General features: G+C 53.0%; 2 protein-coding genes and 1 long non-coding RNA gene across 5 annotated transcripts; 2 read left to right on the top strand and 1 right to left on the bottom strand.

Moving 5' to 3' along the window:
• Window positions 1–1,182: 1,182 nt before the first annotated feature.
• On the bottom strand, window positions 1,183–12,043 carry LOC127035978 (zinc finger protein 436-like). 3 transcript variants are annotated; one of them, XM_050926361.1, is made up of 4 exons: window positions 11,990–12,043; window positions 8,827–8,942; window positions 8,192–8,281; window positions 1,183–3,737 (listed from the first exon to the last, which is right to left on the bottom strand). In XM_050926361.1, exons 2-4 carry the CDS (start codon window positions 8,858–8,860, stop codon window positions 2,221–2,223), a joined length of 1,641 nt encoding a protein of 546 aa, XP_050782318.1. In that variant the 5' UTR covers window positions 8,861–8,942; window positions 11,990–12,043; the 3' UTR covers window positions 1,183–2,220. The 3 variants fall into 3 exon arrangements, with proteins under 3 accessions (XP_050782318.1, XP_050782317.1, XP_050782319.1); XM_050926360.1 differs by having other exon boundaries at window positions 1,183–3,740; XM_050926362.1 differs by lacking the exons at window positions 8,827–8,942; window positions 11,990–12,043 and having other exon boundaries at window positions 1,183–5,664.
• Window positions 12,044–22,661: 10,618 nt separating this feature from the next.
• LOC127036032 (uncharacterized) lies at window positions 22,662–28,373 on the top strand. The gene is made up of 2 exons (XR_007769991.1): window positions 22,662–22,847; window positions 24,140–28,373. It is a non-coding gene; the product is annotated as an uncharacterized LOC127036032 (long non-coding RNA).
• A 13,672-nt stretch (window positions 28,374–42,045) lies between these two features.
• On the top strand, window positions 42,046–49,794 carry RNF224 (ring finger protein 224; the record flags this gene model as incomplete). The annotated part of the gene is made up of 2 exons (XM_050927091.1): window positions 42,046–42,064; window positions 49,382–49,794. Coding segments are annotated over 2 exons (432 nt in total), but the record flags the coding sequence as incomplete, so codon positions are not given.
• Between the last annotated feature and the right edge of the window lie 8,333 nt (window positions 49,795–58,127).

Below are 58,127 nucleotides of genomic sequence, written 5' to 3' on the forward strand. Positions count from 1 at the left end.
CTTCTGGCCATTCAACAAATTCTTTTTAAAGAATTCCCGATTTTAATTCACATTTTTCTGTCTAGTTTTTTTCCCCAATCAAATTAATTAATAATTTTCCTCAGCATTTCCCATAGTGAATGTAATCAGGTCATGATCACTGATTCCTAGACAGCCACCAACTTCCAGTCCAGTGATCAACTCATTATCTGTCATTTTGAGATCGAAAATAGACCTACCATGTGTTGTCCAACTCTTTTTGTGTTAGAAAACTGCCATCTACAATGTTTAGAAACTCTAGTGCTGTTTTACTACTGGCTTCATGAGACCTCCAGCACGTATATTGGCTCGGGGAGGTCATTTTATGGTAGTATCGTGTCAACTGAACTATTAATTGGCTGCACTTTAATAAATGATTTAAGGTTACCTGTGACTTGTCTATTTGAAGGCTATTCAGTAATTCACATCAGTTATATTAGGTTTGTGTTTTCTAAGTAACTGATTTACTTAGACATTTCTATCACAGAATAAATCATTCAATTACATCACATGGAATTACTTGGCGCTACTAAATATCCCATCCCTTTACTTACAGAATGGACCAATTTTTTTTTACCATCTATAAGAAGTGACATGATTACATTCTAGTAATGATCAGGAATCTGGGGGGTTCCAAGGGTAGGTTCACCTACCAGCTTCCACTCCCCAAAGCCAGTCCTACTGACAGCTCCCTCCTGGCGCATGGCCTCTGGGGAGGCTCCCTGCTCCTGCACTGCATACAGGTACCTTTCACCCAACTGGGCTGTTTCCATTTCCATTAGTGAACACTCCCAGCTGCTATTGCCTGTCCTAATTCAGCTACTCAGCCACTCCCAGGGAGTGTTAAATTTCCACTGGCTGATCACAGATTCTGCTGGAGCAGCAGGGATCCTTTGAATGGCCTGCTTACTTTCACCGCCACCTCCTCCAGCAACTCCCAGAAATACTGGTGTCCCAGCAGGGTCTGAAGGCCGGGCGTCTGCTCTGGGGGTTGGTACAGAGCTGTCTTCTGAACTTGTTGGGGAAGGGGCCTGTTTTCTTCCACGTCTGACATATATACCTGGCATATCTGGGGGCTCTCAGGGAATATAAATGATGGGAATCCTTTCTTTCTATCATCTCCAGGTGCTGGGGGGGGAGGGGGAATAAAAATCAGCTCCGTGCTTTAAAATGTATCAGGTCTCTTTACTGCATGCACATGATAACAGCTCTACCTCAGATCTCACAGAAACATCTTACACAGAACCACACACAGTCTGGGAAGGACCCAGAAAGAGAATGAGAATAAAGAGAACACATTTTTACTTCTGGGTCAGAAACCCCCAGCCCATGTTGTGTCACCTCACTGCCTGCACATGTTGTGTCCTCTCCTTTCCAATTCTTACCAAAACCACCAGTGGCTGACAGTCTCTCCCGACTCTGCTAACCCTATAACGGTTTCACATTGGAGCTGGACAGCAGCTGCCATCCTGAGTCGCGCCGTGTGGGATTGGCTCAATTCCTTCCCTGCACTTAGAGACAATTTTGTGTGTGACTTTTAAGGAAAGCTCTTTTTATCCAGGTCAGTTTTAAATAACTCAAGAGATGGGGCCCCAGCCCCCTCGCTGGGGAAACAACCCCACAGCCTAACGGATCACACTGGTGGAAGTTTTCCCTCAGTACTTGGCCAAGATTTTCTTTTTCTTAGTTTTATCCTGTTATTGTTGGGCAGTGGGAATTAGTCTCACTCTGCATGCTCCATTCCACTAGGTGATCTCTGTACATTCTCTCGTAAGCCAATGCCAATGTTTGTGCATGAGTCGAACTTTGAGACCCACAGCGTTCAAACAGGTTCTTACCCAATTTCCCAGTGCGATGTGTCTGGTTGGGGCACTGACATATGGAGTAGGATGTGCTAGTGCACGTTGGGCCTCTCTCACAGCTGAAGTCTGAACTTCCCTCTGCTCCTGCACAGCTCCCGGGAGTGCACCACTGGTAGCCTGCAGGTGATTAGTGCATGCCAGCCCCTGAGCACACAGCCCATGGGGACAGTCGCTGGGACACTGAGCCCAAGGTGGGCTGCCTGAGTTCTCCATTTGTCCCATGCTGCTATGGCACTGCCGGAGGGCTGCAGGGCCTCGGGAGATATTTCCCTCCCTGGGGCCTGGTGGCCAAGGTTAGGGGCAGGTCCCCTTGGCACTTCCCAGGACCTAACAGTTGAGGTTAGGGGCAGGGCGCGATGGCACAGAGGGGCCAGTCTTTGTGGGTGTGCTGGTGCTGGGCCAGGCTGGAACTCTGGCTGAAGGCTTTGCTGCATTGGGTGCACTGGTAGGGCTGCTCATGCTGGTGGGTATGCGGGTGCTGCAGGAGCATGGCACTGTCCCCAAAACCCTCAGTGCACTGTGCACTGGCAAAGGGGCACTGCCCCACGTGGGTGCGGCGGTGCCTGCTCAGGGTGGAGCTGTCGCCAAAGCGCTTGCCGCACTGGGCGCAGGCAAAGGGGCGCTCCCCGGTGTGGGTGCGCTGGTGCTGCAGCAGATTGGAGCTGAGGCCGAAGCGCTTGCCGCACTGGGCACAGGCGTAGGGGCGCTCGCCCAAGTGGGTGCGCTGGTGCTGGATGAGGTTGGAGCTGAGGCTGAAGTGGCGGCCGCACTGGGTGCACTGGTAGGGGCGCTCCCCGGTGTGGGTGCGCTGGTGCTGCAGCAGGTTGGAGCTCTGCGTGAAGCGCTTGCCGCACAAGGGGCAGGCAAAGGGGCGCTCACCCGCATGCGTGCGCTGGTGCTGCAGGAGGTTAGAGCTGAGGCTGAAGCTCTTGCCACACTCCGTGCACAAGTAGGGCCGCTCGCCCGTGTGTGTGCGCTGGTGCTTGAAGAGCGTGGAGCTGAGGCTGAAGCTCTTGCCGCACTCGGTGCACAGGTAGGGCCGCTCGCCTGTGTGCGTGCGCTGGTGCTTGATGAGGGTGGAGCTCTCGCTGAAGCCCCGGCCGCAGGCCATGCACTTGTAGGGGCGCTCACCGGTGTGTGTGCGCTGGTGCTTGATGAGCGTGGAGCTGTCACTAAAACCCTTGCTACAGTCCGGGCACTTGTAGGGGCGCTCGCCGGTGTGGGTGCGCTGGTGCCGGATGAGGTCGGAGCTCTGGCTGAAGCCCTTTCCACACTCGCTGCACTTGTAGGGGCGCTCGCCCAGGTGGGCGCGCTGGTGCTGCGCCAGCTCCGAGCTCTGGCTGAAGCATCGCCCACAGCTAGCACACTTGTGGGCTTTCTCCCTGCTGTGCACCCGCTGGTGCTGGATGAGGTAGGAGCTGAGGATGAAGCCCTTGCCACACTCCGTGCACTTGTAGGGGCGCTCGCCTGTGTGCACACGATGGTGCTTGAGCAGGGTGGAGCTGTCACTGAAACCCCTGCCGCACTCAGGGCACTTGTAGGGGCGCTCGCCGGTGTGGGTGCGCAGGTGCCGGATGAGGTCAGAGCTCTGGCTGAAGCCCTTCCCACACTCACTGCATTTATAGGGCTTATCCCCTGTGGAGGCTCTTAGCTGGGCAGCAGCATCGTGATGATCCCCTGTAGCTCCTTCACTGGGGATGGGCTGGCTTGCAGGGCCTTGCCATTCCCAGCCCGCCTTGCAGTCACACTTGGTACTCTGGAGAAGGGCCCCGCTGGCTCCCCCTAGCAGTGTCCCATGCAGATCAGTTTCCTCAGGATCAGGCGTCTCCACAACATTGTCACCCAAAACCCCATCTACTGCTGGAACAAAGAGAATCTGGCCATGACTCAGCGCATGCGCCAAGGTAATGGGGGATGGGGGGGGAAAGAGCAGCATGCGGACACAGGCATGGGGGTTCAGCCCGTCTGAGGCCTTGTCTACAGAGTGGCACCTATTTAACTTAAGATGTGATCTAAAATCTATTTGGTCAAGCCTGTGCCAAAGGCTGTGTGAATGCGCTTATTTCAGCGTAGCTTAAGTCAACTGAGCGTAAGTTTTAAGCCACTCAAAGCAAAATCAGAGCGTCCAGACACAGGAGTTTGAACCAGTTGCACTAAACGGGTTTTCACTCCTAAAGTTAAAACACAGCAACTTCCTAGTGTAGAAGACTGAAAACCAGCAGGTGATTTGTACACCCTCCCAAGACAGAGCACAGGCCAACATCCTGTCTTAACACCCAGAGCAAGGATGAGAATGATCCCAGAACCCACTCAGGACTTGGGGAGAGCTCGGATTAGCTCTGGGTTGAAGAGACATTCAACAGCAAGCCCCTTTCATCTTCCTTCTGGAACAGCCTCACTCCAGGCTGGGAGTGTCTGCCCCAACATTTGCTCAGTCCTGAGATCCCTGCCCCCCGTGCATGCTCCTTTGCTCCATGAAGTGCCCACATCTCACAAGGCAAGCTGCCTTCTTGTGCTCAATTACACAACCACTTCCCATCCAGCTGAGACACATGCCCCAAATATTACAGCACACCTAGGGATGTTCTCTATTTGCCCTCCCCTTGCCTCTCCTGGCAGCCTCCACCCCTGAGAAGCACTAGCCCATCTCTCTTGAGTTCTGCTCCACCAGGCTTCCAGCTGGAATCTGAGGTGATGGTGTTACCGTATAAAGCCCTATGCAGCCTCAGAGCCACACAGGCACTGCAGGGGGAGCCCCTCAATATGGATGAGGAGGAAGGGCTGACGGCACTTCTGGGATGGCCTCCAGCAGTGCCGGACCTTGCTCTCTCTGGGAACCCCCAGAACCTGGATTTGTTAGCCTGCAATGCCCGTCTACATTCCAGGCTTTTGAGGCGAGAAGTTTATTTACTGTCTCCAATCAGCCCTGGAATGAGCTACTCTTTATACTGTATTGTGCAGCATGTGGTCTAATGAACGGGACAGGGCACCTGGAAAGGGTTTATAAATCTCTCTGAATTACATGAACAAAACATTACGGTTGCAGAGTCAAACCCGCAGAAGTTAGGAAATGCCAGAATTAAGGTTGCTCTGCAGCCTTACTCTGCGCCCTGGGGATATGAATTAGGAGACAGTCTTTCATTACATGACCACATGCTATTTTTTCCACAGGACCCTGCCTCATTCAGTGTATGGGACAGACGGGGCTCAGAGAACAGGTACTTCTGTATTTCTTCTTGCCCTCACCAGTCAGTGTGTGGCCCTATGCAGTGATACTAGACCCCGTCCAAACCCTGCCCCGAATACACAATGATTCATTTCTTCACAGGCTTCTCTAGGCAGCAGCTTAGGCCCAGTCCTTAAGGGCAGTTAGGCTCCAAATGCCCATTAATTTCAAGCACTGCCTTAAGTGATGGATGGTGGCACAGCACTAGCTCTGAGGTGAGGAGGAATTACCTCCATCTGATACCTGGGGAACGGAGACCAAAGGTGTCAATGTCAACGCACTGCGGGTGCCCGATTTGGGAGGTCGAGAGTCTGACTTTTCGGAGCACTCGGCAAGTTACCGCATTGTGTGTTCATGGCAGAGCTCCCATCACACCAGCTGCAGCTGGGAGAGCTCAGCACTTCCACAGCCCAGCCCCAGATGTCTCAACTGGGCACCCAGCACATGAGAAACACACAGTGGCCACCTATGAAGATGCTGGTTTATCTGATTGCCCATCACACAGGAACTGAGAGGCAGGGACAGGACTCTCCATCTGTGCTCTGACAGGCAGGGGCCCTGTGAAAACCGAGAATGGGACAAGACTCAGGGTTCCTGGGGGTGCTATAGTGCTCACAGATCCTGCTGCCTCAGTCCCCTCAAACGGTATCTGTACCTCCCCAGCTCCTGCCCTGTCTCCCCAGTCTGCTCCTATACCCACCCCTTCTGCCATCGCTACCCTCCCCCAACCCAAGCACCTGCCCTTCAACCACTTTGTTCTTGCCCATTCCCCTATCTCCCCCACCCCAGCTTCTCTTCCTCCCTTCACCCACCCCGTCATCCCTCCCCTCTCTCTCTCTTCACCCCCCCTGAATCTCCCCCCACCCCACATTCCAGCCAGGCTGCTCCTTCCTCCCCTCCCCTCTGCCTGGACCCAGCAGAGGGAGCATTGAGAGCACAGGAGAGACAGGTCCCTGCTCTCAGCCCTGGCTGCCCCATGAGTGACCATCCTGAGCAGGCCCTGTGCAAACTCAGGTGCTCTGTGGGAGGTGGATGCGCCCTCCGGTCACACACAGGCGCTGTGGGGGCCGCAGCATGCTCAGCGCAAATGGAATCTTTGGAGAATTTCAACTAACAAGTCTCTCCTGAGAGCATGAACTGAAATTGCTCAGAGGTTTGTAAAAGGTACACCCCAACCTCAGGGTGACCCCCTGCCAAATTTCAAGTCCCTGCTGCAAAGCAAGAAGATGCTACAGCGTCTCTGTGAAACGCTTGTAAGGTTTCTTCGCTTTTTTTTAAACATGGACAAAACCATTATTTCCCCCAAATCTCATTCTCGAAAATGGCAGACCATTTTAGCTGAAAATTACAAACAAACAAACAAAAAAACCAGGCTGAGGCAGACACATAGAATGGAAAATTTCAACCCAAGCAGTTTGCTAAACTTGAAGTCATAAGCCACTGAAAACATGGTCTTATAATGGGAAGTGTCAGGTAACCTTAACTATAGGTCGCTGCCTATAATCATTACATGTGAGACACCTGCAGTGCTCACACTGAGCTGCAATGCCAAGGCCAGTCAAGGCAGCAAAGAGTCTTGTGGCACCTTAGAGACTAACAGACATATTGGAGCATGAGCTTTCGTGGGTGAATACCCACTTCGTTGGATACCTGTGTGTGTTGGTATTCACCCACGAAAGCTCATGCTCCAATACGTCCATTAGTCTATAAGGTGCCACAGGACTCTTTCCTGCTTTTACAGATCCAGTCTAACACAGCTACTCCTCTGATACTTCAGGCCAGTCAGCTAGCACTACTGGATCCCAGCCCCAGAGGGCGGGTGGGCAGGCCTGAGGCCAAGGAGAGTGCCTCCCTTCCCAGGGAGAAAGCAGCAGGAGCAGATCAGAAGCATAGAGGTTTTCCCATCATCTGGGGTGGAGGCTTTGGGGGTCAACAGGGGACCATCATTAATGGATGAAAGGGGAAGACCAAGAGAAAGCGAATCAGGCTGAGCGAAGGGGACTGCTGAGGCCAGATGGGGGACTGGAGAATCTCCCTCTCTCATGGCAGCACTGCCGAGCATGGAAGTCTTTGCCAGAAGATGGTCAACCCAGGAGATGCAGCATGAAAACCCCTTCCCCTGAAAATCCTGCTCAGGGGGAGGAGGCCAGCTGGCTGTTCCCTTCCTCGCCCCCAACTTTCTTCACAAGACTGACTCCTGCCAGAAGCCATCCAGCCTTTTGCTTCCAATGTGGTACTGCTCACCTGGTGAAGAATACACACCTGGTTTTCTGCGCTGTCGGAGGACCTGTCCTCCCAACTCCTGCAGAGGCAGAGCTGCCTTCCAACCGAAATCATGACATCTCTGATAGGAACAACCAGGGAGACTGACGTCTCTTTCCTGTTCCTGGCATTAAGGGGCTAATAAACTGCAGTGCTCCCTGTCTTTGACTCAGGCTCACTACAGGACTGTTAGCAGCACTGTCCGGCATTTCCATCCACCTCTACCAGACACTGCAAAGCAGCACATCCCCCTTTGCCATCCAACTCGCGCTTTCATACAACCTGGGCAGTGTTCAGGCACCACAGTGTTACCCATACGATGGTGTGAAGGTTACTTAGTACCAGGATTGGAGTGAAAGCTGTGTGGTAAAGCGGGAGTTGGATGAAGCTGGGGGAAGTGCTGCTCTGAGGTATCTACTGGAGGTGGAAGGGGAAGAGCCTTGTATAGCGTTTGGGAGCGTATGTCCAGAGAGCACTGTATGTTCTTATGTATGTGATGAGACGATGGCCAGGAATGCAGCAGATTCTGTCCTTAACCTCGTTTCTGTGCTTTTGAAGTTTCGCATGGGTGAGCACTGGGTTGCCGCAACCAGACCTGCCACTAAATGGGGCTTTCATTTGTGATTCTCTAATTTCAGGCTGATCACAATGTCTAACCAAGCAGAAAAGCCCCATGGTAGGAAGGTGGCTAAGTGGGCTCCAGCCCTTGCACAAGAGACTGGTGAGATGGGGCAGGAAAGTGACAACTCAGCTCTTCTTGACTTTCCACCTTTTGGGTTCATGCACCGATGGTTCCTGAGTTGATTTAGCTGTTAGCCCTCACCTGTGAACCTTGGGATCTCTGTTTTCTCCAAGTCCTGGGGATCCAAGACCTGTAGATCTTCCTCTTGCTCCATCCAGGAGATCACAAATCCTGCTCAGGGGAAAGGAAACAGGCAGCAGGTTACAAACTCCAAATCCTGTGCTGGAGGAGACATGCAGCCTGAATGGAGGGGAAAACGCCTGGAGACAGCAGGGAAAGTCAGCCATCTGGTGGGAGATGTGATGTGTCCCACAGGGACCCAGAATGCAGCACACCACCACTATTAGTCAGCTTCCCATTTCTAACTTTGCACAGAGCCCAGGCCCTCCCCAGGACAGGGGACCTGGGGTCCCAGGGGAGGAAGAAGGGAATTCACAGGAGCATGAAAACACCTGGACTTTCCCCAGGAAGCTCTAAGGGGAGCATCAGGGATTGCTTTTCAAGTGTCTCATCTACAGCCCCCACACCCTTTCCTGGTGCTTCACCATCCCTGCGTGAGCCCAAAGCTTAATGCCATTGGTGGGACAGCGTCAGACCTCCAAGGGCTCTTATGGGCACATATCACCACGAAGTGCAAAGAGCCAGAGAAGATGTATGAGCTGGAGTCGATCCATGCATGTCACTGAGAGCCGGTCTGAGTAAAATCAATCCCCTACCCTGAGAGAGCGGAGTCTGGTCATTCTCCTGCATGATGGAGAGGGCCTCTGCCCTTTGGCCAAACAGCTCACTCAGCCTCCAAGAGTCCCAGGCATCTCGGCGAAACCAGCAGCACCTTAAACAACAGATAGTCTCATGCAATATCTTCCCCCAGTGCTGCCCCTAGCCCCAGGGTCCAGCCTGCTCAGGTGCCTAGGCCAGGGATGGGGAAGGAGGAGCAGAGCCAGCAGCTTGAAAACACACTTGAAATTGGAGGGCTGAGGCCAGGCTGAGTCCCACAAACGCAGCAAAAGGCCAGGAAGAAAGTGCCAGAGCCCTGCAGCCAGCCTCTTCCCCTGCTCCAGGAATCTGAGCCCTGCACTGAACACCTACACACTCACTACCCAGATTCCTTCTCCTGGGGCGACACTGGAGAGATGGCATGGACGCCTCCCCATAGCAAACCAAAGCCAATGGGGTGTCCTCCCCTCTCCCCCACCTGAGTGAGTGGGGAGCTGAACCCCTGGAGCCAGTCCCCAGCCTGGAAGGGGTAGAGGGGACCCCTCTGCACCCCCCAGGCCTGGGAGAGGGGGTGAAGAGACCAGGGGGAGCAGAGATTGGGGAAGGATTAATTGCTGGGCAGGGATGGGAAGATGCAGGGTGAGAGCTCCTGCAACAGGAGCCAAAATCTCCTCACCCAATCCAGTTGGGAGCATGACAGCACTGACTGTCCCTCACCCTCAGGGGTGGGCAGGGCAGCCCAATCCTACAACACAATACAGTCATCCAGAACATCGCAGGATTCTCTCTCTCTTCAGGTTGGCACCACTGGTGGTGAGAGATCCTAGCAAGAGCATAGGCAGTATGGGGGATGGAGGGCCAGGGCCAGGGCAGTAAGGAACCTGGGGGAGAAACAGCTGCTGGGACCAAGACCCAGAGAAGAGGCTGCCTGGGAGATGGGCCTGCCGGGCTGGGGCTAGGCTGCAGCAGGCAGCTCCCTGAAGGGACAGTAGCACCTTTATTGCCAATGAGTGTGGAGTTGGGGAGGGGTCAGTGGGAGAGGTGTGGTGCAGGACACAGGGAGACAGTGCCCCATCTCTTACAGGCACAGAAGGCTGTAAAGTCTGGGCTGCACTTGGTGAAGCAAAACCTCAGAAAAGGAGAGCCATTCTCAGGACTGTGGGTGAGAGGGAGGGAGACCAGGCTCGAAGGACAAGAGGAATGACCTGCAGGTTTCCTGGAAGGCAGCTTTAAACGCAGGTCAGCTCAGGATCTCAGCAGCTTGAGTTGGCAGTCACCCCACCCACCATTATTAATGCATACACCCTGTCCCAAAAACATAGCTCCAGCAGCCAGCCAGCTCGGTCTCAGAACAACGCTTTCTGCCTTGGGCTGCCTTTACTTTCCCCAAGATGACTCAGAGCCTCTCATTTGGAACTAAAAATTAATGGTAGCTTAGATGCAAGCGATCATGACCTGATCACATTTTAAACGTGTAAAAGTTCAAAACGGCAATATATATACTTAGTGCTTTAAAAGGACGAGTTTCACAAACTTGAAAACAATTGAGACAAATCAGCTGGGAGGAAGAATTTAATCAGAAAAATGTGAATGACAACTGGGCATTGGTTAAGACACTTTACTGGATGCACAAAAAGCCAACAAATGGAAGAAGGGGGAAATGGATAGTACTGTACTGAATATAAATCAGAAGCTAGGAACTGTAGGAAACTGCTAAGGGAAGCAAAGGGACACAAGGAGAAATCTATGGCCAGCAGAGTTAAGAACAATAAGGAAATTTATAAATATATTAGGAACAAAAAAAATCCTAACAGTGGTATTGGTCCATTAGTAGATGTAAATGGTAGAAGTATCAATAACAATACAGAAGAGTCAGAATGGTTTAATAAATATTTCAGTTCTGTATTTGTGGGGAAAAAAACAGATGATGTCTCATGATGATGATGATGATACTCTTTTTACTCAGGAGGATTTTAATAATATCTCAGGAGGATTTTAAACAGCAGCTACTAATAAGTTCAACATGCCCTTCTAAACTTTGGGCAGTAAGCGTGCAGGGCTTTGGACCTGAGTAGTCTGGTTGTCTATTGCTTTAAAGAGAATTGTTTTTTTCTAGTAATTCTACTTACAAAGTTGCAGTACTGTGACTGCGGGACACATTGGGCTGGCTTGGAGATGGCCGAGGCACATTACTGAGCAGAGAACAGGAGGTTGCATAGGAGGCATATACATAAAAAACATACATATTGCATGTAAAGGCAATAGTGACAGGGAATGTTCTGCACTGGACGGAGCTGCAAAGTTTATCTTTTGAAGTGACATTTTCACTGCTGTCCCACGACTTTAACAGAATGGGTGATTTGGCTGATACCCTAGACTGGGTCAAAATGGATCCTGTTGGCCTTAGAATCCATAAATCGCTATTCTTATGTCTACAGTTTATTTGCCTATCCAGGGAAAAGGGCTTTGGGCATGTTTCTTGTGAGAGAAAGCCCCAGGGGGTTGTAACTGGTGTGTGTAATTCTTGCAGCATGCTAACCTAGCTCCGAAGGGCAGACTGGTTCCCTTTCTCCCTAGAGCAGGCAAGGCCACCAGATGAGCTGTTAAGATATATCTGGTCCACGCGTTTAGAGACCACATTATACAGCAGTGTAGCTGCCTCTGGGGTGAAACACAGCAACTACTGTTAACAGCAACACTGGGGCAGAAAGGCAAAACTCTCATAGCCAACTGAAAGTGCGGGGGTGGGGGGAAGGAGGAGGATTGATTTAGATAGGCAAAATATAACGAGTTGGAAGGAATATGGAAAAAGTGGCCACCATCTTTACTCTCGTGAAGCGACCCAAGGTCTGTCCAGCCAGGGGGAGTTTGACTTCAGGGGGAGGTGCGGGCTGCCTCAGACAGAAGGTCCCTTTGGAGCACTTGAAACAGCAGCCTCAGTGCTGGCCAGGGGACAGGTGGGGAAACTGAGGCACGGAATGGCAGCGGGGCGGCCCTGATGTCACCCCGCAGGTCAGCAGCAGAGCGACCCAGCTCTGTGACTCGCCGGGCCCATCCCCAGGTGCCCGCAGCGCCCCGGCCAGCCCCGAGCACGGGGAGTGGGGGTCGTGCCGGCCGGCCCCCGCTGAGCTCCACGCCCCCTGCCCTCGCCCTGGCACTCACCTGGGCCCGCTCCGCAGCCAGGCCGGGCGCCCGCCTCTCCCTGCCGCCCGGCCCCGGGAAAGCCGCTTGCCCGCGCAAGGGCCTGTGGGAAACGTAGTTCAGCCGGCCCGGGCCATGACCCCGGGCGCCGCTGGCGCAGGGAGCTCGGCGAGTCCTGCCTCGGGGCCGCCACATCCGCGGGGCAGGCGGCAGCCAGGGCCTGGCTAAGGGGCGCGCTCCTGTGCCCTGCCCAGCGCACGCCCGCAGCGCCTGGAAGGGAGCGTCACCCTGCAGCAGAGCGGGGCGGGCTCCGCACATGCTGCCTGTGGCAGGGCTCCCCAGCGCCAGCCCCGGCCTCAGTGTCCCTCCAAGTATCAGGAATAACCTTCTTCCACCCCCAGTCATTAGACAGAATCCTGGCGTCTGCTGTATTAAACAACATCCAGCTCCCCAAAGAGCACACTCCATACTCCCACCCCTTAGATCTGGGGCTCCGCAAGGCCTGCAAACTCCCTTTCAGTTCACAGCCCTCCTTGTTGGAGCTGGGACCTGGCTGAGTTCTTCATCAAACAGCCTCTGACTAAACCTCAGCCTGCTTTTAGTCACCCACCTCCAGTCACCTGATCACTTCTGGACTCTTCCCGGGAGGGTCTAATTGCCCCCAAACATCTGTCTGAGCCAGCAGGGGGAATCATAGAATATCAGGGTTGGAAGGGACCTCAGGAGATCAACTAGTCCAACCCCCTGCTCAAAGCAGGACCAAACCCCAACTAAATCATCCCAGCCAGGGCTTTGTCAAGCCTGACCTTAGAAACCTCTAAGGAAGGAGATTCCACCACCTCCCTAGGGAACCCATTCCAGTGCTTCACCACCCTCCTAGTAAAAAAGTTTTTCCTAATATCCAACCTAAACCTCCCCCACTGCAACTTGAGATCATTGCTCCTTGTTCTGTCATCTGGTACCACTAAAAACAGTCTAGATCCATCCTCTTTGGAACCCCCTTTCAGGTAGTTGAAATCCCCCCTCATTCTTCTCTTCTGCAGACTAAACAATCCCAGTTCCCTCAGCCTCTCCTCATAAGTCATGTGCTCCAGCCCCCTAAACATTTTTGTTGCCCTCCGCGGGACTTTGCCTCACCCACCCTGCAAGGCTCAAGGTCCCAGGCCCTTAAAAGAATATCGGCCTGGGCCTTCCTTCACCTCCCTCCCAAACACTTCCCTGGGACCGTCTTCCTCGCACCCAGTCTGATGCTTATTCCTTTGGCATCCATTTGATTTCTCAGGTTACCTGGAACGGGTAATTGACCTCCCAGATTAGTTCCTCATGATTCAGTTACAGACACAAATACATTTGGAAAGCTGCTTAACATGATGCCCATTCCAAGGGAGAGAGATTTTCCTCCTCCTCACCAAGGAAGGAGGCAGCAAGCCGCAGAAAGATGAGGAATCACATCCTGAATGCAACCCTGCTGCTCCAGGAGATGGTTCCTCTGAGACTCCCAGCACACAAGGGGGTGGAGGGGGACTAGTGATCAGTAATGAACCCTTCAGAGCAGCCAGGACCAGGACCAGACCGAATCCCTTGCATGGCAGGTGCTCTCCACAAAGCCACCGACGCCCTTGTTCAAATCCCTTCTTACAACTGCTCCCTGCTGGGATGGCACCCAATGGCGGGCGCTGGGCATCCTGGTGCTGCGGCACTATTATGATGGCTTTGCTGTTAGCTTGTCTTCTCCCCATTTATCTGTTGTATCCCTCTCATGCTGTCTCACCATGTGCTTTGTGTTCAAACCCTTTGGGGGCAGATACCAGGTCTGAAGGAGCCACTGAAATAGAAATAATGGAGAGGTGGAGGGCTTGTCTTGTGCTCTCTCTCTCTCTCTTTGGCCCTATAGCCACATTGGAGGGCTTCATCTTTCAGTATTTCCTGTCACTCTGCTTGTCTGTAGCTGCCTCCCACCCCATGGGGATGTGACAAGGACTTTGGGCCCCCAACTTCTGTGGATCCCTGAGTGTGTGGGGTACTGCAAGCTCAGAGGCAAGTCCAGGAGGTGCTCTGCACTCCTATAGGCACCTATAAGCTCTGGCACCGCATGAGGCCCCAGCAGACCCTCACTCCTACAGGTGCCTTCACCTGGCAGAAAAGGACAGGTGCAAATACCCTTGGTACCACGTCTTGGTTACTGAAAAGGTAATACAGTTGGTTCCTAAGCCAGCCCCTAGGGGGCAGTGCAGCAGGCCATTGCTGAGGCACACCTGGAGAAATACATAGTCAATAGAAAGAGTACTTGTGGCACCTTAGAGACTAACAAATTTATTTCAGCATAAGCTTTTGTGGGCTACAGCTCACTTCTTCAGATGCATAGAGTGGAACACACAGACAGAAGATATTATACATACAGAGAACATGAAAAGGTGTAAGTACCCATACCAACTATAAGAGTCCAATCAATTGAGATGAGCTATCAGCAGCAGGAGAAAAAAAACCTTTGAAGTGATAATCGTGATGACTCATAAAAGGTGTGATGAGAGCTTAACACGGAGAAATAGATTCAATTAGTGTAATGACCCAACCATTCCCAGTCTTTGTTTAAACCTAAGTTAATTGTATCTAATTTGCATATTAATTCGAGTTCAGCAGTCTCTCTTTGGAGTCTGTTTTTGAAGATTTTTTGTTGCTAAATTGCCACCTTCAAGTCTGTCACTGAATGGCCAGAGGGGTTGAAGTGTTCTCCCACTGGTTTTTGAATGTTATGATTCCTGATGTCAGATTTGTGTCCATTTATTCTTTTGCATAGAGACTGTCTGGTTTGCCCAATGTACATGGCAGAGGGGCATTGCTGGCACATGATGGCATAGATCACATTGGTAGATGTGCAGGTGAACGAGCCCCTGACAGTGTGGCTGATGTGATTAGGTCCTATGATGGTGTCACTTGAATAGATATGTGGACAGAGTTGGCATCGGGCTTTGTTTCAAGGATAGGTTCCTGGGTTAGTGTTTATGTTGTATGGTGTGTAGTTGCTGGTGAGTATTTGCTTCAGGTTGGAAGGCTGTCTGTAAGCAGGAACTGGCCTGTCTCCAAAGATCTGTGAGAGTGAGGGATAGGTTGTAGATCCCTGATGATGCGCTGGAGAGGTTTTAGTTGGGGGCTGAAGGTGATGGCTAGTGGTGTTCTGTAATTTTCTTTGTTAGGCCTGGCCTGTAGTAGGTGGCTTCTGGGTACTCTTCTGGCTCTGTCAATCTGTTTTTTCACTTCAGCAGGTGGGTACTGTAGTTTTATGAATGCTTGATAGAGATCTTGTAGGTGTTTATCTCAATGGAGTTCCTATATTCTAGTTCCCTAAAATATACAGCATGTCACTATTGTAACCTGTTCTACTTGATACACTATGTTTGAAATAGCCTGGAGCAGTGGTTCTCAACCTGTCTGAGCTCGGGACCCATTTAAAAATGTTTATGGCCTTTTGCAACCCAGAAAATTGTCAGGGTGTGGAGGGTGAAGGGACCTGGAGTATCCGGTATTCTCAGCCTGGCAGCATAGGGCAGAGGAGAGGAGTAGCAGGCACAAGAAAGGTGCCTGTGCTGGATCCCTGGATTCTCTGTCACTGACCATTTTAAAATCTAGCTTGGCTGTTTCTCTAACAGATCTGCCCTAGCGATGATTGGGGGGCAGTTCTCTGGCCTGCGTTATACAGGGGGTCAAACTAGATGATGACAGTGGTCCTTTCTGGCCTTGGAATCTGTGAATCCCACCTGCTAGCACCATGGCCTCCGCACTGCCCTCCAGCACCACAGAGGCAGCACTGCCACTCGGCACTATGGCCTCTGCACTGCTTCCTGGCACCATGGCCTCCACACTGCCCCACAGCACCACAGACAGCACTGCCACCCGGCACTGTGGCCTCTGCACTGCCCCCCAGTACCACAGAGGCAGCACTGCCGCCTGGCACTATAGCCTCTGCACTGCCCCACAGCACCACAGAGACAGCACTGCTGCCCAGCACTATGGCCTCTGCACTGCCTCCTGGCACCATAGCCTCCACACTGCCCCACAGCACCATCATCTCTGCACTGCGCTCAAGCACGTCAGAAACAGCACTGCCCTGGGGTGGCACAGAGACAGTACTGTCCTCTGGCACCCCAGCCTTTGCACTGCCCCGCCATGATAGAAACAGCACTGTCCCCTGGCACCCTGGCCTTTGCACTGCTCTGTCATGATAGAGACAGCACTGTCCCCTGGCACCCTGGCCTTGGCACTGCCCTGTCATGATACAGACAGCACTGTCCCCTGGCACCCTGGCCTTGGCACTGCCCCTGGCACCATAAAGACAGCACTGCCCTCCAGCGCCACAGGATTTGCACTGCCCTTCAGCATCACAGAGACAGCACTGCCTCCTGGCATCATAGTCTTCGCACTGCCCCCTGGCACCACACTGCCTACAAGTCTTGGGGATGGCCTTGTGTGCAATCCAGCCAGTGGCAGTGCCCGCGAAGGGTTGGTACACACTAAGCTCTCTGGTCTCTGGCTAAGCTCTGCTTGCCATGGAAAAACCTTGCATACTCCTCTGTCATTATCTCCCTGGCAAGGAGGGAATCCATGTGGCTTGCGTGTACACTGCCCAGTGGCTCAATGCAGTGCCAATATCCAGCTTGACTTACTGGACTGAGACCTTCCCTCACTCAGGAGTGGCGTGAGCAGCATTGGGCAAAGCTCGCACCTCTGCCATCTTGGCTCCTGTGAAGCATTTAAACACACAAGTGCTGAGCTGCCCTCTGGCTCCCTCAGGGCATGTGGCCTGTGCTGCTTCCTCCCCATGTCTGGGACCGCAGAGGGAGCCTCCCCTGCTTGGCCCACAGAGGGAAGCAGAGAGCAGCAGATGATGATCTGAAGTTCCCAGGGCAGAGGTGCCATAGATTTGGTGAGCAGCACAGCGGGCAAGGGACCATGTTAAATACAAACTGGTGATGAGTGCTGGCAGGTGATGAAAGGAACGGAAGGAGCCAGGAGCACTTGGCTCCGAGGGTACGTCTACACTGCAATCAGAGACCTGCGACTGGCCCATGCCCATGGATTCCCTCTCTGCAGGGCTGTTCAATTGTGGTGTAGGCACTGCCCAAGCCCTGGGACTGATAGTGACTCTGAAATGCTCAGGGAGATTAAAGAGGCTATTAAAATAAAAAACTCAATAATAATGGGGGATTTCAACTATCCCCATATCACCTCAGGAAGGGATGCTGAGAAAAAGTTTCTTGACACCTTAAATGACTGCTTCTTGGAGCAGCTAGTCCTGAAACCCACCAGAGGAGAGGCAATGCTTGATATAGTCCTAGTCCTAAGTGGAACACAGGATCTGGCCCAAGAGGTGAATATAGTTGGACCGCTTGGTAATAGTGACCATAATATAATTAAATGGAACATCCCTGTGGCGAGGAAAACACTACAGCAGCCCAACACTGTAACTTTTAATTTCAGAAAGGGGAACTACACAAAAATAAGGAAGTTAATTAAACAAAAATTAAAAGGTACAGCGCCAAAATCTCTGCAAGCCGCATGGAAACTTTTTAAAGACACCATAATATAAGCTCAACTTAAATGTATACCCCAAATTAAACAAACATAGTAAGAGAACCAAAAAAGTGCCACAGTGGCTAAACAACAAACTAAAAGAAGCAGTGAGAGGCAAAAAGGCACCCTTTAAAAAGTGGATGTTAAATCCTAGTAGGGAAAATAGAAAGGAGCATGACCTTTGGCAAATGAAGTGTAAAAATATAATTTAGGAAGGCCAAAAAAGCATTTGAAGAACAGCTAGACAAAGACTCAAAAAGTAATAGCAATATTTTTTTTAAGTACAAGTGCTAAGCTGATCGAGATGCTAAAGGAGCACTCAACGAAGATAAGGCCATTGCGGGAAAACTAAATTAATTCTTTGCATCAGTCTTCATGGCTGAGGATGTGAGGGAGATTCCCATACCTGAGCCATTCTTTTTAGGTGACATATCTGAGGAGCTGTCCCAGACTGAGGTGTCATTAGAGGAGGTTTTGGAACAAATTGATAAACTAAACAATAATAAGTCACCAGGCCCAGATGGTATTCACCCAAGAGTTTTGAAAAAACTCAAATGTGAAATTGCAGAACTACTAACTGTAGTCTGTAACCTATCATTTAAATCAGCTTCTGTAACAAATGACTGAAGGAAGCTAATGTGACGCCAATTTTTAAAAAGGGCTCCGGAGGTGATCCCAGCAATTACAGGCCGGTAAGTCTGACTTCAGTATCAGGCAAACTGGTTGAAACTATAGACAAGAACAAAATTGTCAGACAGATAGATGAACATAATTTGTTGAGGAAGAGTCAACATGGTTTTTTAAAAGGAAATCATGCCTCACCAATCTACTAGAATTCTTTGAGGGGGTCAGCAAGTGTGGACGAGGTTGATCCAGTGGATATAGTGTACTTAGATTTTCAGGTCCCTCACCGAAGTCTCTTAAGCAAAGTAAGCTGTCATGGGACAAGACGGAAGGTTCTCTCATGGATTGGTAACTGGTTAAAAGATAGGAAACAAAGGGTAGGAATAAATGGTCAGTTTTCAGAATGGAAAGAGATAAATAATGCTGTCCTCCAGGGTCTGTACTTGGCCCTGTCCTATTCAACATGTTCATAAATGATCTGGAAAAAGGGGTAAACAGTGAGGTGGCAAAATTCGTAGATGATACAAAACTACTCAAGTTAGTTAACTCCCAGGCAGACTGTGAAGAGCTACAGAAGGATCTCACAAAGCTGGGTGACCGGGCAACAAAATGGCAGATGAAAGTCAATGTTGATAAATGCAAAGTAACGAACACTGGAAAGCATAATCCCAACTACACATATAAAATGATGGGGTCTAAATTAGCTGTCACCACTCAAGAAACAGATTGTGGAGTCATTGTGAATAGTTCTCTGAAAACATCCACTCAGTGTGCAGCGGCAGTCAAAAAGGTGGGCAGAATGTTGGGCATCATTAAGAAAGGGAATAAGACAGAAAATATCATAATGCCTCTAGATAAATCCATGGAACGCCCGCATCTTGAATACTGTGTGCAGATGTGCTCACCCCATCTCAAAAAAGATCTAATGGAATTGGCAAAGATACAGAAAAAGGCAACAAAAATGATCAGGGGTATGGAACAGCTGCCATATGAGGAGAGATTAATATGACTGGGACTTTTCATCTTGGAAAACAGATGACCAAGGGCGGATATGATAGAGGTCTATAAAATCATGACTGAGGTGGAGAAAGTAAATAAGGAAATATTATTTATTCCTTCTCATAACTAAGGCTACGTTTTAGTCACGGGTATTTTTAGTAAAAGTCATGGACAGGTCACAGGGCAGTAAAAAAATTCACAGCCCTTGACCTGTCCATGACTTTTACTATATACCCGTAACCAAAACTTGGGCCGGGGATCCCAAGTGCTCTGTAGGGGCTGTCCAGGGCACTGCGGGTGCTGGGAGGTGGTGGCCCCGGACCCCCACTGGTGCTGAGTGGGGGCGGGTGGTGGCACATGGCCTAGGACCCTCGCCTGGTGCTGGTGGGGGGCAACATGCAGCCGGGACCTCTGCTGGTGCTGGTAGGGAGGGTTGGCAAGGTTGGCAGGCTCCCTGCCTGACTCCGACTGGCATGTTCTTGCAGCTCCTGGGGGAGGGGCAGCTAGGGGGGCTCTGTGTGCTGCTCCTGCCACAAGTGCCGGCTCCACAGCTCCCATTGGCTGGGAACCACAGCCAATGGGAGCTGTGGGGGTGGCACATGCAGGTGCGGGCAGCATGCAGAGCCCCCTGGCCCCTCCACCTAGGAGCTTTAGGGACATGCCGTTCGGAGCCGGGTCTCCTCCTCTGAGGTAAGCACTGCCCCGCGCTCCAACCCCCTGCCCTAGTCCTGAGCCCCCTCCCACACACCCAAACTGCTGCTGCTACTGATGGCCCAGGAGCTTCCCAGTTCAGGCAGCCCCTGAGCCAGCACCAGGTGGTGCAGAAATCACGGAGAGTCACGGCATCCGTGACCTCCGTGACAGACACACAGCCTTATTCATAACACAAGAACTAGGGGTCAGCAGCTGAAATTAATGTGCAGTAGATTTAAAACAAATAAAAGGAAGTATTGTCCCACACAACGTACAGTCAACCTGTGGAACTCATTGCCAGAGGATGTTGTGAAGGCCAAGACAGGGTTCAAAAAAGAACTAGATAAGTTCACGGAGGATAGGTCCATCAATGGCTCTTAGGGATGGTGTCCCTAGCCTCTGTTTGCCAGAAGCTGTGAATGGGCAACAGGGAATGGATCACTTGATGATTACCTGTTATTTTCATTCCCTCTGGGGCACCTGGCATTGACCACTGTTGAAAGACAGGATACTGGGCTAGATGGACCTTTAGTCTAACTCAGTATGGCCGTACTTGTCGTCTTACGTTCTAAAGCAGTGTAGATACAACAAGCCAGTGACATAATTACCCTCCTTCTGCTTCCCACTGATGGAGCCAGCAGCTTCAAACTGTTCTAATCCAAGGGATGCAGTGGACTTTGGAGGCTGGCTGCAGTAGTGAGACCAGAGCTACGAAAAGGATCCCTGTGCATTCCCAACTCAGGTTGTGAACACAGAAAGGTGAGTGTTACCACCCCAGAGGCCTTCCATGGAGACCAGTGCAAGGTCCAGGTGACCATCTGGAAGGTCTGTTCAGCCCAAGTGACTCTGTGACCAGAGACCAGGGAAACTAGCATTACTAGCATGAATTATTTCTACTGCAGTAGTCCCAGAGGCCCTGTCAGGAATCAAAGCCTCTCTGTACTGGGCTCTAGCCATACACAATAAAGGTGATCCCTGCCCCAGAGGCCTCACTAAGTCACTAGTGTAACTGAAACCAAATTAAAATCCGAATTACACTGATGCAAACCTCTGGGAGGATACCCTTCTGTCAGTGTAAGAGCAATTATAGCAGCTATATCTATCAACACAAGCCAGATCGCTAGAAAGCAGGGTTCAGTCGATAGCATAGTGCCCTCACACAAATGTACATCCAGTTAAATCATTTCATGTCACGGCTTTAGCTCCTGTAGCTTTTAATGTAGCCCAAGCCTAGGTAAGGGCTGGTTACCGCACTAGCCAATGCCATCCCCCAAATGGATTTTAATTCACACCCGTAGTCATTCTGTCTATGGATGGATGCTTATTTTGGACAAAGTGTCCTATTTGGATGTAGTTTTAGGCTTGGTCTACACGCAGACTTGGTACTGGGAGAACTATTTCTGTCAGGGGGGTTATTCCACCCAAATAGTTAAATCAGTCCCCTACTGTGGATGCAGACAGATTGGTATCAAGGTGCCATATAGCAGAGCTTATTCTGCTTTCTGCACAAAAATACCCAGACACCGCTATACCAGTATAACTGCATCCACACTGAAAGGGTTGTACCAGTTTAACTCTGCAGGTAGAGTTAAAGTGCTAGAACTTTTGTTTGTAGACAAAGGCTAAACCAATTTAAATTAAATCAAAATAGAAAAACTAGGACACGATCTGTGACAGGAGACTCCACCGTAGAGCAGCACAGAGAGCACTGGCCAGTTATGAGGTGCTTAAAGCTGCTTTGTACCAGATGTGGTGCACATCACAGATCTCCCTTCCCATCTCCACGGTCCCAGTATGGGCAGCCACCCACCTCTTTCCCCCTTCCCTGCTCTCCAGTGTCCCCATCCCTCCTGCAGTCCTTGTAGAGTAGATGTGGTGCAACAGGTAGATTTTGAAAACAAGACTAAGGCTGAGGGCATGTTCTTCTGCAGAGAATGCCATGAAATATTTCCTTCTTCAAAATGGCCACCAGCTCCCTCAGGAAGCAAAGAGGAGGAGGAGGAGGAGGTTGGCAGTAGCTATCTTTAGTAAGGGCAACCTGTGGCATCAGTTCCATTGAGGCTATTGGCAATGGTGGCCATGTTGAAAGAGGGCAATTCTTGGAATGTGTCGCTACAGGAGACTTTTTCATCCTCTGCTGCAGGAGAAAGGCTGGGCTCTAGAGAAGAACAGGAAAATGGTCATTACTTCTAAAAACACCCCTTCGACAACTACCCATTGCACCAGATCTTGGCCACTTCTCCCCTAAGCTTGGTGTGAACAGGCCATGCCTGGGCTGAGATCAACAGGGACAAGCAAGGGGCTGACACTGGCTGATGCACAGCCTAAAGGACCCCTTTCCTGACTAATGTTAACAGCCATCGACTCTGGATTTATTTGTACCTCCTCAGAAAGTGCATTGAGTTGGGAGGGGCGGACGGACAGTGGGGGTGCCATAGACTGGGCTGGAGCGGGGAGGGGGGTCTCGGTGCAGGCCTGGGGGCAGCATGGTGTCAGAGGAGGCTGCTGGGATGGGAGGTTGGGAGTGAGGCCAGGAGGTGTCCAAAGCTGGGCTGGGGGAGAAGCTGGGCTTGTGGGTGTTGGGGGCTGTTAAGAGGCTGGGCTGGGGGAGGTTAGGCTGAGGGGTGTCGGGGCTCAGCTGGAGGTGTCAGGAGAGTGTTGGGGTGCAGGCTGGGGTGTCACTTGAGGGGCTGTGGGGTGGGAGGGTTAGAGGCTGGGCAGGGCCAAGGGGAGGGGTGTCAGCCAGCGGGGGGGGTATCCGGAACGTATTGAGGGGTGTGGGGAGCGGGGGGGGCCGGGGTTAGGGAATCTGGGCTGGGGAGTTGCGGGCTCCTGGAGTCGGGCTGGGGGCGGGAGGCTGGTCCTTGGCTGAGCCCTGCCCCGCCCGGGGTGCGGCTGCAGGGCAGGAGGAGGAAGCCGCAGCGGTTCCGGGCACAGATCGCGCCGCCCGGAGCCTGCAGCGGCCGCCGGCAGGAGCGGCCGGACCGGAGGGGCGGTGAGTGGCCCCGAGGGGAACCCACACCCGGGTCTGAGCCCCCCCCCCGCACCTGGCCCCGGCCTGGCCCCGCCCCCTTCTCCCCCCACCGCCGCCCTGGCCCCCTTCTCCCCCCCCACCTGGCCCCGGCCTGGCCCCGCCCCCTTCTCCCCCCACCGCCGCCCTGGCCCCCTTCTCCCCCCCCACCTGGCCCCGGCCTGGCCCCGCCCCCTTCTCCCCCCCCACCTGGCCCCGACCTGGCCCCCTTCTCCCCCCCCACCTGGCCCCGGCCTGGCCCCGCCCCCTTCTCCCCCCACCGCCGCCCTGGCCCCCTTCTCCCCCCCCACCTGGCCCCGACCTGGCCCCCTTCTTCCCCCCTCCGTCGCACCCGGCACCTGGTCCCCGGCCCCTTTCTTCTTCCTCCCTCCGCCGCACCTGCCCCCCTTCTCCGCCCCCCTCTCCACTGCCCCCGGCCGCACCCGGCACCCCGCCGCACCTGGCTCTAGCCTGGCCCCCTTCTTTTCCCCCCCTCCGCCGCCGCACCTGGTCCCCTTCTCCCCCTCCACCTCACCAGGCACCTGGCCCCCTTCTCCCCCCACCCCGCTGCCCCTGGCCCCCTTCCCCCCCGCCTCATCCGGGCACCTGGTCCACTTCTCCCCGGCACCTGGCCCCCGGCCCCCTTATCCCCCCGCCCCTGGCCCCTTTCTCTCCCCCTCCTCCCACGCACCCAGCCCAGCACTTGGACTGCTTCTCTCCCCCACCCAGCCCCTCTTCTCTCCAAACACCTGGCCCCCTCCTCTCACTCCCTTCCCCCACATCCAGCACTTGGCCCCCTTCTCTCTTCCCCTCCTCTGGAACCTGGCCCCCTTCTCTGCCCTTCCCCCCAACTGGCTCCCTTCTCTCCCCCCCTTCTGCACCTATCTAGTCCCCTTCCCCCCCACCTCTCACCCCTCCCCCACATCTGTCACTTGGCCCCCTTTTCTCCTCCTCTCCCTCCGAACCTGATACCAGCCAGTGGAGCCCTTGGCTGTTCCTGGGACCAGCTCCCCCCCCCCCCAAGCACCCGCAGGCTGGGCCCAGGACAATGAATTTAAAGCTCCTGGCACGTCTCTGTGCCCACTGTTTGCCGCTGGGGCTGAGGTTAGCTGGAGTTTGAGGGGGAGGGCTCAGTCCCTTGCCTGGCTTGTGGGCTCAGCTGGGTGGCCTGGCCACCTGGCCCCTAGGAGCTGGACACCACTGTGCAGAGCCCTGCCCAGGCCTATCCAGTGACCTGCCCACCCTCTTCCTGGGTTAATGGCATCTCTCTCCCCTAGGAGCTGGGAAGATCTGCGGCCGCCCAGAGAAGTGAGCTGGAGCCGAGCCCGTTGGCCTGGGTCAGGGTGCCCCGTGGATGGGTGTGGTACAGATTTGCTGCTAGCGCAGACTTAGCTCCCTCTGCCGTAGTTTGCCAGGTGGCTGGAGGCACCGCAGCAAGAGAGGACCTGTGAGAGCTCGTCTTGCCACGGGGGAACATGCAGCGTGGTGCCATGACTGTTGAGAACCCCTACGCCAGCGTGAATATTCCTCGAGATCAGCTCGAGAACAGCTTCATTAAGCGCTACCTGGGAGAGGAGCTGCCCTCGCCCACTGTCATTGTTAATCCTGGCGCCATGCCCACCTACCCAGCCCCAGAGCAGCTGAACGGTGCCAGTAAATCGGTGCCACTGGATAGTTGGGATGGTTCAAAAGTCCTGACGCAGGAGTCCTGGGCCCAGCCGCATAACCCGTATGCCAGCCTGAAGCTGCTGAACGGCGCTTCCTCGGCCCCGCTGTACACCATTGAGCTAGACAAGCACCAGAAGAGTCCTGAGGTGGGCACGGACTGTGGCTGCTGCTGCTGCTGTAAGTACTGGCCCTGCTGCCGGAAATGCTGCTGTGTTGTTTCCTAACCCCACGAGCCCTGACCTCTTGCCACACCCGGACCGGCACCGGGCTGGCCCTGCTGAGACATCGGCCTGAGCCGGCCTCCTTAAGGAGCTGGGATCCTGCAGCAAGGGGGCTGGGATGGACAGCCCCAGCTATGGTGCCCATCCTGGCAGGAACTGTGGGACGCCTCGGGGGGCAACTGGAGCCTACAGCAGCCTTGCAGTTTCCTGATACTTTCCGTGATCTTTGGCTCTCTCAGGGATGCTGGGCATGGGGAGGGGGGGTGACTATTTTTGCCCCGGTTGTAGGGTGGCTTTCTAGACCTTGTTTATCCTATGGAAAGTGAGCTCAGGTGCCATGGTGATGGGCATGTAGCAGTGATGTGCTGCCAGGATCGTGGCCAGGCCTCGGAGGAGTTGCAAGACATGCTGATGAAGCCTGGAGTGCCTCGTGCAGTGCCCAGTGGTGGAAACACGACTGCTTGCTCCCACTTACTGTCTGGCTGGGGAACAGCCCTGATGCAACAGGCCGTGCAGCTGTGCTGACCCGCATGCAGACAAAGACATCACCCATTGGAGAAGCAAGAACCTGAGCTTGGGGGGGCCTGAGCGGTGTTTTATGGGTGCTTGTGGATTCTCACTGCCCCTCCCCGTGGCTGGGGCATGCTGGTACAGTCTTGCCTAGCTGCGGAGGCTGCGTGCCTCTTGATTCTGTGGCGAAATAGCCTTGCAAACCAAGGCCTTGTCACAACAGTCATGGTTAATGTGGTACAATTCTCTAGTGTGGCTGCAGTTAGACTGGCGGAAAGGTGCTCATGCTGGTCTAACATTCCAGTAGGGGAAGGGAATGAGCTCTACTGGTACGAAGCACCTGGGTCCTGCTCTATCTGTGTCCACACTAGGACTTGGGCTGGTAAAACTGGGTAGGTAATGCTCACGCCCCTGACCCACACGATTGAGAGGTACAAACTCTGTTTGCTAAGCGGGCTGGAATGAGGATCCTGCCAGTCCCTGCCTGCTCAGTCACCCGACAAAAGAAGGAAACACACCCCGGAAAAACAGACAAACGAAACAGCTTGGAGAATGTGCTGGGCTCTGCTCTGGGGATGTGCCATGGCTGGACACATTGGTCTCTGGGTCTGAACTCACAGTGTTAGGAGACTCTTCTGACACCTCACCCACTCTGTGCTGGGGCATGGCTGTCAGGAGCTGCTTTCCAGGGCTTGGGTGCAGCGCAGGCAGGGGATGGGCACTTGTACCCCCAGCTTGGTCTGGAGAGGGGGCAGCAGGCCAGCCCTGCTCTACGTGGCACTAACACCGGCTTTTGGTGTTAGTGCCAGTGCTGCTGTGAGACTAGTGCAGGCTGCAGAGGAGGGTTCAGAATGAAACAGGGAGGGGAGGGAGTGGGACAAGGGGTGTCGAGTCCTCTCTGTCCCAGTCAGCTGTGCAGGACCTGCCAGACTCCAAGGCGCTGGGGTTGTCAGATAGCCAGGAATAGGGTGTAATGAAGTCATTGGGTCTGCTCCCTTGGGGGTGTTTCTGAAGCAGAAGCCCCAGCCCTGATGTGGGGGGCAAGGCCATGGGGAGTAGCGGTGCTGTCCTCTGCACGGGCAGAGGGGCGCCAGCTGGTTGGGTAATGAGCAAGGGGAATGAGGCAGCACCGCTCTGCCCTTTACACTGGGCGCCCCTTCCCATGCTTTGCAGCTGGTTGATTGCAGCTTGTCAGCGTCACCCCAGACTTGGCTTTCCTGCTAGATGTCATGTGTGCTCTGTACAGGGCCAAGTGGTTTGCATGTGAAACCTGAACCAGACCCACTGTTGTCCTTCATAAACAGCCCCATGCAGCACTGGTCCTAGTGGCTGCAGCTGCCGGCTCCGACCTGCCTCACAGGTGAGTTTCTCTACTAGACAAGGGATGTTTCTCTTGCAGCAGCTGCACTGTGTAAGTGCTGGCACAGCCGGGGTCCAGGGGGTTTGGGGCACAGTGGTAAAACTCCCTGAGCCCTGTGCTAGCGCTTACCCCATTGCTAGACCTGCAGCATCACAGGCCACTGTGGGGCAAGCGCCCTGACTGAGTAGTGCTGCAGGAGCAGGAGGGACCATGCCCAGGGTCCTAGGTGCAGAATCTCAGTTTTCCCGGCTAGGAAGATTCTAACCGTTGTGTAGGCTGGGTAGAATTCAGCTTTTATTTGTTTGTGATCTCTACAGATAGTATCAATGCTTATTTGTAAGAATATTTTTAGTTTTATTGATTTAAATTTTCACAGTAGGGGAGGTTATTGGAGGGCCAGAAAATGGAAGGTCAGACAATTATTTAATGACAGTAGACGATGAGATTCAAAAAGTTAAAGGTTTATAACCATTAAAACACAAATTGTTGAAGTGTACAAAGTAAGTAGGCAATGTAAGAGAAATGCTGCTTTGATATAAGGCGATCTGTAAATTACCAATGGAAATATGTTTTCGTCATTTGGGTGTGTATAGTGAAATCGATGGTCATGGATATCTACCGATAAAAGTCGAATCCTTCCAACCCTGTTCTGAGAGGTGTGAACACCCCGGCCCACCCTCTTGATGTGTGTTGACTCAAACCTAATGATGTCAGCATTTAACTATTTCACTGCTGATCACTGTAGCAGAAACACCCAGCTAATTTTTGCTCACCCTAACCCTAGCTGCCTCCCAGATATCCCCATATACTGAAAGCTCCCACTGTCTCCTGCCCAGCTGCCAGAACTTCCCCAGGAGTGTTTCCAGCCCAGAACTCTGCAGCAGGGGACAGTGGAATGGAATGTCCCTGGGATGCTGGGGGCTGGGGTTCCATGCCGTGGGACCAAGGAGCCATGCTGCAGAGCTCCAGCTCGTGGCCTTCACCCAAGTGCATTGAGCTAGGATTGCCCGCAAGGAGTGACCCAGGAGCCCTTCTGTGCCTCTTGTCCCTCAGCTGCGTCGCTCCCCCCTCCACATAATCTAGAGCAATAGGCCAGCTGTACTCCAACTAGTGCCTCTGAAGATCAGATTGTCCCTTGCCAGGTGAGTGTGAACGCTCCATCCACCATCACTGGTCCCTGGATCATAAGCAGCAGTGTAAAGAGCGTTGCATGAGGCGTCCAGCCCCCATCTGTGCAGGAAGCTGCAGCACATGCCTTCCATAGACTCCCAGGGTGAGGCCTGTGGTTTGCCTGCCGGGGTGCCATACAGCCGCGTAGCCAGGACTGGATGCTGCTGCTGCCAGCTCTGTATGGTTTCAATGGGCATTGTGTGCTAATGGCTACAGGACTGCCCTTGCTGGGACATGGCTGCACAGGTCCTGTTTGTAGCATGGCTGTGGGAGGACCCAGTTCCCAGCAGGGCTCACCCTGGACCCAGTTAAAGCTCAGATCTGGTTTGATTGCACCTGAAGTGTGCTAAAGCATTGGGCTGTCCACGGTACTGCTGCTCCACAGAGCGCCTGTGCTGGGAATGGGGCTCTGCCAGTGCTCTCAGACCCAGATTATCCCAGCCTGTGTGGAGCAAGTGATTCAGGATTTCACTGTAGTTGGCTCAGGTGGCTGCTGAACAATGCCTGGACCCTGCTGTGAAATCTGGCAGTTCCTGGTGTCCCTGTCACTATTGCTGTGAATAAAGTAATTTGACCAGTGTCCAGCACTTGTGTTATTTCTCTGACGCTGCTCCGCTCCCCATCCCCTCCCCGGCTTTGTCACATAGGCCACAGGTCTGTTTGGAGCTCAGCTGGGATGGAGAGGGGAAGCTCAGTGTCTCTGGATGGAATAGAAGTTACCAGTTCCTCCCTCAGGATGAGGAGGACTAGCTGGCTCCCAGGGGCTAGATAGGGTGACCAGATGTTCCGATTTTCTAGGGACAGCCCTGATATTTGGGGTTTTGTCTTATGTAGGCACCTATTACCCCCTACCCCCTGTCCTGATTTTTCACACTTGCTGTCTGGTCACCCTAGGGATAGAGCAGTGTCTCCAACCCTTTTACACCCAGGATCACTTTTTGAATTTAAGGGCAACCAAGGACCTGTCCTGCCCCTTCCCCAAGGCCCTGCCCCACTCATTCCATCCCCCCCCATCACTCACTCTCCCTTACCCTCATTCACTTTCACCAGGCTGGGGTAGGGGTGCAGGAGGTGGTGCAGGCTCTGGGCTGGGGCCAAGGGTTTCACAGTGTGGGAGGGGCTCTGGGCTGAGCCTGGGGCAGGGAGTTGGGGTGCAGGAGGGGGTAAGGGATGCAAGCTCTGGGAGGGAGTTTGAGTGTAGGAGGGAGCTCTGGGCTGGGGCAGAGTGTTGGGGTGCAGGAGGGGGTGTAGGGTGTGGGCTCTGGGAGGAAGCATGGGTGCAGCAGCGGGCTCCTGACGGGTACAAGAGGGGGCATGGGGTGCTGGCTCTGGGAGTGGGTTCGGGGTGTAGGAGGGGGCATGGGGTGCTGGCTCTGGAGGCACTTACCTCTAGTGGCGGTGGGGCAGTGGGATTAAGGCAGGCTCCCTGCCTGCCCCAGCCCCACTCAGGCACATTGGCACCTCCCAACCATCACAAACCAGGCCACCCATCCACCATGCCAGCCAGAAGTGCACCACGTGGCCATGCTGCTCGCGGAAGGGGCCAATGTGCCCCTGGCGGGTCGGGGGTCTCTGTGTGCTGCCTCTCTGCAGGCATGGCCCCCGCAGCTCCCATTGGCCACAGCTCCCTTTTCCCAGCCAATGGGAGCTGTGGGGGTGGTGCTTGCAGGTAGAAGCAGCAAACAGAGGACCCCCTGGCTCCCATGGGGGCATGCTGTGCTGGCCACTTCTGGGAGTGGTGTGGGGCCACAGCAGGCGCTGCCGTGGCCAGAGATCATGATCGACTGGGAGAGTCCCCAGGATCGACCAGTTGGTGGTGATGGGATGGTGATCACTGGGCTAGAGAATGGGACGCGAGGCCTTCCCCTTCCAGGGCACTGGCTGAGATCCATCTCTGGGGCAGGGGGATTGGCTGGCTGCTGGGATTAGGGAATGAGATACGGGGCCTTGCCCCTCTGGGGCACCGGTTCCAACCTGGCCATGTGACTAACAGCTGTTCTCATCACTCAGCTGTTCGGGGCCGGTGGGAAAGGGTTTGGTCTGGGGTTGGTCCAGCTCTTAGGGGCTGCTGCCCACACCATAAAAAGCTTTGCACACATGGCACTGATTGCCCCATATTGGCATCCTCAGCAGAGACCAAGAACTGAACGGGCCACACGGACTCAACTCTGCCCTCTAGAGGTGGCATCTGCGTTTGTGGCACGGCGTTCAGCTGGCTTGCCCGATCCCGGGTGTTCTGAGCAGGCAGGATCGAGGAGCTTCTGGCGTGCCGGTTGGCACTGTGACATCGCATACGCTGCCCTTCGCTCCGTTTGTTTAAACTTTGCCTGGGAGGCTGCACCTTGGAGCTGGAAGTGCTGGGCACAGTTCTGCTGCCAGCTTTCCTGGCAATGATTAAACAAAGCTCATCCCGTACCGGTGCCAAGGGCTGGGGCAGGCAGGAGGGGAAGAAACAAGGCTGGATCCCTCAGGCTATGCAGAGCCACAGGCTCTCCCGACTCGAGCAATGGCCCACGCTGTGTGTGGGGGGGTGCGGAGCTGGTGCTGGCACTGCCTGTGGATGCTGCCCCTGGGCAGTGAGAGGTGAACCCCTCCTGCTCTCCCAGAGGCGCAGCAACAGCTGCCCTGGTGCCTTGATCCCACAGCTCTGGGCTGCTTCGTGCTGCTGTAGGCAGCTGTCCGGTTCCCATGACAGCCCCTCCCAAGGGCCAGGGCCTGTGAGCTGGAGGGGTCACAGGAGCACGAGCCCTGCGGCTCTTTTTAGTCACTGCCAAGGAGCTATTGCAGTTGTTGCCCTGGATTGAAGTCCCCCTGTTACCCGGCCACAGCACCCGTCCCTTTGGCACTGAAGGGCTTTGCTGGGATACACCCACCTGGCTCCCTCTCCCCGACCCAATCCAGAGCTCTGCAGGAAGCGTCTCTGGTGTCCAGGGAAGCTCTTGCTTCCTCTCTTCCAGGCTGGGACCCCCCTTGGGCTTCAGTCCCTGCCCAAGCCAGAGCCCTGGGGAGCCGTTTGCCCTCAGCCAGCCCAGCCCTGCTGTGGGGAGTGGGCAGCCCCACCTCAGCATGGGCAGCACGCGCCCCACCTCTCATGTTCACTTTCACTTTAGCTCCACCAGAAAAGTCCCTAGGGCCTGGAATGTGCCCTGACCAGTCCCTGCCCAGCCCTCAGCTGGCATCTCTGCCTGGGAGCGGGGGCTCCTGTCACTCTGACACAGAGACTGCCACATACATCGTGCCCAGCCCCCACCTGCTCCTGCCTCGACTTCCCCCCAGCCCAGCCCCCAACTGCTCCCCTCGCCTCCCCCAGCCCAGCCGAGCCCCCACCTGCTCCCCTCACCTCCCCCAGCCCCCACCTGCTCCTGCCTTGACTTCCCCCCAGCCCAGCCCCCAACTGCTCCCCTTGCCTCCCCCAGCCCAGCCGAGCCCCCACCTGCTCCCCTCACCTCCCCCAGCCCCCACCTGCTCCTGCCTTGACTACCCCCCAGCCCAGCCCCCAACTGCTCCCCTCACCTCCCCCAGCCCCCAACTGCTCCTGCCTTGACTACCCCCCAGCCCAGCCCCCACCTGCTCCCCTCACCTCCCCCAGCCCCCAACTGCTCCTGCCTTGACTACCCCCCAGCCCAGCCCCCAACTGCTCCCCTCACCTCCCCCAGCCCCCACCTGCTCCTGCCTTGACTTCCCCCCAGCCCAGCCCCCAACTGCTCCCCTCACCTCTCCCCAGCCCAGCCCAGGAGCTTGGCTGGCCTTTCATGTGAGTCCTGCTGGAGCCCTCATCCCCTCCCACACCCCAACCCTCTGCCCCAGCCTGGGGCACTCGCCTGCACCCCAAACCCCTCATCCCTGGCCCCACCCCAGAATCCACACCCCCAGACAGAGCCCTCACCACCTCCTGCACCCCAACCCCCTGCACCAGCCTGGGGCACTCGCCTGCACCCCAAACCCCTCATCCCTGGCCCCACCCCAGAGCCCACACCACTAGCCAGAGCCCGCACTCCCCCCTGCACCCCAAACCCCTCATCCCTGGCCCCACCCCAAACCCACACCCCCAGCCAGAGCCCTCACCCCCCAAACCCCTCATTCCTGCCCCCACCTGCAGCCAGAGCCCTCACCCCTCCCACACCCCAACCCCCTGCCCCAGCCTGGAGCACTCACCTGTACCCCAAGCCCCTTATCCCTGGCCCCATCCCAGAGCCCCTAGCCGGAGCCCTCACTCCTTTCCTGCACCCCAACCCCCTGATTCAGCAGGTTTGGCATGAACCGGTGTGGCAGGTGAGCCCTATTCCCAGACAAAGCCCAGACCAGAGCACAGCCCGCTGCTCCATCTGCTCCCACCAGTACCCCACAGGCTCCTGGCGGGCCGGTCACCCCACATAGCATGGACTGTGTCCTGGAGGCAGGGCTGTGCCAGTCGAGGAGGAAGCTCAGAGCAGGGGCACTGTCTGGAGGGGAAGGGGGGTTGGGAGCCAGGGTTTAAACCCCTTTTGTGGGGTGCATCACCCATGAGGCACAAGGTCTCAACTCCCAGAGCTGGGGGCTGCTTTGTGCCATCCCAAGGGGGCCGCAGAACAGGTCAGTCTGGCTGGGCTACAGCTGAAGATTTCGGAAACCAAGACATTCCAGTTCCTGAGGGCAGCCGGCCGGGCTCAGGACACAGGCGGGGAGAGGGGGTGTCTCAAACACAGGCTGCAGGCTGGGCTTCTCGCCCTGTGCAGTGACAGGCTATGGTGAGGAGCGGCAGCAGCAACACAATAGAGAAAACCTTAAATTGTAAACCTTATGAAGGACCCCTTCCCCCCTACCCCAAACCTGGCAGGCACAATAATATAATGGCAATAGGGGAGTGATAATAAGATAGAAAGTACCAGCAGAACTCGCGTAGGAACAGAACCAACTGTAAATGACCAGCACAGAGGAAGTTTTTCATCACTCTGCTGAGTTGCCCCAAGAGGGCATCAGCTTCTCCTCCTGGCTGCCAAGTCTCGCGTCACCCGCTGTCCTGCCTGCGCCCCTCTCTCACTTGCGATGCTCCTTTGCTTTGACGCTGCGATGTCCATACCTCTTCCCAGCAGGTCCACGTGCGAATGATGGCGCCTCGCCCACAGGGCCATGCCCCCTGGTCCAGCTTCCTCAGCCAATCCCCTTTTCACCCAGCCCTGCCTCTTTCTCCTCCTTCCTCTCTAATTGCCCCCAGTCCCATTGGCAGATTGCGACCCCCCACCCCGGCTCAAGCTGCCCTCTCATTGGCTGTCTCTCTGCCCAGGCCAGAGTTCTGTGCTGCTGCATCGTGTGGCAGTGCCAGGGCCTGGGTTACCACCCTGCACCTGTGCAAAGAGAACGGGAGCATTTCATGCCCACTGCTGCACATGCCTGCATAGGGGAGTCCAGCCCTGGGCCTCCGATGCAGTGGGTATGCTGGGCTGAGATCAGACACGTCTCAGTGCATGCCAAGCTCACTGTGGGTGTGAGAGATGCAGGAGAGCGCCCAGTTAGTGCAAGCATCAGGGAGTATCACAGAGAGCGACCAGTCAGTGCAAGCATCAGGGAGTATCACAGCATGGCCTGGTCCCTGGAATCTGGGGCAGCAGGACTCAGTGCTGCTCTGGCCACTGGGGCTGCAGTGCAGGCACCTCTTGTGGCTTTGTCTCAAAGCTTCACGATAGCTGGTGGTTCCCTTAAAGCCCCAGCTTCTGCAGTCCTATAGTAATGGGAGAATTCCAGCTGTCATTTCAGCCTGGGCTGCCAAGGCGGCTGTGAGATGTGGCCTTAGTGTGTCCTGGGCTCAGGGGCCAGAAGGCAGAGAAAGGATTTATTTAAATCTCATGATATTTGGGGGGCTGGCTCACAAGTGCTGCACTCTGAGCCTGGGTGGTCACTTGCCGGTGCCAGTGAGTGTGCTGATGCTGCCCTCTTGTGGCTATTAACAGAATTGCAGGAAGACACTTTTTTCGCAGCCAGCCACGATTTTCCGTCTCCCTTCCCACTGCTCCTGTCACCTTTTGGCCTGCCCCAGACTACGAACTGCCAGACTCCAGTGTGAAATACTGCTCATTCCTTGCTATGGGAGAAAGCCGCGGGGGAGGCAGGGCTCAGTTCAGCCGCCATGGAAGAATCCTGCAGGAGAGTCTGAGCGTGGAGCGGAAGGTCCCTGGCGGAGCAGCAGCGGACACAGAAGGGACAGAAGCTGCCCTTGAGCCCATTACATTTCCAGCTGCATTTTAATGTTTATTGCTGCAGTAATGGGAGGGGTTTCTGCTCTATGAACCTGTGCAAAAATTATGAGAAGCCCCAGCTAGCAACATATATCTGCTAATAGCTGCAGGGCTGCCCAGAGGATTCAGGGGTCCTGGGGGCTTCGGCGGCGGGTCCCGGGGTGGAAGGACCCCCTGCCGCGGGTTTCTGAGGCACTTCGGTGGCGAGTCCTGGGGTGGAAGGACCCCCCCCGCAGCGGGTCTTCGGGCCACTTCGGCGGCAGGTCCTGGAGCGGAAGGACCCCCCACCGCGGGTCTTCGGGCCACTTAGGCGGCAGGTCCCAGAGCAGAAGGACCCCCCCGCCACCAAATTGCCACCAAAGACCCGGAGCAGAAGAAGCTCCGGGGGCCTGGGCCCCGTGAGAGTTTTCCAGGACTCCCAGAGCGAGTGAAGAACCCCGCTCCAGGGACCCCGAGAAATGGGGCCTGGGGAAAATTGCCTCACTTGCCCCCCCCGGACGGCCCTGAATAGCAGATTGTATCCCAGTGCCTAGGAATCTCCCACAGCCCCACCAGTGGCGTTCATAATGGTAACTGGGAAATTCAGGCAGTAAGGAACACCTTTAAGGACTATTTTGACTGGAAAGTCACAGATTTTTGCTTGGGCCTTACATTGCCTTCAGTCAGCTGCTCTGTCATCACTCACTGGTCTATGGAACCACCTGGAAACAGTGAACTCTGTGTGTGTGTTTGCAGAACTGGGTCCCGTTTCCAAATCTAGTCCATTTCAGTTGGAGGCCATCCACGCAGTCTGGAGGAGACAAAATCATTTGTCTCAAGTACAACTGGGCTTTGAATTTTTGTCCAGACATGTGCTGGGAGTGGGGAGGCTGTGTGTGGAGGGTTGTGTGTTTGCATGCACCCATAACAGTGTACTGTACACCATGTGGAAGCCAGGGCCGGTGTAAGCAAGTTTCGCGCCCTAGGCAAAACTTCCACCTTGCACCCACCCCAGCTAACCCTGCCTCCCCCCATGGCAGCTAACTCAGCCTGCCACTCGGGGAGCCCCCCCTCACAGCAGCTACCCCCCCACCGTGACAGCTAACCCCTCTCCCCCCCATCCCCCCATGGCAACTAACCCTGCCTGGGGAGACTTCCCACCTTCTCCCCGCCCCCCGCAGCTAACCCTGCCTGGGGAGACTTCCCCCTTCCCCCCCCCCCGCCCCGGCAGCTAACCCTGCCTGGGGAGACTTCCCCCCTCCCCCCCACCACAGCAGCTAACCCTGCCTGGGGACACTTCCCCCTCCCCCCCCCCGACCACAGCAGCTAACCCTGCCTGGCGACACTTTCCCCTTCCCCCCCCGCCCCGGCAGCTAACTCTGCCTGGGGAGACTTCCCCCCTTCCCTCCCCGCCCCGGCAGCTAACCCTGCCTGGGGAGACTTCCCCCTTCCCCCCCATCCCGGCAGCTAACCCTGCCTGGGGAGACTTCCCCCTTCCCCCCCCCGCCCCGGCAGCTAACCCTGCCTGGGGACACTTCCCCCTCCCCCCCCGACCACAGCAGCTAACCCTGCCTGGCGACACTTTCCCCTTCCCCCCCCCGCCCCGGCAGCTAACTCTGCCTGGGGAGACTTCCCCCCTTCCCTCCCCGCCCCGGCAGCTAACCCTGCCTGGGGACACTTCCCCCTTCCCCCCTCGCCCCGGCAGCTAACCCTGCCTGGGGACACTTCCCCCTTCCCCCCTCGCCCCGGCAGCTAACCCTGCCTGGGGAGACTTCCCCCTTCCCCCCCAGCCCCGGCAGCTAACCCTGCCTGGGGACACTTCCCCCTTCCCCCCCAGCCCCAGCAGCTAACCCTGCCTGGGGACACTTCCCCCTTCCCCCCCCGCCCCAGCAGCTAACCCTGCCTGGGGACACTTCCCCCTCCACCCCCCCGCCCCAGCAGCTAACCCTGCCTGGGGAGACTTCCCCCTTCCCCCCCCGCCCCAGCAGCTAACCCTGCCTGGGGACACTTCCCCCTCCACCCCCCCGCCCCAGCAGCTAACCCTGCCTGGGGAGACTTCCCCCTCCCCCTCCCGCCCCAGCAGCTAACCCTGCCTGGGGAGACTTCCCCCTTCCCCCCCCCCGCCCCAGCAGCTAACCCTGCCTGGGGAGACTTCCCCCTTCCCCCCCCCCCCCGCCCCAGCAGCTAACCCTGCCTGGGGACACTTCCCCCTTCCCCCCCAGCCCCAGCAGCTAACCCTGCCTGGGGAGACTTCTCCCCTTCCCCCCCCCCCAGCCCCAGCAGCTAACTCTGCCTGGGGAGACTTCCCCCCTTCCCCCCCGCCCCGGCAGCTAACCCTGCCTGGGGAGACCTCCTGTGGAAACTAACCCTGCCTGAGTAGCCCGCCCCAGCTCGCCTCGGCTCTGTCTCCCACTCAGCACGCCGGCGCTGCTCTAATTCTCCTCCCCACCCAGGCTTGCAACGCTGATTGGAGGAGACTTAGAGCTGGGCTGTGTGCTCAGCGGAGGAGGCAGAGTGGAGGTGAGCTGGGGCCGGGAGCTGTTCCCCTGTGCGCCTCCTCTCGTTATTGTGGGCAACCCTCTCCGCACGTCCCCCACCCAGCTCACCTCCACCTCCTCACCTGAGGGGGCTTTTAGGTGCCCCCAACCACTAGGCGGCCGCCTAGTTTGCCTAAATGGTTGCACCGGCCCTGGTGGAAGCTAATGCAGCATCCTGTTGATTCGCTCACGAATTCTGACCCTGTCCCAGGTACTGATACCTGCAAACTTTTCCTGAAGCAGGAACTCCAGATCGGCAGTCACTTTGCGGGGAAGGGCATATTGTCCAGGGCCACCTCAGAAGCTGAACAGCTCATTGCACTCATTCATGTGCTGTTCACTAAAGATTTCCCACCAGTGGTTTGGAATAACAGCTCCCTTTGCTAACAGGGCACCACAAGAACAGTTGTGTCCTCCACAGTGTGAAAGGCCCTGACATGAAAGAAAAGCTTTTGTAGCGAGGCCAGTGAACAGCCCCCTGAAGCCAAGCAGTGTAGAATTTGTAACTCACCAGTGTCACCGCACTTCTCCAGTGGCGATTAACCAGGCGGTGTCTGTGGCCTGAGACAGCCCTTTCACGATATTCTGAGGTCCAGTTTTGAAATGTAACATTTTATGTCCTTGAAATTCCACACAGAATTTTCCTGAGCTCCTCCATTGAGCTATTTGAGCCAACAGCCCTCTGTGTCCTGTCCTATTGCAGGTCCCTCGACCTCTGCTGGCTGCTGAACCTCCACAGCTCGACCTCAGTGCAATACAAGCCTGGCCCAATGCACCTTCATGGCCATGGAAGTGTTTCAGTGATGGCCAATGGTTGACGTTCTGGAGATACCCAACAAGCAGGTCCAGTACCAGACCCAGAGGGACATCGGACTAGAGCAAAGGCACAGAGGAAAGGCTGGGGCTTGCTGCACAGCTGGAGGGCTGGGTTTCAGTGTGGGAGCAGGCACTTGCGACACAGGTCCAGGAACAGGAGTAATGGCAAAGGGAGGACAGCGCTCAGCAGAGACAACTGTTGAAGTGGCTCATCTCAGCCATGAACCAGGCTATGAACCAAAGGCAGATGCTTGCTCACAAGTTCTTTGTCCGGTACATGAACTTGGCAAAAACACAGGCACTCCTAAGTACAAGGTACTGGGTATTCATGTAAACACACTCCCTGATGGCGGTACAGGGACACACTGACCCCTCATCAGATAAAGCCAGGAAGGCAGAACAATGGAGGGGGATGTTTTGTTCAAATCAACAGGTGCAAGGAGTAGAGTGGTAACTAGCTATGTCAAGAGGGTAACACGTAACTTGTTTGTATTGACATAGAAAAGAGAAATCATATGGGAGCTTCTCCGTCTGGCCTAGGGGGCAGCAGAAAGCTCCGCTGCTGCCGAAGCTGGTCCATTGGAACGGGCACACGCGTTAGTGTAGCTGTAGCACGTATGGGGCATTAGGACTCATGCTTGGTTAACAATAAGCCTGGCCGAGCGCCTTCGCCACTGAACCGCGCCTGTGGTCATTCTGGGGGATATCAGCGAGGTCTGCAGGATCAGCTGCCTGCACAGTGCTGGGACAGTGCACAGAGTGAGCACACACACTCACCAGCTGACACCACCCTCGCTCCAGAAACGGCACAGAAAATTCCATGAAGTCCCCCGTCTTGAACCCCTCTCCTGCGGATGTCTCCATCTCTCACTCCTGGTGCCAAGTATGTGGAGAACAGGGACACAAGGGAAAGGAGAAAAGTGGGGGGCAGTGGACATGCAGTGAGAGGGGGTTTCTCCGTGCACTTGTTCATGCACTTTTATTTTTGTTTCGGAAAGGCTGGGTGGTAGTGGCAGCTGGCCTGCCTGGCAATGGGTGACTGGTGCACTGTTTTCACACATTTAAATATTAAGTTTTAAATGTCATCAAGAAAGTTTGTTGCTGTCACCGCATCACATCATCGTTTGAAATAATTCAGCTAAACACATGTTCAGGAACAATGAGGAATTAGCAAGCCAACACTATTCCCCTATACCAGGGGCGGGCAAACTCTTTGGCCTGAGGGCCGCATCGGGTTTCCGAAATTGTATGGTGGGCCGGTTAGGGGAGGCTATGCCCGCCGAAACAGCCAGGTGTGTCACAGGCCCTGCCCCCTATCTGATTCCCGCTTGCTTCTCACCCCCTGATGGCCCCTCCAGGACCCCTGCCCCGTCCACCTCCCTTGTTCTCTGTCCCCTGACTGCCACTGGAACCCCTGCCCCTAATTGCCCCCTGCTGCCCCATCTAACCCCCCCTTGCCTTCCTGACTGCCCTCCCCGGGACCCCTGCCCCGATTCAACCCCCCTGTTCCCCACCCTCTGACCACCCCAACCCCTATTCACACCCCCAGCCCCTGACCACCGCCTGAAGTCCCCTGCCCTTTATCCAACCCCCCTTGCTCCCTGCCCCCTTACAGAGCATCAGGACATGCAGCCGCATTGCCCAGCTGGAGCCAGCCATGCCACCGTGCAGCACAGAGCACCAGGTCAGGCCACGGCTCTGCAGCTGCGCTGCCTGGCAAGAGCTCACAGCATTGCTACTCAGAGCATTGTGCTGGTGGCGCAGTGAGCTGAGGCTGTGGGGGAGGGAGAACAGCCAGGGAGGGGCTGAGGACTAGCCTTCCAGGCCAGGAGCTCAGGGGCTGGGCAGGAGGGTCCTCCGTGTCGGATGTGGCCCATGGGCTGTAGTTTGCCCACCTCTGCTCTATACAGTTAGGTACAGCAAGCCACACTTCATCACTTACTCATATGAATCCATATGTGAATCCTTGCCCACCGGAATCATAATCCATCGTCATTCACAACTACATGGCATGGCAGTCAAAGTCCCACCCCTCTCCAAGCACTGAATTTTTCTCTTATTTTCTTGTAACCAATTCTGACTTTTATGCCTCATTACGTATAGTCACTTAAACTCTATCTTCTGTAGTTAATAAACTTCTTTGACTGTTTTATCTAGATCCAATGTGTTTGGACTGAAGCGTTTGGGAAACTCCATTTGGGGGAACAAGATTGGTTCATATCATTTTCTATTAATAAAATGACAGACTTTATATGCGCTTGTGTTGTCCAGGAGAGAGCTGGGCAGTAACGGACTGGGGAAAGCAGTGTAAAAGGCATCCCAGGTTGAAGAGCTGAGGAGACACAGCTGTTCAAAGGTCCAGATTGTACCCTGGGTGATGTCACAGTTACTACTTGCAGGGTGACACCAACACACGTCCAGTCCCGTTCTATAGACCAAGGCTTCTAACTGGGGTAATTTGAAACTCTGTACAGCAGACATAGGCAACCTGTCATTTGACCAGATTGGATTAAGACTGGGATTTTGACCACCAGTTAATTTATTGTACATAACATCTTCCTCTCTTTGACAATGGGAAAGGAAAGGTTCAATGTGGAGATGAAGATGGAGTGTAAATATATCTAGCAGCGTAAACATGACATCTTCCTTCTGCTTGGGCAGCAGCGCCAAGCTGCGCCCCCCCACCCCAGTCTGGTAGGTGGAGAATGGAGGAGGTTGGAGGGGCTTTGCGAGCTGCACTCTAAGTGTAACAGAGGCGCATGCGGGTTGCAAGCCATGGCTGGCCCATCCCCGATATATATAATTAAATGTTTCAAGTATAACAAACGTTAGGTAGCAAAGGGTCAGTAGATGTTTGTGTGAGGTTTGTTACATTTGTTTTATTTCTGTACATATATTTTTAAAAAACTAACAAAAAGTTCACAGGAAAAAAGAAAAACAGCCAATCTTGATTTAAGAAATTGCCAGTGATGGAGAACCCACCATGACCCTGGGTAAATTGTTCCAGTGGGTAATTACCCTCCCCTTTAACTAGCTATTTTCTTGTGGAAAATATTGATTTTGCGGACATACCATTTCTGACAGAATGCTCCCAGTCACCTCCGACGGGTGGTTCTGGAGTGCGTTAGTATGATATGCGGTGTCCAGTTCCTCTCCCAGCGCCACATGGTCCAGCTCACCTCGCTCTGCTGGTAAGTTCCTCACATTGGTGCCCAGCCATTCTGGCTCCAGCCCTTTGGTGCCATGGGAGCGGGAGGAGACTTAAAGCTGCCATAAGTGAGTAGAGGAGGATTCCCCTCACAAGGGGGAATCTCCTGGTAGCTTAAAGACAGTGGTGCTGGCTCTACACCCCCCACCACAGAGGCTGGGTCAGGAGCGTACGTACTTGGGGAGATGGAGGCATGGTGTTCTCTAGCAATGCCTGCCATTGTAATAGCCCCGAGACTGCTGTAGGTTACAAGGAGGACCTCTGAAATCCATCTTCTCCCAGGATGGAGGGAGGTGGCCTTAAGCCATCTTTGCCTATGCCCTTACCATACACCATGCAGAGCTCTGGTGCACCCAAGCACCTGGCCCTTATAATTTTTATTTTTGGCTTATTTCTCTTTTGTCTGGCCCCAGGCTACTTCCCTGAATGGGTCTCTGTGATTCCCCCCTTACCCATCCCTGCTCTTATTCAACCCTTTACCCTCAGATGCCCAGTGGCCACTAGCATCTCCCTGAGGGTTCAATCTGCTCTCACAGCTCCTAGCTTCAATAATTCCCCACAGCTCCTGTCATGGACTTTGATACGCCGATGGAGACTATGGTGCCACTTGTTACGATCACTTGCCAAGATTTCCTGTTGGTCAGGATCAATTCCAAATTCCTTCATATCTCGCTTGCATGCGTCTTTATAGCAAAGCTTGGGACATCCTGTTGTTCTTGTTCCCTCTGATAGCTCCCCCTATAGCACGTCCTTGGGTATACGTCTGTCTTCCAAGCTACTCAGATGGCCCAACCAGCGCAGTCATGTTTGCTTGAGCAGGGCTGTCATACTTGGTAAATTTGCCTTTTGAAGATCCTCTGCATTGGTGACTTTATCCTGCCATTTGGTGTTGAGTGTGTGGCGTAAACAACGTAGGTGAAAACTGTTTAACCTTTTCTCTTGATGAGCACAAGTTGTCCACGTTTCCTCACCATACACGAGAGTGCTGAGGATGCAGGCTTGGTAAATTAGAATTTTAGTCTTGAGGGTCAGCTGTGAGTTGTTCCAGGCTCTTTTAGTTAGTCTGCTAAAGATGGTGGCAGCCTTTCCAATGGGAACATTTAGTTCTTCATCCAGTGAGAGGTTAGTGGTCACTGTAGAACTTAAACAGCTGAACTTTGGACTACTTCTAGCTGGTTGGCATTTAAGGTGATTGAAGGATTTGGGGACCCCCCCATTCTACTACAACTGTTTTCTTAATGCTGATGGCAAGGGTGGCTCCAGGCCCCAGTACACCAAGCACGTGCTTGGGGCTGCATGCTGCGGGGGGTGCTCTGCCGTTCGCCGGGAGGGCGGCAGGCAGGGTCCCGGTGGACCTCCCTCAGGTGTGCCTGCGGAGGGTCCACTGGTCCCGTGGCTTTGGTGGAGCCGCGGGACCAGCGGAGCCTCCTCAGGTACACCTGCGGGAGGTCCATCAAAGCCGCAGGACCAGCGGACCCTCCGCAGGCACACCTGAGGGAGGTCCACCGGAGCCACGGACCGGTGACCAGCAGAGCGCCCCCTGCGGCGTGCCGCCATGCTTGGGACAGCGAAATGTCTAGAGCCGCCCCGGCTGATGGTGAAAACAAATGCCTGAGAAGGACTTGAAAGGTGATCCATGGGTTCTTAATAGATCTTCATCGTAGGCTATGAGTGCAGCATCATCAGCGAGTAGAAGTTCCCTGGCTAGCACCTTTTTGACTTTGGTCTTTGACTTAAGTCGGGACAGGTTAAAGAGTTTCCAAATTACAGTTAGCTTACGTTTGGTTAAGGAAATATAGAAAGGCCCTGACTAGCAAGTAGAAGGAAAGGCCTGAAAATTCTGAGTCATAAGGCCAGAAGGAATGACGTAGGGAGAATGTCTGGTTCAAAGAATAACTAATGAAATAAAGGGACGTTCTGAAAAGAAGGCCTCTGACATGGGTCACTGCAGATGGCTTTAAATAAGACACAGAAAATTTGTCTTAAGATAAACCAGCATGGCCCTTCCCACCCACATACCAGCGCTATCTCAGAAAGCAGGGCCTGTGTGAACCCAAGGGCAAAGGGAAAACTTGGTCAGCAAGAAGGAGGGGAGAGACGGGGAGGAAAGGCCTTGGGAGAAATGAGGTTGTAAATCTTATCTGGATCCAGCCTGGAAATAAGGGTGAGCTGTCATAAACCAGATGTTTCACAGAAGTCATTCACTGTCAATGACATCACTTGTTTGTTAAAGCAGATACAAAAGTGAACTCTCAAGGAGGTTGTTGCTAATACCTGCCTGACCGCTTTGGGGCCGGACCAGTATGGTTGAAACGCCCCTGGTTTAGCCTGTCTGTAAGTCTCTTGAGCAAATGCTTATCAGTGTCCTGTTACTGTTTGGGTGTAGTACATGGCTTCTTAGTTACGCTTTTTAGGCATGGTTAGAGCAATTGTATGAATGCCCTTTGGCACTGGGATTTAATAAAGGAATTTATAGTTAAATTAATGTTGTGGTAATACCCTGCAAAATACTGATAATTCCAACACACCCACTGTGCCAGTCGCCAAAGATTCTCATGGCCAGCACATGACCAAGATCACTGTGTCTAATGACACAATCCCCAGCATCCAGGGGGTGTCTCCATCTGCAATGCCACCATGGACCAGGACTCCTAAGCAGCATCCAAACTGCAGGACTCCTGGAGCCGTTCGGATGTTCAAGAGCTGGCTCTGCTGAGCGTAGGTCCGTTTGGAGCACAGGCCTCCTTGCTGAGGGGAAGCTCCTGCACTGACGCTGACTGTGCTAACTCCATGGGGTCATGCCTGCTGCATAACACATACCCCGTGGCTGCCAGCTGGCACTTAAGATCTGACGGGTGGGCAGAGTCATCATGCATTCACATATGGCAAAGCTGATTTTCTAAACATTTCCTTACCCGGGTGAAGCCCAGGGCATCTCACAAATTGCTTCTTTCACTAATGAGATCTCTGAGCTGGGGAGAGTCGGGTATTAAATCCTCCCAGGAAGTCAGAGAGGGAGGGTGTTATTGGATTTCAGGGGCTATTGTTAGCCAGGGCTCTTGTAACCCAACCTAGCTGGGTTGGCTTCCCTCTGGCAGATACAATAGCGTGCCTGTCACTGAAATGTGAACCCAAGATAATTACCAGAGTGAGGAGCAGTAGCTGCGATCTGCGTGAAGACGCTCCCTGAAGAGCCGCAAATACACCAGAGCCCCCCACTGTTCCTCATGAGAGGCTGCAGCCCCCTGGCACGGTGCATCCCTCTCACTGCCTTGCTGAGCCCTGCCAGAGGTGACAGCATCGACGGGACAGGTAGGAATGCAGCTGGAGAAGGGTGCCAGGGTGACCCCCCCTGGGGGGGCCATGCCACTGGCGGTCACCTCCTTGGACTGCGTGATGGGAACTGGTTTGTGTCTGAGGCCCAGAAGACACCCCCAAAATGCCCCACAGTGTGGTATGGCACAGCAGGGCACCCAGCTGAGCCCCCTCCCCATCGCCCCTTCTCCTTCCCTGTTGGGATTCTAATCACAGAGGGCTTTAGGCTGCACAGCTCTGCCAGGCAGCCTGAGCTGCATCGCTCTCTCCTCCCCATGACAGGCAAGCCCTGCAAACTCCTGGCCTTTGCCCTGGTCTGGGGGAGTCAGGTGGCTCCTGATCTAGCCTGGCCTGTGCCTAGTGCAGGGCTCAGAGGGGCTGGCAGCTCCTAGCTCTGTCTTGCCCTCTCAAGCTGTACTGCAAAGGTGTGATTCCTGAGGGTGCAGATTCCATGCAGGATGTCACAAAAACAAGATTCAGAGTAGCAACCGTGTTAGTCTGTATCTGCAAAAAGAACAGGAGTAATTTGTTAGTCTCTAAGGTGCCACAAGTACTCCTGTTCTTTTTACAAAAACAAGACCCTTTCTTTACTTAGTGCCCGGCACTATTTGTGCCCCAAAGCCCTGGGCATTGAGCAGCGGCCAGCCAGAGCTCAGCAGGAAAGCAAGCATGTCTCACTGGGTTCCCTCCAGGTTTTCTGTCTCCTCTCCCATTCCCCATCACTTGCCCTCATGTCCATTTCCTCCTTCCCCAGCTGCCCCTGCCTCCCATTCCCCCTCAGACAGCCCTACCTCCCCTCTTGTTCCCCTCCCATAACCTCACCTGCCCTCCCATCCCCCCTTGCCCAGCATCCTGCCTCCCCTTCCATTTCCCCTCCCCTGACTCCACCTCCCTTCCCATTTCCCCTCCCCTCCCCCAGACGCTTGCTTCCCCCAACTCTGACCCCACCTCAACTACTGTTCTCACTCCCCTGGCCCCATCTCCCTTCCCATTCTCCCTCGCCTGGCCTGCTGCCGCCTCTCCTGTGCCCCTCACATAAGAACACAAGAATGTCCAGACTGGGTCAGACCAATGGCTCGTCTAGCCCAGTGTCCTGTCTTCTGACAGTGGTCAATGCTAGGTGCTTCAGAGGGAATAAACAGAGCAGGGCAATTATTGAGTGATTGATCCCCTGTCGTCCGCTCCCAGCTTCTGGCAGTTAGAGGTTTAAGGACACCCAGAGCATGGGGTTGTGTGCCTGACCACCTTGACTAGTAGCCATTGATGAACCTAGCCTCCATCAACTTATCTAGTTGTGTGTTATGAGAAGAAGTACTTCCTTTTATTTGTGTTACACCTGCTGCCTATTAATTTCATTGGGTGAGCTCTGGTTCTTGTGTTATGTGAAGGAGTAAATAACCCTTCTCTAGTCACTTTCTCCATGATTTTATAAAACTTTATGATATCCCGGCTCAGTTGTCTCTTTTCTAAGCTGAACAGTCCCAGTCTTTTTAATCTTTCCTAATATGGAAGCTGTTGCACACCCCTAATAATTTCTATTGCTCTTCTCTGTACTTTTTTCAGTTAAAATATATCTTTTCTGAGATGGGGCAACCAGAACTGTTGTGACTGGGGCTCCAGGGGGGCACACTGAGTTTGCTCAATTAGGGTAAACTGCAAAGAATGGCGCAGAAAATTCCCGAAACTGGTGGTGGTTCTAATACTTAGATTCATCAAGCCAGCAACAAAACAGCTTCTACGATACCTTACTGGTTACCCAAAACACAGCTTCCTTAAAGCATCCCAGTTTTGATCTTCCACCCAGACAGCCAAGGCAAATAAGATGAAGATTACTGAACATCTTGTTCATCATATAAAAAGTTCTACCAGTCCCAAAGGATCGGACACATTATCCACCAGGTTAATGAATATCTCAGATTTACCCAAATACATGCTTACAGCCAATTCTTATTAACTAAATTAAGATTTATTAAAAATGAAAAGAGAGAATTTTGATTAAAAGATCATTATACATACAGGTATGAATAGAGTTCTTAGGTCAGCTTCATAGTAAAGACGCTGATCTTTAAAGTTGCAAAGAGTCCTTTCCAGAATCAGTTCACCAGATTATAGTCTAATGTCCAAATATCCAATATCAGGGTGATCCAAAATGGTACTGGAGACCTCAGTCTTGCAACTCAGACTTCCCCTGATGAAGCTTAAGCAGATCTGAGATAAAAAAGGATCAGGGTCCAAGAGCCTACAGTTCCCAGGCAGACTCTTGACAGCATGCAGTCCTTGGGTGAACAATAGGCAATTATCCTAGCTTTGAAGTAGACCTCCTATTTCCTAAATGTCCTATGCATCATTGGTAATTAGCTACATGGATTAAATAAGGCAATTGCCTATCTCCTGCCATTTGCAGGTAGTTTGCTACAGACTTCCAAGAGAAATTAAGACAGTGATCTCACTACATTCGTAGTTCATTTAAATGTTAACATCTTTTGATCTCTGAATTAACAGAATACAGCAATAGACAGGAATTGTTTTGTTACATTGTCAACCTCTAACAATATATATGTAAACACATAAAACCACAGACATTATCTAATAATATATCTCTAAACGTTGAATCTGGGTCAATTAGTCTGCTAGTTGTATAACCCTTTCTGGCCCTGCATTACAACAGTGTTCAAAGTGTGGGCATACTGTGGGTTTACATAATGGTATTATGATATTTTCTGTCTTGTTAGCTATCCTTTTCCTAACAGTTCCTAACATTCTATTAACTTTTTAGACTGCCACTGCACATAGAACAGATGTTTTCAAAGAACTATCCATGATGACTCCAAGATCTCTTTCTAAGAGCGGTAGCAGCTAATTTAGACCCGATCATTTTGTATGTATAGTGGGATTATTTTTTCCAGCATTACTTTTCATTTGTCAACATTGAATTTTATCTGCTATTTTGTTGCTCAGTCACCCGGTTTTGTGAGATCTCTTTGTAATGCTTTGGTGTCAGCTTTGGACTTAACTATCTTGATTAATTTTGTATCATCTGCAAATTTTGCCACCTCACTATTTACCCTTTTTTCCATATCCTTTATGAATATGTTGAACAGCATGGGTCCCAGCAAAAATCTTTGGTGGACTTTACTATTTATTGCTTTCCACTGTGAAAATGATCATTTATTCCTACCCTTTGTTTCCTATTTTTTAACCAGTTACTGATCCATGAGAGGACCTTCCTTCTTATCCCAGGACAGCTTACTTTGCTTAAGAGCCTTTGGTAAGGGACTTTGTCATAGGCTTCCTGAAAGTCCAGGTATACTATATCCACTGAATCATCTTTGTATACAAACTTGTAGACACACCCATAGAACTCTAAGAAATTGGTCAGGCCTGATTTCCCTTTACAAAATCCGTATCATCTTCACCTCATCATTCTGTTCTTCAATATAGTTTCAATCAATTTGCCTGGTCCTGAATTTAGACTTAATAGCCTATAATTGCCAGGATCCCCTCTGGAGCTTTTTTAAAAGAGGTGTTACATTAGCTTTCTCCAGTCATCTGGGACAGAGGTTGATTTAAATGTTAGCTTACAGACCACAATTAGTAGTTCAGCCATTTTGTATTTGAGTTCCTTCAAAACTCTTGGATGAATCCCAGCTGGTCCTGGTGATTTATTGTTGTTTAATTTATCAATATGTTCCCAAACTTCTTCGACTGACACCTCAATCTGGGAGAGTTCCTCAGATTTGTTACGTAAAAAGAATGGCTCAGGAGTGGGAATCTCCCTCACGTCCTCTGCAGTTACGACTGAGGCAAAGAATTAATTTAGCTTTTCCATAATGGCCTTATCATCCTTGAGTGTTCCTTTGTCCAGTGGCCCCACTGATTGTTGGGCAGGCTTCCTGCTTCTGATGTACTTACATTTTTTTTTTTGCTCTCAGTTTTTGTACCTTTTGCTAGGTGCTCTTCAAATTATTTTTTGGCCTGCCCAATTATACTTTCACACTTGATTTGCCAGAGTTTATGCTCCTTCCTATTTTCTTCCATAGATGTGACTTGCAATTTTTAAAAGATCTTTTTGCCTCTAACTGCATCTTCTTCTCTCTTGTTTCACCGTCTGGCATTGTTTCTATGTATCTTGCTCATCTTGTAACTGTTCTTTTTCATTTCTGTTTAACTAGCTTCCCATTTTTGTGTCATTCCTCTTTTTGAAGTAAAATGTTACGGTGGTGGGTTTCTTTGGTATTTTCCCCACTACAAAAATATTAAATTTAATTACATTATGGTCACTATTACTGAGCAGTTCAGCCATGTTCACCTTCTGGACAAGAACCTATGTGCCACTTATGACTAAATCAAGAATTTCCTTTCCTCTTGTGAGTTCCAGAACTAGGTGATCCAAGAAGCAGTCATTGATGGTGTCTGAAATTTTTATCCTTGTAGCCAATCCTGAGGTGAAATGTTCCCAGTTAATATGGGGATATCCCCCATCATTATTGGGTTTTCTGTCTTTGTAGCCTCACTAATCTCCCTGAGCACTTCAGTCACCATCATGATCAGCTGGTTGGTAGTGTTTCCCTACTGCCACCCTCTTTTTATTCAAGCATGGAATTTCTGTCCATAGTGATTTGATGGTACAGTTTGATTCATTTAAGATTTTTACTATATTTGATTCTTTGCTTTCTTTCACATATAGTGCCCCTCCCCCACCAGTGGTACCTACTCTGTCATTCCCATGTATTTTGTGCCCTGGTATTACCATGTCCCATCGATTATCATCATTCCACCAAGTTTCTACAATGCCTGTTATAGCAATAGCCTCATTTAATACCAGGCACTCAAGTTGACCCATCCTAGTATTTAGACTTCTAGCATTTGTCTACAAGCATTTACTACATTTGTCAATATTTAGTTGTCTGCCTTCATGTGATGTCATTGAATGGGATTCATTTTCATTTGCTTCCCCTCACTCAACCTCCCATTTCTGCTCCCTCAGCTGCACCTCTCCTCCTGTTCCCCCCATCTGGCCTGGTGTTCCCCCAGAGATGGCTGCACTGCCCCTACCAGCCCCCAGCACTTGTGTCCTTCCCCCCTACATGCTGCTCTGCCCTCAGGTTCCCCTCTTCTCCTCCATGCACATGCTTCTTCCCTGCTGGGACACCTCCCTCCCACCCACATGCCCTGGCCATGAGGCCTGTGTTCTTTGCCCTGTCTGCCTTGGATTTCCCATGTGACGGGCTGGCAACTTCTGCCCCAAGGCCACTGTTTTTCTCCCACACTCCACTGTTTGCATGGCCCCTCAGGAAGGCAGCCTGGCTCCAGGGCCTTCACTGTCCTGAGCCCATCACAGCCGCTGCACCTGTGCACAGGCTGCTCTCTGCAGCCTGAAGCCCTTTTCCAGGTGTCTGACAGGCCCCTTTCTCCTGCCCCTCCCCAGGATGTCTCAGGCCCTGAGCAGGGATGGCGCAGAGGATGTGGAGCCTGGAGCCGAGGCTGATTCCCTCCCTTCCAGCCGAGGCAGCCATAAGATCAACTGCATCATCTGCTATTCCTCCTACAACCTGTCCAGCAGGCTCCCGCGCCAGCTCTACTGTGGCCACACCTTCTGCCAGGCCTGTATCAAGCGCCTCGATGCCATAGCCAATGAGCAGCGGTGGATCCCCTGTCCACAGTGCCGCCAGAGCACGCCTACACCCCGCGGAGGCGTCACCATGCTCGACCTGGACCTGGCAGTGTTCCTAGCAGTGAAGTCTGAGAAGGAGCATCCCCGGGCAGCTGGCAGGCCCGAGGCCGACTCAGCCTTCAAAGCATCCTCCAAAGAGAAGCCAGTCACACAGCAGCCTTTGGGGCTCTGTCAGGAGACGGTGCCCCAGCCACAGTTTCCCCGAAGCAGCTGCTGTGGACAGTGCCTGTGCTGCGGTGCTATGGCTGACTTTGAGACCTAAGTAGGCTGTTCCCAGGGCTAGGCTAGGGACAGGCTGCCAAGTTTGGAAGGTGTGACGAGAACCCCTAACTTGGCTGGGCAGAGAGTGATTGCAGGGAGGACTAGGCTGGGTCTCTGGGTCTCACAGAGTGTGGGCACTCCTCTCCAGGCCACACCTGGGCAGCATGTCCTGCTGCCTGAACTGTCTGTAGGGTTTCCAGCTCCCCCAGCATGGCCCGCTGCAGCCCCAGGCTGTTTGTTTTGTCATGCCTGATGAGGGAGAGTAATCAAGCCCTGTTATCTCCCTGGGCTGGGGCCTGCAGTCCTCTCGGCCACCTATATCATCACATGAGGGCCCTTGCTCCCTTCTGGACCCTCGTCATTCTCGGTCTGCCTGGGGAAGCTCTGTGTATATTATCAAGGGGTTGGTGAGCCTGTCCCTGCCTCTCCTGGGGAAGATGAATGTCTGAACCTCCACTCTGCTGGTTGGCCTGCTAGGGCTTTGGGCAAGGGCTTCTATGGCAGAGGTTCATGGGTGCAATTGCACCCACAAAAACACCCCAGTAGCGGCTCCTGTCTTGTAGGGCTGAGCCAAGCTCCCGACTCTGGGAGCTGTGGCTCAGCTCATGGGTTCACATGCCACTAAAATTTGGCCTGGCTGTCCCTCCAGGAGGAAGGATGGGCCAAACCTGAGCATCACTGCAGCCCTGTGTGCCAGGTCGCAATGCCTGGAGTGGGGAGAGGGGCCCAGGTCACAGGATAGGAGCTGCCACTTTGGTGTGAATGTGAGGCAGGGCACTCACACACTGAGCTGAGGTTAGGGTTGCTGTGCCAGGGCAGAGGTTGCCTCTGTGGGTGTTCAGGTTGAGGAGGAGATGGCAATGGGAGGGGAGTGCACCCATTGAAGCAGAAGGCTACATCTGTCACTGGCTTTATGTAAACATCCTCCCTATAAAAATATAAAAAGCAGGGGAATGTAGTAGAGAGAGACAGCCTGGAGCACTGGGCCTGGTGCAAGATCTGAGCCTGAACCAAAGGCTGTGAACCCAAGTCAGGCCATGTATTAATGCAGATGCTCACAAATTCCCTGTCCAGTACATGAGCTTGGCAAAGTTGTTGCTAGTGTACTCAGTACTAGACATGTATGTAAATATATTCCAGCTAGTACGGATACACCCCAATCTAGTACAAGATAAGATGGTTTGACAAAATAATAAATAGGGATGTTTTGCCCAAGATAGCAGGAACAAGGGGAAGTAACAAACAGATGTCATAAAATATGCAAGGTGGTGTGTATCCTGTTTGTCCCAGTCTATAAAAATTGGGGTACCTGGTCTTAACCCTTTGTGCAGACGAGGAGAGAGCAGAAATTCCTGCTGTTGACTGACCCATTCCTTGCCACTAGGCACTTGTGTGTTAGTGTAGAACTTATCGGACACTAGTACTGTGCCTTGAGGGTAAGAAACCTGGCCAAATTGTGCCTGTGGTCTTTCTTTATGAGTAACATCAAAGTCTGCTGAATGAGCAGGCTGCACTGTCTGCTAGCACGAATGGAGCTTCAAGGACAGAAGCACTGAGCAGCCTAAACAGCATTACCAAGGCAATGACATTCCAGCTTTCTACTCTTAACAACAGGACTCAGCAATCTCACCTCATGTCGGGGCCACCAAGCACCGAAGGCCCCATAAGATGGGAACAATGTTCAATCCCTGCTGAGCAGGATTCACACTGGGGACCTACAGGGACAGCTTCTGTCACTCTTTGGCAGTGCCTTGGGATATCCAAGACCCATGATCAGTCATGTGACCCACGGAGAGCGAGGCTGATTTCTGGAAAGAAACATTTATTAAATAGGGTTCTGCCCTTTTTGGCAGGGTCCTCTCTCTTAACACAGGCTAAATCTCTCATGTTCATTCTCAGTCTCACACATGCTAATATCTGCTCCAGCCTTTTCTTAAAGGGGCAGCTCCCATTAACCAAAGTCAAATGCAGTAGCAGAGGTCTGGTTGCTAGGTGATGTTATCCCCTTGCAGAATGCTGAGCTGAGCAAAACTCACACTCTGAACACCTGGGAATGCAGAATTAAGATTATCCAGGCACCCTTAATGCTGCCCTATTTTAGCACTGCCTAATATACTCCATTAACACAGAAACACTCACTCTGCCAGCCCGACAGCTGCTGAAATGCACAAGTTCTTCCTCTCCTTTTATAGCCCAGTCACTCACTACAGGCTTCCATCCCACACTGGAAAAAGGCAAAAAGAGAAGGAAAATAAGGTGGTGCTCATGCCACCTTCCTTTTATTCCCTTGGAGCCAATAGGAATTCTTTGCATATGCTCCAGGAGCAGTCATAGTGTTTGGTGCACCTGCCTTCAGCGGTGGAGGCCATAGCTGGGCTGCTTGGTAAAGGTTCTGGGTAGTGGTAGTAGCCTGTGATAAACTGGTGGTCAGACTACATGATCTAGTGGTCCCTTCTGGCCTTAAACTCTCTGACTGTACACATCAGCTGTGCCCCACCAGCCCGGCTCCAGCACATCTCCTCAGCCATGCCCCTGGCCCAGTCAATGCATTCCCCCCCTCCAGTCTGGTCCCTTTCCACAAAGGCGCCCAGACCCCTGCTCTGCAAGCTGGGAATGCCTTGTCCTGATGTGTTCACTCCCTCATACGCCAACATTTCTATTACCATTACCCCCCACCTATAACCTGCCTCACATGTAGTGCCTGGAGAGAAGGACAACTATGTTACAATGCAACGGTGTCCCTGCTCATCTTTCACAGTGGTTGGAAGGAGTGTTTGTGGCATGGCTGATATGATGTGTTGTCACCCCTGGAGTGCTATCTGGGAGCCGTGGAAACTGCTGCTCCTCTCTAACCTGCTCACACTGCTTTAATGGAGATACAGCCGGCCTCTTCAGGCCCTGTTATCACCCAACATGACAGCAGGTGGTGCCACACACCCAACTGAGTTACCTGAGTGCTTTACTTAAGCCACTCAAAGACAGACAGCCAATTCCTCAGCTCCTCAGGCTTGTACCCCCTCTCGAGTATAAACCCAGAATTACAATGTCTTACACTGCACAGGGAACTGTACAACGTAAGCTCATTAATATATAGATCGCCTTCTCCTCAATGTGGGAAAGATATACAGAACATGCTTGTGTTAACCAAGCTGAGATTTTTCCTCAGACACACCACTTAAAGGCACACCGGTTAAGATAAAGTAAAAAATAGGTTTATTAACTACAGAAAGATAGATTTTCTCATAGACTTAAGGTCAGAAGGGACCATTATGGTCATCTAGTCTGACCTCCTGCACAATGCAGGCCACAGAATATCACCCACCCGCTCCTATAACAAACCCCTAACCTATGTCTGAGTTACTGAAGTTGTCAAATCGTGGTTTAAAGACCTCAGGGTGCAGGGAATTCTCCAGCAAGTGACCTGTGCCCCATGCTGCAGAGGAAGGCGAAAAACCTCCAGGGCCTCTGCCAATCGGCCCTGGAGGAAAATTCCTTCCCAACCTCAAATATGGTGATCAGCTAAACCCTGAGCATGTGGGCAAGACTCACCAGCCAGCACCCAGGAAAGAATTCTCTGTAGTAACTCAGATCCCACCCCATCTAACATCCCATCACAGATCATCGGGCATATTTACCTGCTAATAATCAAAGCTCAATTAATTGCCAAAATTAGGCTATCCCATCATACCATCCCCTCCATAAACTTTATAAGTGATAGTAAACAGATCAAATCAGATTATCCAGCAAATAAACAAAATCGCAAACTAAGCCTAACATACTAGATGGACAAATTAGATCTGAATTAGCAATTTCTCACCCTGACAATTAGTCCTGCAAGTTTCCATAAACAGGCTAGAAATCCCTTTAACCTGGGACCAGCACTTCCCCCAGTTCAGTCTTTGTTCCTCAGGTGTTTCCAGGAGTTCTCTTGTGAGGGGAGCATCAAAGAATCCTGTGGCACCTTATAGACTAACAGACATTTTGGAGCATGAGCTTTCGTGGGTGAACACCCACTTCGTCAGATGCATGTAGTGGAAATTTCCAGGGGCAGGTATACATATGCAAGCAAGCTAGAGATAATGAGGTTAGTTCGATCAGGGAGGATGAGACCCTGTTCTAGCAGTTGAGGTGTGAAAACCAAGGGAGGAGAAACTGGTTTTGTAGTTGGCAAGCCATTCACAGTCTTTGTTTAATCCTGAGCTGATGTTGTCAAATTTGCAGATGAACTGAAGCTCAGCAGTTTCCTTCTGAAGTCTGGTCCTGAATTTTTTTTGCTGCAGGATGGCCACCTTAAGGTCTGCTATAGTGTGGCCAGGGAGGTTGAAGTGTTCTCCTACAGGTTTTTGTATATTGCCATTCCTAATATCTGATTTGTGTCCATTTATCCTTTTCCGTAGAGAGTGGAATGAGGCCAAAAGATGATGTCACACCCCAATTTATATAGCTTTTCCGTATGGCAGGAACCCTTTGTTCCAACCTCAGTTCCCAGTCCAGCTTGTGGAAAAATACAGGTACCAAAATGGAGTTCAGTGTCATGTGGTCTGGTCACATGCCCTTGCTGAGTCACAGCAACCATTACTCATGGGCTGGCTGAAATGTTCACCATAAGACTAAGCTCTTTCATGTTCCATTGTCTTTTCTGACGGGGCCATTGGCACTGTCTAGCAGCTTCTTCATTGTTGTACCTGAAAGGCTAGTTGCGGGCAGGGCCAGTGCAACCATTTAGGCGACCTAGGCGGTCGCCTAGGGTGCTGGGATTTGGGAGGCGCCATTTTCTTCGGCAGCAACCGCGGCAACTGGATCTTTGGCCACCCCAGTCGCCACCGGCATTTAAGAGGAGGGAGCTGAGACAGGGGAGTGTGGGGAGGGCCACCTGCAGCTAGTGAGGGACAGGCAGTACACAGGGTAATTCCCAGCCCCAGCTCACCCCTGCCCCGCCTCCTTCCCGAGCATGCCGTGACCGCTTCACTTCTCCCACCTCCCAGGCTTGCGGCGCCAATCAGTTTAGGTGCCGCAAGCCTGCGAGGCGGGAGAAGTGAAGCAGCGACGGTGTGCTCGGGGTGCTCATGTGCAGAGCAGGGGTGAGCTGGGGTGGGAGACTGCCTCAAGGCGGAGGGTGGGGGGTGGGGAGCTGCCGCAAGGGGGGCGCCTCAGCGCAGAGGGGGGGAGCTGCCGGGGGGGGGGGGTGCAAGGCGGAAGTTTTGCCTAGGGCGCGAAACATCCTTGCACTGGCCCTGGTTGGGGGTGTTACTCAGAGTAAGCACATTTGAAATACAGAAATATAGTTAATATTAATAACTTTAGATACAAAAATGATACATTCATGGAAACAGGATAATCAAATTCAGCAAATTATAACTATTCCACTGACACCTCACAAGACATATATTATACAAGATGCAGCATAATTATGTCATCATCATACCACTATGAAAAATATGGGGGGGCAGTGTCACAGCTGGTGAGAAAAATCACAGACAGGATTTCTGTTCCCAACACTGACAGGTTTATGCTGAGAGAAAGGGCGTCTGAGCCCTGCAGAGTAGCTGTACCCCGTATCTGAGAAGCACTAAGGGGTCAGAGATTGCAATGTTTCTATGCCACCCTTCAGGACAGGTACATGGGATCTGGCTTCACTTGCTGGACTAGGATTCTGCTGGTGCCATCTCCATCTTGAGCTGATAATGCCACTCCCTGTGTTGCCACTGCTTCTCCTCGTGCTGGCCTTCCCATGCCTCAAGCAGCTGGGTTTCCAGATGCACTCTGTCCCTTTCCTGCTCTGCCTAACTGTCCACAATTCCTGTGCAGCTGTGCCCTCATCCCAATGGAACATGCTTGCTGCCTCCATCACTTACCTCCGGCCTCTCTCTAGGAAGTTGGCTCCAAGATTTCCCCTGCCTGCTGAACCCTCTGCCAGCGGGCTGGATTTGCCCTGTGAACCTGGACCATCCTTCTTCCTCTGGTCATGAAAATACAGCATAATTACCAGCCGTGTCTTTGTCGGGTCTTTAGTGCTGAGTTGCCTTTCTTTGCACAGCGCAAGCAGCCAACCTGTCTTCAGCTGTTCATAACTCATTTTCCCTATCTCTCTTTTTGCTGTTCCTTTCCTGAAAGGCTATGAGACTCCATTTTTCTCTGTGCGTTTCTGCCTACAGTACTTGCTGTGATGATGTAGGAATTGCTCCCAATGGGTTCAAAAGGCTCAAAAAGCTGCTCTGGGGGTAGAGCAGGAGACATGAGGGGTTGGGTCACATAACTGTCTAGAGTGGTGTGAATGGGTTGTTAAAGGACTGGCTGAAACAGACCCATATCAATGGAGGATCCAGAAGGACAATGGGAACCCCAGTGACTGAATAACTGACACCCGCCCATGGGAAACTCCAGCAGACAGAATATGTGAACTCAGCATGGGTCTGCAGGAGGAAGATAATGGACCCAGAGGTGAGAGGAGGAGGAGAAGAACTGACCTTTGGAAAACCCTGGGGCTCACCTGGGACTGACAAAGAGACGAGGTGAGAGCTGTGGAGCGCTGGCTTGGCCAGAATGGATGGTTTCTTAACCTTTGCTTCCCTCTCTTAACCCAAGAACTCCCCGATGCTCCAGTTGACTAATAAACCCGACCGTTGTGAAAAGGCTGCCTGGTGTCACTGCAAATACTTGTGGAGGTACATTGGCCCCTGAAGAGTGTCCAAGTCTCAGACCAGGAGTGTCTCTCAGTTGGTCTTGCTAGGCAGAGCTCACAGTGTGAGGCAGGAGGGCTGGAGCCCAGAGGCTCAGTCTCGGAGGTGTTGAGGCCGTGTGGCCTGCCCTTACAGAAGAGTGGGGCCCTTTGGGGGTCTGGCACACTGAAGGAGTTCCTCCAAGGGAAAGCTGGGGTCTAGAACAGATCATGTGGATCCATAACACTTTCACTGCTGGTGGAACTTATGGCAATTCACGCCTTCAGATTCCACACATGCTGCCACCATATATGCCACAGCTCAGGCAACTGCCCCTGTATTCCCCCTCCGTGGTCCCTCAAGGGCACCAAGTCTAAGCTCCTAGCTCCTCTTTTGGGCACAGACTCACATCTCTCTCTCCTTCCTGACTGAGGTTTTTCCAGGCCACACAGTTCCCTGCCTGGATTGTGATATTCCCAGCAAGCCAGACTTCCTAACACACTAGCACGTGCTCTTGTCTTTCTCTTTGAAGGCTATGCCTGGTGTATTGCCAGTAGTTACCCGATATCACACAGTCCTTTTGAAACAGGTGCATATATTCTTACAGTAAAAGCTTTACAGAGAAAACATCTAGAAAACAATAAAAGAACCTACACACATGCTAATAAATTTACCAGAGGTCACAGTCATGGGGTGTATAGACCTTGTGCTGGCCTGGCGACTAAGGAGTTAATGAAGCAACCATCTGCCAGCACGGACTGGCAGCCTCACAGAAGCTGAGAGAAGAAAAGGGCTGAGAAGCAGAAGGGCAGGGTGGCTGCCAGAGGAGCAAGCAGGTTGGGGATGGAAAGTCCTGCTCGCAAGCTGGTGAGAAGCTGCCCAGAGACAGCACCCAGAGAAAGGACGACAGGAGAAGGCCACAGAACCCAGGGAGGTAGGAAGAAGCTCAGGGCACTGCAGAAGGAGTTGTTGAAGCTTGATTTTGCCTGCCTGGAACCCAGTGCAGTGGGTGGGCCTGGGTTCCCCTACTGATCCCTAAGAGACTTGTGAACCAAAGGGGTTTCTAATGCCCCTGATGAGTATCAGAGGAGTAGCCATGTTAGTCTGGATCTGTAAAAGCAGCAAAGAGTCCTGTGGCATCTTATAGACTAACAGACATATTGGAGCATGAGCTTTCGTGGGTGAATACCCACTTCGTTGGATGCATGTAGTGGAAATTTCCAGGGGCAGGTATATATATGCAAGCAAGAAGCAGGCTAGAGATAACAAGGTTAGTTCAATCAGGGAGGATGAGGCATATTCTCACCAGTAACTGCACCCCGCCCCATAGTAACTCTAACTCAGGAACCAATCCATGCAACAAACCTCGATGCCAACTCTGCCCCCATATCTACACCAGTGACACCATCACAGGACCTAACCAGATCAGCCACGCCATCACCGGTTCATTCACCTGTACATCCACCAATGTAATATACGCCATCATATGCCAGCAATGCCCCTCTGCTATGTACATTGGCCAAACTAGACAGTCCCTACATAAACGGATAAATGGACACAAATCAGATATCAGGAATGGCAATATACAAAAACCCGTAGGAGAACACTTCAATCTCCCTGGATACACAATAGCAGATTTTAAGGTAGCCATCCTGCAGCAAAAAAGTTTTAGGAC

Source organism: Gopherus flavomarginatus, chromosome 17 (genome assembly GCF_025201925.1).
Source record: "Gopherus flavomarginatus isolate rGopFla2 chromosome 17, rGopFla2.mat.asm, whole genome shotgun sequence".
In the NCBI taxonomy this organism is placed as follows: Eukaryota; Metazoa; Chordata; order Testudines; family Testudinidae; genus Gopherus; species Gopherus flavomarginatus.

What these genes read in the sequence shown, in the direction of transcription:
- LOC127035978 (XM_050926360.1), bottom strand. Translation starts at nt 8,860, where the DNA reads ATGCAGGAGAATGACCAGACTCCGCTCTCTCAGG. An exon ending in CCAGACTCCGCTCTCTCAGG is followed by an intron (nt 8,282 to 8,826) that starts GTAGGGGATTGA and finishes TCCCCTGAGCAG; the next exon opens with GATTTGTGATCTCCTGGATG. An exon ending in AGAGATCCCAAGGTTCACAG is followed by an intron (nt 3,741 to 8,191) that starts GTGAGGGCTAAC and finishes TCTTTGTTCCAG; the next exon opens with CAGTAGATGGGGTTTTGGGT.